This window comes from Ursus americanus, chromosome 30 (assembly GCF_024610735.1).
Source record: "Ursus americanus isolate L20-20 chromosome 30, mUrsAme1.1.p, whole genome shotgun sequence".
Taxonomy (NCBI): domain Eukaryota; kingdom Metazoa; phylum Chordata; class Mammalia; order Carnivora; family Ursidae; genus Ursus; species Ursus americanus.
The window spans coordinates 21,338,297-21,410,385 of record NC_142156.1 but is presented as its reverse complement, the minus strand read 5'-3'; the positions used below and the strand labels follow the sequence as shown (position 1 = coordinate 21,410,385).

General features: G+C 49.6%; 1 long non-coding RNA gene across 1 annotated transcript; it reads right to left on the bottom strand.

The window, feature by feature from the left end:
- Window positions 1-37,208: 37,208 nt before the first annotated feature.
- Window positions 37,209-67,484, bottom strand: LOC123780310 (uncharacterized). Its single transcript, XR_006776374.2, has 4 exons — window positions 67,311-67,484; window positions 48,653-48,873; window positions 46,764-46,961; window positions 37,209-40,076 (listed from the first exon to the last, which is right to left on the bottom strand). It is a non-coding gene; the product is annotated as an uncharacterized LOC123780310 (long non-coding RNA).
- Window positions 67,485-72,089: the final 4,605 nt, after the last annotated feature.

Sequence of the window (72,089 nt, the reverse complement as noted above, 5' to 3'; positions counted from 1 at the left end):
AAAAATCATGTAGGGACTGGACCATGGGGCTTTAGCAAAGGTCAGTAACATAGAGACACTTGATTTGTCGCCGCACTGACTGGTGTGGGAGAGGCGGCCTTCCAGAAGGCTGACGCAGTGCCCTCACCGGTGTGGCCCCAGGCCTAGCGGCCAAGCTGCTTCCGCAGCAGATCCAAACGGCAGTTTAGGAGACGTAGTTAGAGAAGAAGGAATAAAAGATATGGATGGAAACGATCGTCTTCTGCTGGCTCCTTTTCCCACTGGACAAGAACTAGAAGAGAGAATCTCCTCCCTGTTCAACGGCAGAGCTGTGTAAATCTGACATCTCCTCTTGCTTTATCATTTCGTGGGGCTCTCGGCTCAGCTGTGATTTATATTTCCTCCAGCTCCTAACCCCAGAACCACCTCTGAACACCCATGTGATCTAAATGATACGCATTATTAAAAAGCCACAAAGCGACTAAATTCCCTGCATATTCGAGGAGCATTACTGAGAGAGAGGCGTCCTCTCTCATCGCTGCCCCGGGCGGTGCAAATGCTTTTGGACAGAGAGAAGGTTTCTGCATCTTCTCCGTCGGATCTTGTGTGTTCCTGAATTCCAAATCTAAGCCAATATATATTCAGTTGTTCGCGATGCTTTAGAAAGACTAGGACGCGTGTCCAGCTCTGACAAACAGTGACTCGAAACTGTCAGATCTTACTTAAAACAAGTTATTTTGTGGACAATTCAAGAGCAAGACAACAAAATAGACGTGACCGTGAGAGAAGCCACGCCGCTCTTCGCTCTGGGCCGTGCTCCGCGGAAGGCCGGGGTGCCTGCTCACGGCGCGGGGAAGAGGGAGACGGCAGGCGCCGGAGCTCACACCCCACCTCAGCCCCTTGCCATGTGGGTCACCTGGGGCACACTAGCCACCTTCTCTGTGCACCGGTTTCCCAAGCCGGGAAAACAGGATTCTCAGTAGTATTCTCCCCACGGTGTTACTGGAAAGACTAAATGAGTTAGAACATATGCAGCATGGAGAAGAGCGCCCGGGACCTTAGCGCCTGCCAGGTGTCCGATCAGCACGCATCACTGACACTGTTACGTATGCAGATGGTCCCCGTGGCCGACTGTGTCCAGCCAATCACACGATCACATTTCTCCATAGTGAGAACCGAGCCAAGGACAGAACCGAAGTCAGCCTAACTCCAAAGCCCTGTATTCATCTCAGGACGAGGTGCATTATTTGCTGGAAGAAATATGCTCCCCCAGAGGGTCACGCTGGACCCCTCATTGGACACAGAGCCCAACGTCCTGGATCTTGCATTGATGCCCTGGAAGGGTGAATTCTCGTCTTGGGAAGGGGTAACTGTATTTTGCATAGAGGAGGAATATAAGTAATCTGGGGCCAGAGGGTAGACTGCGGTTACTTTAAAAGGTGTCTGCAAACCTGTCCCTCTAACAGGTGGAGAACGACTCCCTCTCACTGAGGGTGGGCTGGGTTTAGCACGTAGCTTGTCTCGAATACAGTATGTCGGAAGTGGCAGCGTGTGTCCTTGAAATCAAGGCATGGACTTCTCTGTGAGTTCCCCCTCCCTCCCTCTCTGCGTCTGTCTCTGTCTCGGCCTCTCTGTCTCTCTCAAATCGCTCACTCTGGGGAAATCCAGCTGTCATGTCACAACATTTAATTGGCCCTTATGAAGAGGTCTGTGGTGGCGTAAGCTGTCCGGAGCGGTTGAGCCATTCCCCGATTCCTGACCCACTGGAAGTCTGGTTTAATACATGCATATTTTTCTGAGTAGCTAAGGTGTGGGTGATGTGTTATGCAGTTGGACATTCCGTAAGTCTTCGGTGGTGTAAAGCATTTCTCCAGCAGTTAGCAAATGCCTCTGGAGATCTGCCATGGTGCCTCCATGTGGTATGCTTTCCAGCAACACCTGCTGGCTGTGCCCTTCCTAGAGGAAAGGGAACATTCACTGGCACTCTTCCTGGGGAGCTCCATCCACGTCCGTCATTCTTGGCCTGCCCAGACGGCACGCCCCTACTGGCTGTTTTCTCCACTCGACCCCAGGATGAAGTCGTTCAGGCTGAACTCTCCTCCCAGTCCCACCACGGGATACACAAGTTCAGTCTAGCCAGTGAGCCTCTCCACCTGTGTCCACGGCGCTGCTGCTTCGCACCGGGCCCGAGAGCAAGGGCTTCTTGCTGACACGGCTGGGAACCAAGGCTTTCCTCCCGCCGGACTCAAAGCCACCATGACGTAAGCCCGGAACTATGGGGGCCCCAAGTACAAGGGGAGCCTGGCAGCGAATGAGGACAAGAGAGGAATCAGGAGTGAGGAACAGAAAGAAGCCAAGCTCTAAGAAAGCCCTCAATCCAGCTTCGCCATGAGCTTTACCGGCTCTCTTCGGCTACATGATCCAACCGACGTCCTTTTTAGTGTAACAAAATGTCATGTGAGTTTTCGTCATTTGTAAGAAAAAAAAGTCTAGGGACACCTGGGTGGCTCAGATGGTTAAGCGTCTGCCTTTGGCTCAGGTCATGATCTCAGGGACCTGGGATCGAGCCTCATGTCAGGCCCCCAGCTTGGCAGGGGAGTCTGCTTCTCCCTCTCCCTCTGCCTCTGCCCCTGCTTGTGCTCTCTCAGTCTGTCTCTCTCAAATGAATTAAAAAAATCTTTTTTAAAAAGTCTGATTAATGTCGAGACCCGCGTGAGAGCTCCTGGATCCTGCCTCCCACACTTGTCCGTGCTTCTCCACCTCAATCTTTAGGTGCCTTTGTCTCTGTTACTGTGGTTCAAAGTGTCCTCTCTAGGGGGTCCCATTCAGAAAACACACCACTGTCACCTTAGCCTCCGGACACCCAACCTCCAGGAGCTCCCTCCTAGGTGTGGTGCCTTAACCCATGGGATGCGGATGCTATTTCAAAGCCAAAGTCTTTCTCCCTTAGAAGCCGGCTTTCTACACATTTCTAAGCAAAGAGCAGGGCCATTTTAATTTTCCATGAGACAGCTCATCCATCAGAAGATGCTGCTTAACGGCTCACAAGCCAGACTCAGAAACAAAGGGCTTCCCTGGAGCGGGGAGTCTGAAACACGTTAACATCTTTTTATTAGGTCCTTAGCATCTCGTTATGTCTAGTCCAGCAGAAAGCAGACGCCTGGACACAATTGTGCAGAGATTACGTTGGTGGGCACTGTCTCTGGGCCAACATGGATTTATTTATATTTCTTTTTCAAGAAGGAAAAGAGTTAAGAGCCTGCTTATGATGTGTGGTGGACTTCTGGGGTCCCGGGAGCTACCATTTATGCACAGGGTAATTACTACCCCTAAAGGTAAAACCCATCACTGAATCAGAAAAAGCGGCATAAAAAGATTGCCACTCTGGAAATACATTTCTCATCCTTCCTGGGAAGATCAAAGAAACTTGGCAACGAAAAGAAAACACGCCTTTAAGGTGGTGTGGCTGAAAACAACAGCGCATTACAAATGCAGCAAAGCACATTGCCGGCCCACTGACCCCTCCAAGGGGGAGCGGTGAGAACGAGCCTCTCACCATGTCCTCCACAGCCTCAAAGGATGACGAAGCCACCATTTGCAGGCTCAGAGCAAGCTGCCTGCTGGGAACGCTGGCTCCACCACCCACCAGCCGGATGACGTGGGAGAAGTCATTTATCTCCTTAAAGCCTCGGATTCCTTGTCTGCAAAATTTAGCTGGTAGTATTCCTTACCTTAAAACCCTGTTCAAGGCATAAATGAGTGGACACTGCTTATCTGTTTCTAATAGTGCTTGGCCAACAATAAAATTTCACTATTAATATCCACTGTCTACATCCTGCTACCAAGGGCAGAAACCGTATGCGTTCCACTTTGGTGGAGCTCCAAGAGCGTTACACACCCACGGTGAAGGTTCGGAGACTATCTCTGGAATACATGCACTCCACAGGGCCCAGAGAGAACGTGGATCACAGTACCTGACTACAAGGTCCAAGCCCCCAACCACCAAAAACTCACTTGACTGTAGAGGCTCCATATGTCTAGGATCGCCTCCAGTGAAAAGGAATTCACAGATGTCCCAGGAAACATATCAAGTATGGGAAAACTCACGCAGGTGCTCTCGCCACCCCTGGATCTTCCTGCTTTACTTCCCCCCTTCTTTTCCTCTTTCCTCCCTCCTTCCCTTTCCCATGACTCAGTCCTAGAGCCTATGAAGCTTCCAATTGAGTAAGGTGAAAACCTATACACATATAAATACCTATAAATACATATGGCAGGTCAAACATTTATGAGGTCCTTTTTACAAAGGCAGCCTTCCCTGGTTCTCCCCCAGAAGGGAGTGAACTACTTACATATTTAACATGTGGCATTTCAATTACATATGCTGAGAATAAAAAAGAGAGAGAGAAATAAAATCTGTCTGGGACTCCTCCTAAACCCCTTTAAACTTCCTCTACCCCCTTTGACCCATAAGGACCCAAGGAAATTAGCCACAGCCAAATGCAAGGAGAAAAAAGAAAATTAACTCTTGGGTCTTGAGTCTCAAAGAGCCCAAATCCTTGTGACTGAAATTTAATTTGAGGATTCTCAAAGGCTTGTTTGATGATTGGTAGGTTTGCCTTATACACTCGGATGCAGAGCTAACCCATGCATAGGTAGATTCCACTAGACCACTATCATTCCACACTACACATAGGATGTTAAGGTATCAGGAGTTATCGGAACTTGCCAATGTTTGAAGAGCTAGGAAACCATGAAGTCACGTTTGAAACCATGCCTAAAAATCTGGCCATAGACTATGTCCCAGGGGTGGTTAAGCACTCACATCCCTCAACTATTTCTCCAGTCATCTGATTCCCAGAGCCCTTAGCACCCCAAACATTCTCTGGAAGAGTATGTTCCAATTGCCCCACGTCACTTTTAAGAGCTGGAATGAGGCAGAATTCTAGCACAGAGGGACAGACTGAGGTCTGTCATTTTTGCCCACTTTTTAATGGAGACCAGCATATATGAATTTTCAACTTTTTCATGAACTGTGCTATCAGAAGTGTGGTGAGAAACACCCCATGCCCCTCTGCCCCCCGTGCCGGTGGGGGGAACACTCAGGCCGACTGGAGGCCTCAGGCGTTGTGTGACGGGGTCAGGGTGTTAGGGAGTCCCAGGTGATGTCGCCCACCAGGAAGGTGAGCCTCCCTTAAGCTTGTCAGGAGCAGCAGGAATCGAGTTTTCTATCCGAGATTGTCCATTTTGTGCATGTAGGCTACCAAAATTTTCTCTGGTGTGAGATGTGGCTGCCTCCAAAGACCTCCAGCTTCACAAGGAGGCTGAAATAAGAAGGACATGTGTCCTCCCAGACCTGCTCTACCCTGGGAAAGCAACTTCAACCAGGCTCTCATTCTCTCCTGAAGAGTCTGTGATTGAGCTGAGTGCAAGCTTGCGGGCTGTACGGGAGCAGCGGGCGGGGGGGGGGGGGCTTTGTGGGACAGAACTTAACATTACGTTACTTTCCTAGATGAGTTAATAGAGTCGACATAAGTGACTCTCTGAACAACTCAGAGGACAAATGATACTGAAAATCTGACATCCCCCCAGATGTTTCGGGGGCTCTCCTACAAAAGGACAACTCTAATCAGTGTGTTACATACGTGCAAAGATGCAGATTTGGAGCCCAGACCCTTGCAACCCGCACCCCCGAGCCAGGGGCCGGATTCCGACAGAGCCGCGATCCCAGTCAAAGGCAACGAGGCACAAAAAAAAAATTAAAACAAACAAAAAGCAGGAAAAGTCCTCTGTAAGGAAGTCAGCCAAACTATGGAATTTTTAACACTGGGAATACTTAAAATTATTTTAAGTAGTACATAGATGAATTTATCTTTGTTTTGGGTTTGGGGATTTATTTATTTATTTATTTTTTACTTTTGACATTTTAACGTGTATTTTTAATTTTTTTAAAGATTCTATGTATTTATTCAGCGAGAGCGTGCATGCGTGAGTGAGAATGAGCAGGGGGAGGAGCAGAGGGAGAGGGAGAGGGAGAGAGAGAAAATCTCAAGCAGACTCCGCATTGAGTGTGGAGCCCGATGCGGGGCTTGGTCTCACGACCCTGAGATCATGACCTGAGCTGAACTCAAAAGTTGGACACTCAACCGCCTGAGCCACCCGGGCACCCCTAAGAGAATTAATTTTATAAAACTTTTAAAAATAGATCCTTTGTGAAGTAGAATAATGTCCTTAACGTTATGGGATTCCATTGGGTTTAACCGACTGAGCCACCCGGGCGCCCCAACATTTTAACGTGTATTAAGAAATGTAACACACACAAAACTCGTGTTTCTGGACTGTAGACTTGGAGTGTCACTAAATTTACGGTTTTTTTTTTTTTTTAAGTCTAAAAGGTGAATTCATTTAAAGAAAAACAAGTATATAAAGGCACAGCGCTGTGTGCCGTTGGCCAAACTGTGACGGTGGCGAGAACGCACTTCAGGAAATACTGTCCCTTGGAGCGTTATTTCTGCTCACGAGCAAGGTAGTTACACCGCAGGGGGAGGGTCCCTGCAGTCAGTCACCCACTCCTCAGCGTGCTCACCATGGGACAGAAGGAGGGACAATAAAGGGAGTGAAGGTTAGACGTGTAGATAAGCAGATAAGAGAGGCGGACAGCCACAGCCTGATGTGCAGGGGGAGGCTCAGACTTGGAGGTCCAGAGCGAGCGGAAGGCAGAGACGGGAGGTGGAAGGGCAGCGGGGGCAAGACAGAGAACAGGCGAGTGTAACCTTTGGTGCGGACCGTCTGTGCTGTCCCAGCCACTCACTCCACCTGCCCCTCTTCCCGATAATTCCTTCCGCGCTTATCTCCAGCTCCTTCCCGGCTCCCGCCTGTGCTTCTGAAAGCTCTGCTTCTTCTCCACTGCACCCTGTTAACGGCGTCCCTTTGTTGTCTGAAGAAACCTCCCCCAGCTTGGGCTGGATTAAAATTTAATAAAACATCGGGTTGCCACAGGACTAACAAGCGAATGACAGCTGTTTAATTAAAACTTAAAACTTGATTAGATGGCACCACGGAGGGAAAACACTCCAGAGGGAACGCGTAAAACTGTTAAAAATCAAGCCTGAAGTAAAGACTTGATTTAAAGACGTCGTGGAAACTGTAAAAAAGCTGGTGCCGTGTGGGACCCGATGGCCACTCTTGGGTTGACTTCCCAGCCCTCATACAGGCCCCGTGTCTGCCTGCCCGCTGGCCGCCCTGGGAGCTCCGTCAAGGTCAAGAGGTCGACGCTGATTCTGTGTGCCTAAGTGTGGGGAAGGGCCTGAAACCCAGGGGTGTCTCAAGACAAAACACAGGACAGCACAGCCACCTCTCATCTCTCCTGGACTCGTGTCTGAGGTTGAGGGTCCCGCGCAGGGGGCGTGGGGGGCAGGGCAAAGCACACTGTCCCCTTCCTCAGCCCCGGACCTTCCAAGGTGACCCAAGATCCAGCATCGAAGACGCATCGCAGAAGAGTAGAAACAGTTAAGACCCATCTGGGGACTATCCTACTGTTTAAATAAAGAAGAAGAGAAAGAGGAAAATGTTGTCCTTGAGGGAAAAAAGGATGGAGAATTTTGATCCCTTCCCTTCCCCCAAATCAACTCAAGCTCTCTCTGTTGGATAAGAACAGAGCAAGGAATAAGATTCTTTGAAACATATTGATGTGAATTATACATCACTCGAGGTCGTACGTTGTAGGACTGTTCCTGCCACATCGTTCTCACCAAAAGGAAACGCGTGCTGTTACGTGGAGCCCGAGAGTACGCGTGTCAGCAGAACCTGAAGGAATTCTTCCAGTGCCTCATTTACAAAATAAAAGCTTACGAGGACAATCCTGACAAGTATCTTTTTTCTGACTGATAAATGATCAACCTCCCTCTCTTTCAGAAAGAAGAGGTAATAAGCAGTATTAATCAACGGAAGCAGCTTAATGTTTAAGTCAGACGCTCTGCTGAATTATTGTGATCCAAGACATTCTGACGTGCCTTCCGGACGCACACACGCTGTGCAGAGCCATGTAAGTGATTCCTGCAAAAGGCTGTTCTCAGCTTCCCGCATCCCGTCCCGTCCAACTGCATCGTGTTTTCACCTGTGCAACAGACCTTCGCGCGACGAGATGAAAATGCTCTTATCATCGGTGCCTCAGGTAGAGCTGAGCTACGAGCACCGGACATGTGGCCAGTGTGACTGAGAAACCGAGTTTTGAAGTGGTTTAAATTCAGATCGCCAGGCGTGGCCATCATCCTGCCGGGCAAAGGTGTGTATGCGTCAATGTATTTAAGACCAACGTGAAACGACACAGAAAGCAAACGGTCCCGTTCCTCTTTAGAAAAACACAAAAATGGTATTTACTACTTATTGAAAGAAAAGCCCAATCTTTCTCATCCTTTTAACAAGACAGGAGGAAACTGTTTTGGCTTTTTATTTGCTTTTCTGATTTTATGAAGGACTCTTAAAATCCAGAAGGATGGATGGTCCGATGCAGGCTGCTCAGTTTCCGTTCTAGGAATCGCGGTATTTGGCAATCTACCAACCCACAGCAATCTTAAAGGTGGCCCCACTGCTTCCAAGGATCGATCACCCCTAGATTAGGACGCATGTCTACTTTTATAAGAGCAACGGACCATTAATTGAGCAGTGCCCAACAAGCACCTCTGTCTTAGTCAAAGCTGACAATCACATGCTCTGTCCCTAAAGATGCAAAAGGCTGGGATGTAGGGGTCAACGGGAATGGAAGGTTTGAAATACGTTGGCTTTATAATAACCCTGCCCCTTGCTGTGCTCGAGGAGTCACTCCCTGGAAACTTCGGCTGGGGTGGATGCCAGCTGTGCCAACCTGGAAATGGAGATGAGAGGAGATGGAAAATGAGAGGAGCTAGTTAAACGGGCACAGCTGGAGATTTCTGGGGAGCGCGTAGCTCATGGACACCGATTCTCATAAGCTCCATCCGAAAGGAGGGCCCCCAGAGAGCAATTTCAGTCATTTGTTTGAGGCTGGTCCTGGTCCTGGACAGGACATACTATGCATGTTGACACGCCAGTGTAAGGGCGTGTGTTCAATACGCCGGAAGGGTTGGGGACGCTGCCAGATCGGCTGACTTAGAGCCTATGGTGCCCGCCTGCCTCGTTTTCACGCTGCTGCCTCTCGCGAGGGATCTGACTGCCTTTAAACAAAAGAAACCATCTAGAGAAAGAAGCACAAAGCTGGAGACTTCACACTCCCTGGCCTCCAGCTGTATCACAAAGCTGTAATAATCGAGATGGCATGGCACCAGCATAAAGACAGACATAGAGCAACAGAACAGACAGCCCCGAAATAAGGCTATACAGTCAACGGATCTTCTGCAAGGGGGCAAGGGAGGCGTCTGCAAGACGGAGGGCTGCGTGGTCTCCGCATCCAAACGGCGAAAACAAGCAAGCCAGTACAACGCACGAAAATCGTCCTGGACCAGGAGGAAGCGTCCCAGAAGGTGTAGACGCAAAACAGAGGACGGCCACAAGGAAAAGGGAAGGAGACAGCACCCCATCCCCCAGTCCTCAGTGCCTGGGCGCCAGGACGGTCACCAGGAGGGATTTCGCCACCAGGAGATCCCCCTGCCGGCCCCCCACTGTGGACACTTGCCCCTTTTGCAACCGCGAACCCCACAAGTCTTCACCAACGCTGAGCCCAGCTGCCCGGAGTCCCTGCCGCTGCCCACCCTCCCCACCTGGAGTCGTCACTATAATGACCCCAGGGACCCCAGTGGCTGCTGTACCCCGAGATCTCCAGGCTCAGAAAGCCTCAGCACAGGGCCATCTGCCAGACCTGAGCTGTCACTGCTCTGCACCTGCCCACTGGGTCCCCATGTCATGGCTCTGTGCTGCCAATACAGGATTTGGGGACAAGCTGGGCTGCTAGGCACCCCACCACCTGGGTCTCAAGTTGGGGCTTCTCTGCACCCCAACCCCTGGGCCCCGCGAGTAGCTTTAATGGGCTGAGCTGCTGCTGTTCTGTGACCTTAATCTTCAATGGGTTTTTGTTTCTTTCTTTCTGTTGTTTTTGGGGGAGATAGGGAGTCCTTCCTTCCTTCAGAATCCAAGTTAAATACATCATGACCGTGCTCATAAATGCTTGTACGCCCCAGAGGAATGGCTATGTCAGAGTCCGAGGCTGAAAGCTTTGGAAGAGGAAAGTGTCTGTCTTTAATGGAGAACATTCAACCCTGCTGGGGAATTTCAGATGGAATTTCCCCCAAAGGACCTCGGAACGCTGGAGCTGTCACATGGAGCTTCTCAGGTCTGCCCACTCGCCAGGTTGGCAAGAGTTTCAAAGAGTAGCAGCTCACAGCCAAGGACAGGAAGCATTCTCCTTGCTGCTCGTGGGAAAACCAATCTGGCAGAAATCAACGGAAACCACGATGCATTCTTTTTGATCCTGCTGTCTGATTTCCAGGTGTGATAAAATTATCGGCACAAGTAATAGGAAGCTGTGTGAAAGGCAGTTCATGGCATCGCTGTTTGGGAAGAACCAAAACCAGACAAAATTGGGGCGCCTGGGAGACTCAGTCAGTGAAGCGCCTGCCTTCGGCTCAGGTCATAATCCCAGGGTCCTGGGATCGAGCCCTGCAACGGGCTCCCTGATCAGCAAGAAGCCCGCTTCTCCGTCTGCTGCTCCCCTGCTTGTGCTCTCTCTCTCCGACAAATAAATAAATAAAATCTTTAAGAAAAACAGACAAAATTAAACCAAAACCTGGAAATAGCTTGGACATCCAAATAAAATGGAGGGCGGTATAAATTACGTATGTTGAAATTATGAGCTAGCATGGACAGAATGTTTCGGGTCTCCTCTACTGACCCCTAGTGGGAAGTGTAAGTTGTAAAGAAGCGTATGTAGAATGAACGCATTTTGCAAACAGATAAAATGAGCTCTGGGAAGCAAACAGGGAAACCCTGTGAGTGTGTGTAGCCTGAAGAAAACTGCAGAGGGAGGCACACAGAGTGGAATATACTGAACATTTTGGAGACATAAAACGTTGGGAGAATAAAAACAAGAAGTGAAAAGAAACAAGCCATCTGGTCCACACTCTCATCTCACGGAGGGGAAACTGAGGCCCAGAGACAGAGAGGGGTTTTCCCAAGGTCACACAGCAGGGAAGGCCCGAGTCCAGGGCTCAGAGGGCCACGCGGGAGAATACTGCTGGTCGTGCTGATTGACAGAGAAGGACGTCCTTCCCCTGTGCGGATGGGGAGCTGCCCCCTGGGGCACCAGCCTGGTTCTCAGCCCTTCTGAATGCCTCTGCTAAGGAACCTGCCCCATCCCAAGACAAGACCTCTCACCTCCAGCAGGGGTCCACCACTGCCCTTGAGCAGGTGAGCTTTGTTTTTTAAGATTTTGTTTATTTATTTGAGAGAGAGCAAGAGTGAGAGAGATCACAGAGGGAGAGGAGAAGCCGACTCCCCGCTGAGCAGGGAGCCCTACAGGGGGCTCCATCCCAAGATCCCAGGACCATGACCTGAGCCAAGGGCAGACGCTTCAACGACTGAGCCACCCAGGCGCCCCGAAATAAAAGTATTCTTAAATAAAATTTCCTGTTATATAACTGGAAAATGTCAGTGTCCCCTGCTACCCAGAGGGAAACTTGGAAACGATACGGTGAGAGAAACCCAATCCTACAAGCTGAAGGTAGATCTTGCTCTGAGATACTGAGGCTGAAGATTACGTCTCGGTTTGAAAAGAGGGATCAGTAAGGAAACTGCGACTCCTCCGTCTGGTGGAAAGCAAAGGAGGGCTGGGCCCGCAGTGGCCTGCTGGCGTGGGCTCACAGACTGACAAACGTACTTGCGGGGCAGGACGGTGTGGGCGGGGAGCCCGTGCACGCCCGCGGGAACTCTACACGTTCCACCCAGTTTTTCCACGACCCTAAAATTGCTCCATGAATTGAAATCTATTCGAGGGAGAGAGGGGACTGAGGCAGTGAAAGCCTCCTAGCTGGCTTACTTATGACCCCGCCCAGCACCTCTCACAGTGGCTTCGGCCCCCACAGAAACCTCAAAGCCCATGCATACTCAGCAAATTCGGTTCCTTCCACAGCACGCTGATGGGGGTACAAGTGCCCCCAGTTTGTAAGCCCACCCCGCATGCCGCCCCCATGTGAACTGTCTGAGCACATCCCCCATCGCTGCCGCTTGCTCCCCCGTGAATAAAAACAACTTTCAGTTCCCCAAACACACCAAACACGCCCCCACCTCAGGACCTTTGCATCTCCTATTCCCTGTCCTGGAAAGGGGTCTCTTCCAGACGAAGACCTACTCACTCCTTCACTTCCCCCAGTTCTCTGCTCGGACACCACTCGCCCACAAGGCTCTCCACGACCACTCCCCCAGAGCAGCCCCCTGACCCACTTCTCCCTCCCCTGCCCCCACTTCTCCCTCCCCTGCCCCCACTTCTCCCTCCCCTGCCCCCTGCTTGATTTTGACTTATGATACATACAAATCCTGCATTGCATATATTTATTTCTGGATCTATTTTGCATCTCTCCACTCTAAGGATTACTGATCTGAAGACACTCGGAGTCCAGAGATGGATTTCATGATCTCAGGTGCAATAAAAATGGTGTTTGTATGTTCACAAACTTCTAATGTAAATTTCACATTTCCTTCAAGGATTCTACTATAAATATAGGCAACAAACCATAGTGGTATTAGCGGTATCTGCGACTTTATCACCAGTGGAAATTACAGATATTTTCATATCATATTACAGTCACAGCAGATGTTTCAAAATGTCAATTACACCCTGCACTACAGCAAAATTATAGTAGCTGTTGGACTTGCCACTTGATCTTGTTACTAAAGCAGCAATAAAGAGATGCATATGCTCCTATTTCACAGATTTTCATGAGTACATCTCAGCGTAATTCACCGCCTTTACAATGCTGCGTATTTTAAGTACGCATTTGAGCGCATGAACGAGAGTCTACAGGCTACCCCGCACCGCCAAAAGGATCTACGGCACAAACGAGATTGAAATGCAACAATGCTCACTATGCTATAAGTTCTGTGTCATGTTTGCAGCCTGTTCCTGAGCCTAGAACAGTGCCTGGCATATCCTCAGAGTCCAAAAGGGTTTCACTGCACCAAGTTACTGAATGACTTTTGTGGACGAGGAAACGGAAAGTAGCTTGAAGAATGTGGAAACAAGCTCATGAGGGTCCCGGGGCTGGGAGGTGGGAGAGCCAGGATTGTCTCCGCCCCAGGACGCAGCCTCTCCCAGCCCAAATGGTCCCTCGGGCAACAGGGAGGGTCCCCCTTCTAATCTGCAGGGGTGAGAACAATTCCCCTTCTTCTCTTCTAGGTTCTCTGGCTAGCCTAATAATGACATTGACACAAGGAAGATTAACAGAAGGAAAATAAATTTAATTTTGTAAGTACGGGAGCTCCCCAAAGATAAGAGACTCAAGGCAAGTCGGGCAATTGGAAATTATGGGCCATCCTGAGCGAAGGAATGGGAGAGGGCCTGGGGCTTCAAAGGGGAGGAGGGTGACTCCCAGGACCAAGAGGGGAGCAGCTGTCGGGTGAGTAGATGTCTGCCACACAGCTCTGTCTTTTCAGAGAAAAAGTGATCTCTGGGAGTAGCTTTCGATCTGAATTCTTACAGGTGGTTAAGGGGGAGGTGAAATTGTTCTTGAGTCTGCTGGGTCTTAACTGCCGTCAGCTCAAAAACAATGCACATGGTACAGTCGCACATTTCGGGGTCCCATATTCTCCCCCTCAGATGGAACGGAATCTTCCACAGACCCACACTCTCCAGGAGGAAGCCAGAAGATGCTCTGGTGTGTGCCTGAAGACTGCAGTTTGGACGCCACCGGGATCAGAGCCCACCCGTTTCAACCCCTCCTGCCACAGCTGCAGACAACCAAACGGAGATCTCACGGGGTCTCCCCGGCCATAGGAGGGCTTGGACTCCAGCCTCCCCGCTCGGAGCTCTCCCGAGTGGATCACCATGCCAACAGCATTCTTAGCATCCAGTGTGGACTGGGCTCGCTGCCTGTTCTGAATGCAGAGCCTCCCAGGGAAGAGGATGCGGTCACCCACTCTCACTGTGTCCCCTCCAGCTGTGACAGGCTGGACAGCACCATGCGCACACAGAACACCATGCTCCTGCAGACCCACCATGCATGGCCAAGGCGGCTGTGTTATGCAGGCGTTCCCACACGTGAGGCCACGCCCAGGCCCTCCATGCTTGTTAACATCCATGCTGGAGACACCCCTATGAGGTGGCGAATCCCACCGGGCAGAGGAGACACACTGCTGGGAAAAAGTCCCTCACGTATCAGGGCTTCAAACAGCAAAGGCTGATTTCTCCCTCACCTACGTGTCCATCCCAGGTTAGCTAAAGGCTGTCGTATGCACGCGCACGCACCGGGTCCGTGTGCTGGGAAGCAGGCTGGTGGGACCCCCTCCATGGAATGGTGACAGGCACGTGCAAGGTGCTCTCGGGGCTTTCTTGGCGATGACGTGTCCAGCCCACAAGTGACGTGGTTGATTTCCGGTCCCACGTCAGTCTCCGTTGCACTGCCGTGCTCACGAGGACCCGTGTGCCCCAAACCTGGAAAGATCCGTGAACAGCACTACTGACTATGTAGGGAGGAAAAATAATTCCCCGTCTGCCCTTCCAGGTTCTCAGCTGAGATCCCTGCGCAGCAACAGGCTAACAGGAGAAAAACAAACAGAGGTTTAATAACATGCCTACCTCCTGTACTGGCAGAGACCCAGGAACACTGAGTACTCCCTGAAATGGCCCAAGCCACCCCCTGAAACGCCATCTCCGGCTAAAGACAAAAGAGGTCGGGCTCGGGGGAGGAGCCAGGTTTGGGGAGTCAGCGGGTGAACACACTGCACAAGGACGGCGTTGCTGGTGTAGACTATTCACTGACAGGAGTTTCTAGAGACTTGGCGTCCTCCCCCTCATCCTGGTACAGACAGGAACACGCTCTTACAAACGGAGACTTCTCTTATAAAGGTAAACGTCTCCTGAGAAGGGGTACTGGGGCTGGGGAGGGGGAAACCCAGACTAGGACAGCCTCGCACACCACATGGAATTGAAAGACAAAATCCCACCACGCCCTGTGCGTCGGCACCTGTAAGGGGCCTTCAGAGACAGCCTCACACACAGCACACAGGGCGGGTGAGGTTCGTTCTGAAAGGAAAATGCTACAAGCAAAACAGAGGACGAGCAAAGCAAAGTTCCCATCGGGCACCCCCACAGTCCACGGACCACCGGTTTTCTTTGTCGATCTCTGGCCGTGAGATTGGTCCTGGGAAATACAGATCAACTGAAACATACTCGTTGGCTGACTTGGGTCTATGGAAGGTACTCATGCCCCCACTTGAAGAACAAATAAATAAACACTGATGAAATCACTGAAGAGTCAGCTTCCCATTGATCCCAAATGAACTGCTCAGTGAAAGCACGGACACAGAGCATCTCGACTGTCTCCTAAAGATTTCACTTGCTCAGGCAGGGGTTTGGAGTGACGGAGCTGTAACTCAGCGCTACTCAGCGGGCTGATATAAATAAGCTCAGAGCGTTGGCTCTACGGCCCCTGGAGCTCCCCCTCCAACCAGCCCCTCGCAGGGGGAGGGGCACTCGAGAAGGATCCACAGTAGACTCTCCGTGAGGCTGACAGTTGAGCTCAGACCTGAATGAGAAGCGGGCTTACTAGGAAAACGCCGTAGGGAGCAGGCTCTCCTGGGGACTGCTATTGCGATGGCCTAAGTCGGACCCAAGCCAAGCCGGGCTGCTCACAACAGAAGGGCAGAAAGCCAGAGCCTTCTGTCCCTCAGCAGGGGACAAGGAGGCTGTCTCATTATAACATTGAAGTAGGAGGCAGGGGACCAGTCCCGATGGGCCGTGCAGACTGGAGAAAGTGGGGTGCACTCCGAGCATGACGGGACACAAGAGAGCACTGCAAGGGGGACAGTGCGTGAGACCCGTGGCCATGGGGACACTAACCACTCTTCCCTTCATGGATTAGCACCTGCCTTTTGCATATTAAAGGCTCTGAGTAGTTCATCAGTAGTGAACCTGTTTAATTTCGTGCGATAAACAGAATAACGTCCCCAGGATGCCCACATCTCGATCCTTGCAACCTGTGACTATGTTGCCCAATGTAATCACAAGGGTCCTTATAAGTGAAAGAGGGGGACAGGAAAGCCGGCGTCAGAAGTAGCTTGAGAAGGCCTCGACCAGCTTTGCCGGCTCGAAGATGGAGGGGGTCCCCAACCAAGGGATGCAGGCAGCCTGTGGCAGCTGGGAAAGGCAAGAGAACGGATTCTGCCCTGGAGCCCCCGGGGTGGGGGGATACAGCCTTGTGCACACCTGCATCTCAGCCCCGGGGGACCCACGCGGGACTTCGGATACACGGAGCTGTAAGATAACACCTGCGCTTTGCTTTAAGCCACTGTCTGTGGCCAGTTTGTCATAGCAGCAAGAGGAGGCAGATACAGTTCCTTCCTTCAGGGGTCTTCCAGCTTTACGTGACCTCAGAACACCTGTAAAGGGGCTGAGAGGAAGAGGAGCGTCCCAGATGGGAAGTGAACACAATGTCTGAACGAGGATCCCGTTATCAGCTTTGTCAAATGCTCAAGGGAAAGGAGCATCGTTTCTTCCCAGATGCCTCACAGGTGAGATCACAGCCAAGGATGCAACCAAGCACTTGGGAATGACGAATCCCTGCAATAATGCGGAGTGCCATTGTCACCTGGCCGCCCGAACCGCTTCTACCTGAGATCCAAAGCCTCCTCTGAAGCTCTGCCCCTGTGACAAACATCGCCGCCAAACACCAAACAGAACTGTCCGGAAGGAACTTGAACAAGTGACAGAATTAGAAAGCTCCAAGCCAAACGGAAGCATTGGCCTTTTCAGTTCCAGAATGAGGGCCGAAATTGATGTCACGCGCAGGAAGTCAGGCGTTGTTCACGGAGATGTCTGCATGCTCGGGGCAATCTGGAGAGAAAGCATCCTTCCAAGAGACACACCACACGATGGCCATTAGCTCAGCCGACTGTCTTGTGCCTCCACCTGCTACGAGGTCATTGGCTCAGAGGTGCCGGATCTCCAAATATCTCAAGTCAGAAATCTCAACATCCAGTGAAATTCCTGAACTCCAGTCTTGAAAATGAACGCACAAGACGTGCTATGGTGTGTGGTCCAACACAACACGCCCGCGGGCCACGTCTGCCCGAGAGCCCGAGACGCACGGCACACACGGCGAGGCAGGCACGTGATTCAGCGCTCCACGGTCAACGACATGGTTCCCTCTACAACTGGTCCTGTTCACTGAGCACCAGGCATTCTGCTGTGCCCTCTGAGCCGGGCAGTATCACCCCCATATCCAGATGGGAATACTGAGGCTCGGGGAAACCTGCCTGGTGCTCACAGCCCGGAGGGGGCAAAGCAGAGATCTGAATGTAGATTTTCCTGAATCCAGATAGAATTCTCTGAACTACAGGGCTCCCCGCCTCTCCTTCCATTTCTCCTCCAGCGTATCAGCTCTTCAAGCTCTCCTGCTCAGAGACAGACGACAGCCAAAGTGGCGATGCGACCAGAGGACGCCGTGGCGTCTGCGGCAGACCCCGCAGGTGTAGCTGCTCCTAGCCGGCCACCCTCTGTCCGGAGCGAGCGTACAGAACAGCCCGTCACAGAACAACCGAGCCCCGCAGCTCGCATTGGCGACGCACCTGGTACGTGTTAAGTAAAAGCTCTTGTCTCCCCTACAGATGTCTCTGTTTGGGTTTGTATACCTCCGTGTGCTGCAGACAGAAATCGTGCTTAATTAAACATGGTGAGCTGGTTCGAAGCGTGCGGACCGTCGCGAGGGGCCGTCTCCCACCCTCTCCCGCCTTCCTGCTGGAGCATCCCGGGAAGGCACTGACCTGTGTGGCTCGTCCTGTCCGCAGAGGCAAGGGTGTCAGCTCTCTCTGCTTCATCTCTCCTTCCTCCACAGACAGAGCAGGAAGCAGCAGACGCATCACCAGCCCTGGTAATCGCTCCATAAACTCTCATCACTTACTACTTATCTCGAGTTACGGCTTTTCCGTGAAGAGCCCCGCACGCTGTCCTCGGGCCTCACGGGTGAGGGTCGGTGGTCACAGATGGGGACCGCCTTGCTGAGTGCCTGCCACCCAGAGACGCGACTTCTGATCAGAGCTTCAGAGTCGTCTGTACGGGGGACTAAAAAGAGACCGGGGCCTTCCCACTGAAGCAGGGGACTCGGGGTTGGTTAAAAACCGAAATCAACACGTACGAGGCCACTGTAGGCACCCTCATCAGAGTGGCCACAATACCTCGTGGCCTTGGTGTCTTTGAGGCAGGCTGTCTCCACCTGGGTCCTACGGACAAGGGGGGCCAGATGCCTCCCAGGTGTGAAGGGGCAGAGCGTGTCCAAAGCCTGGCCTCTGCCCACCAGGTGCCAACGGCAACAGCCTGGCCCTCGGGGAGGGTACAGAACGGTCTGCAGACCTCGCCGACTGTCTCCCGGCGGCAGGATCACCCAGCCTGAGGACGACTGCCCAAGGCTACGGACACTGATCACAACGCGAGTTCACAGAGCTTCACCATGGGAGCAATCATCACGGCCAACTCTCCCGAATCTGTCAACCTATCTCAGGATCCTGGGTTCCTCTCGTGATTTCCTGCAACTCCCCTCCAGCACCGGCTCACGTGACACCCCAGGGCCCCGTCACCCTGCCTCGGATTCAGGGACTCCTCCCTGTCCACCTTCCGGCGCACCGTGGGGCGTCTTGGTCAGGGAGGGTGACTGATCCACGCCACCTTCTCCGCCACACCCACGTCCCACCTGCACAGGACACGCCATGGGCCACAGTCTCGACAGCAGCGCCCCCCCAGGAACAGCTGAACACGGTCCCCCGCAGTCCCTCCCCCGAGCCGGGCGTTCCAGAAGTGCTCTGCAGGCGGCACAGATGAAAACCCGCCAGGTACACAGTCCACGCTCTCTCAGAGGCTGATCACTGACCCATAACCATCCACAGGTTGGTTTATTTAAATGGAAACGCGTTCTCCAGTCTGCCCGTCTCTGTTCGTCCCTGGTTTCTCTCGCATCCCATCGCATTCCATCATCTACGGGACACACCTGCTTCTCGGGAAATTATATTTTAAGACTGTTGGACAGATGGCGTCCAAAGCTCTGTGCCGAGCACCGTGTTTCACAAACATGGGCAATGGCCATGCCCTCAGGAGCCAAAATGATCCCCACACAAGTCAGGAGTACTGGCAGGCGAGCGTCCTCACTGGGTGAGTTTTCCTATCCCTTTACAGTTTGGAAGTTCAGACTGGTGAGTGCCCCCCAGAGATCCTCTCTCTTCTGAGTTAGTAGCGGCTTCTTTTTACCGTAGACCTGTCACGACTCCAAGCAGGGGTTTGTCAGCACATTGTCATAAAGACGATGTCTGATGCAGGCACACTTGGGGGCCAGTGCTCTGGAACCCTGTTTCCTTAAAACTTGGCTGGCAAAAAAAAAAAAAAAAAAAAAAAAGTCAAAGCCAGCTTGATTTGGGCAACAAGGACAGCCTTCTCATACTCTGTCCAGACACACGCAGAAGAAACGATGCTAGCAGTACAGGGCTATATCCAAGTGTTCTGTCCCGTTGGTTCTCCTCCCGCCTGGGCAGCTTACTGAGCTTTTAGTGCCTGGGAGCTCTCCTTCTCACTTAGAGAGAAACCAGGACCTTATCATCAATCATCGCTTAGAATGATTCACTGTATCAGCCAAGAGTGAAAACTTTCCAGAGCCAGAAATGGTTTGGGGGACAGTGGGGAGGTAGACAAGTCGTCCTGATCCCATGGCAGACTTTCCCTCCATTTCCTGGGAATGGCCCTACTCCTGGTGCCATCCGTAATAAAAGCTCTAAGAAAACAGGAGTACAGTGGGACCCCCAAAATGGTAAAGGACAGTTACGTGAAACCTCAGTAAACATCACAGGCAATAATGAAAGACTTCATCTTTATTTCCCCCTCAGATCTGAAACAAGGCAAAGATGTCCACTCTCACTATCTTTATTCAGAATTGTTCTGGAGATCTCCGAGCCTTGCAAAAAATAAAATTGGAATAGAATAGAATAGAATAGAATAGAATAGAATAGAATAGAATAGAATAGAATAGGATAGAAAGCCTAACACCAAATAAGGAAAATAGGTCCGGAGGTCAGAAGACAATTGTTCCTACTTACAGGTGATAGAAAATCTCAGGGAATCTACTAAACAGTTCTGCAAGACTTTTGCCAGATTATGGATACAAAATTTTAAAATACTCAGTTGGAAAAAAAGTAAAAATAAAAAATAAAATAAAATAGTTGGATTTATGAACAGCAAGCAATTGGAAAATGAAATCTTAAAAAAGCTACAGAGGATCCAAAATATAAATTACAAATACCTAGGGATAAATCTAACAGAAATATTCAAGAGATTTAGACACTACAAAGCATTGCTGAGAGAAGTGAAGTAAAATTTACATAAAAGGTATACCATGTTCACAGATGGAAAACCTCAGAATGACTACAATGTTAATTCTCACCATATTGATCTAAACTCAATGTAGCCTACATCAAGACAGCAGCTGACTTGGGTAGAAATTGACAAGTTGGTATGGAAATTCAAACAACCTAGAATAACCAAAGTATTTTTTTTTTTTTTTAAGAACAAAGTTGGAGGGGCCCCAGTGTGGCTCAGGCGTTAAGCATCTGCCTTCAACTCAGGGCGTGATCCCAGGGTCCTGGGATTGAGCCCCGCATCAGGCTCTCTGCTCCGCTGGGAGCCTGCTTCTTCCTCTCCCACTCCCCCAGCTTGTGTTCCCTCTCTCACTGGCTGTCTCTCTCTCTTCAAATAAATAAAAATAAAATCTTAAAAAAAAAAAAAAAAGAACAAAGTTGGAGGACTTAACATATCTGATTTCCAGATTTACTCTAAAGTTATAAAACAGATATGTCTGCAAAAGGTAGACAAAATCATCAATAGCATGCGACGGTACTCAGAAATAGATCCGCATACGTACTGTCTTGATGTTTGACAACCGTGACGAGACAATTCAATGGGGAAAGAAAACCTTTTTCAACAAATGGTAATAGGTCAACTGGATATCTGTACTTAAAAGTGAACAACATCCTTATCTCATTCCATACATAAAAAGTAACACACGCTGTATCATGTCACTAAATATAATCTTATAAAATTATAAAATCTCTGTGAGAAAATAATATGACAAATTTTTAGCCAACTTGACTATGGTAAATGTTTCTCAGATGAAACACTGAAAGTATGAATCACAGAATATGACGTATCAGACTTCATCAAAATGTAAAACTTTGGATCCTTGAAAAACACCATCAAGAAAACAAAAAGGCAAATCACTTAGAGTATTCACACCACATACACCAGATAAAGACGCCCTATGAAGAGTACTTGTAATTTCACAACAAAACAAACAACCCAACATGAAAATGGACAAAGAATTTGAAAGACGCTTTACAGAAAAGGAAACATGAATCATCAGGGAGCACAGGAAGCGATGCTCGAAATCATTAGACGATAGAGAAATGCAAATTAGTATCAAAATGAGAGAACATGGCAAACCCATTAGAGTGGCTACATTTAAAGTAAACAGACAGGGGCAGCTGGGTGGCTCAGTCGGTGAAGCATCTGCCTTCAGCTCAGGTCATGACCCCAGGGTCCTGGGACTGAGCCCCACATCGGGCTCCCTGCTCTGTGGGGACCCTGCTTCTCCCTCTGCTGCTCCCTCTGCTTATGTGTGCACTCTCTCCCTTCCTCTCTCTAGGCAAATAAATAGGTAAAATCTTTAAAAAAAAAAATAAACAGACAAGCCGACCATAACAAGCACTGGCAGAGATGAAGCAGGGGAGCTGTTCTCAGACAGTGCGGACAGACGGACGGAGAATAGTAGAAGGCACAGCGCCTTCGGAAAACAGGTCAGCATTTTCTAACGTTAAGCACAAACACGGCATACAACCAGCCTTTCCTCTTCTAGCTATTTCCCTAAGAGCAAAAAAAACTCCCACGTGCTCACAAAGGCTGTGCACGGATGTTCAGCAGCTTTATTTTTAAAACCAAAACCTAGAAACAGCTCAAATGTCTGTCGACAGGTGATTAAAAAAACAAGTTTTGGTATGTCCCCATGGGGAGCATAATCAGCAGGAAAGAAGAACACCGTGGATGAGCCTTGAAGTCACTACAGTGAGTGAAAGAAGGCTGGGATCCCTGAGTGGCTCTGCTGGTGAAGAGTCTGACTCTTGATTTCGGCTCAGGTCCTGATCTCAGGGTCCTGGGTGGAGCCCCATGTCAGCCTCCGTGCTGCATGGGGAGTCTGCTTGAGATTCTCCCTTTCCCTCTGCCTCTCCCCTCCCTGTGCACGCGTGTGTGCTCTCTCTCTAATACATAAATTAAAAAAGAAGGCTTACAAATAAGATTTCATAATGCCCTTCTGTATAAAATTCTGGAAAAAGCTAACTAAGCTCTAGAATGTATGTATGTGTCCATGTGTATGCATGTGTATACACATGTATGTATATATCCATAGTGCACATGTATGCACACACACACGGAAAACACAAATTTGAAAGAGAAAGCTAATTGCAAACGGACCTTCCCAGTATAATAGTGTAAGACTATCACATCTTACCATACTATCATATATCATATGTCACCATATCTATTACATATGACATAATATACCTCCATCAAACCATTGAGTTGGGATGATAACTTGCCATTTACAAACACAGCATTTCCAGAAGATGTATATATATATATATATATATATATATATATATATATATATATATATATAACGTATTAGAATATCTGTATTTCAGAATGACCAAATTTAGAAGAAGAGCTCCCTTCGGGGAGGGAGAGACCAGAATGCAATGAGGGAATTGGTACCTTCAGAATTTGATTGCTTCTGTTATGTCTTAAACACGACAGTTTTGAACATGGAGTGTTACGGAAAGTACAGGCTATTTGGCAAAATATTAGGATTTGACAAACAGAATGACAGGTGCGTGGGTGTTTGCCACACTGCCGTGTGTAGCTGTGGGTAAACAGGAAGCAGAGTATTTAAAAATAGAATGCCGGCAACCCGATTCCCAATTTCTCGTGGATGGCGCTCGGCTGTTTGAATCTCAACGACATACCTCATCAGAAACGCTCCAAGCAATCCCCCGACTCTTAATTCCTCTCGTGACAGCTACACCGAGCCCCTGCCCCTGTGTTAAAACCACAGGAAAATTATTTTGGGGTCTTTCTGTTTTTCCTCTCCTTTGCTCTATTAAAGCACAATCTACCTTGCGGATCGGTTTGGGTGACCTTGTTTTTGCTTGGCTAACAATTCTCCAGAGCCAAAAACAATAACTCTTGATAATAAGCAAATGCGCGGCCTCTTCAGTTTCCTTGGCTGCCAAACCCACAGCCATTTCTCACACTAACAGCCCGTGCTAACTTCCAGGCTCACTAGATTTTGTAGAAATCACCGTGACAAGCCTGGGTACAGCTAAGACAGTTGACCCAGTTGCATATTTTTTTTCTGTCTCCGTCTTTGGCAACATCCCAAAACCCTTCCAGGAAAGGGAGGAGCAGAAATCATCTTACACGGATTCTCTAAATGCCGCCTTTAAGAGTCGTCCCTCTCTCTGATTTCCCCCATTAATGTCCAGAATGAAAGCTCTTATCGTGCATAATAATTTATACATCCCTTGGAAGTGTAGCTATTTCTGAGTCTACTAACGTGGAACGTGATATCCATGCTTATTGACTTAGGAAAGAATGTGATAAACCCTGACAGCGTTTGCAATGAGTGGGTATCAGTCTGTAAGAGTTTTCTTTTTTTTTTTTTTTAAGATTTTATTTATTTATTCGACAGAGATAGAGACAGCCAGCGAGAGAGGGAACACAAGCAGGGGGAGTGGGAGAGGAAGAAGCAGGCTCATAGCGGAAGAGCCTGATGTGGGACTCGATCCCATAACGCCAGGATCACGCCCTGAGCCGAAGGCAGACGCTTAACCGCTGTGCCATCCAGGCGCCCCAAGAGTTTTCTCCTCCTTGTCCCTGGGGTGGAAGTTTTGGGGTTTGTCTGAGTCAGGAACTGGGGAATCGGCATTATGATTTGTTTCATTTAATGATGTTTTGAATAAATAACACATTCCCACATAATTAAAATTTCAAAAGGTAGCGTGAAGTGAAGACTTCGTCTCCCACTGTCATACCCCAGATCCCCCACACCCCTGCTTTAGGTCAGCAATGCTTCGTTTCTTTATTAATCCGGCAAAGGTATTGCAACGCATCTATAATGAATAACTGTGCGTGCTCTTTCTTGTCCCATTTTTGCACAAAGAGTGTCCACTGTGCACAGTCATAACACCCGGTCTGGCCCAAAGGGAGAAGGAGCTCTGGCAGTTCTCCAATGGCCAAGGAAAACCCTGACCCGGGAGTGATGTACGACACGTCCACTACAGTGTCACTGGCCAGAGCCACCGCATGTCCCATCTGACCCCAGGGAGCCCGCAGTGCGACCCTACCACCTGCCCAGAAGTCAAACACCAGCGATGGTGGGTGACCAGCTCATGAACAGCAAGGCTAGGGGAGCCGGCGTCCACACCCTACTCTGAGGACCCAGAACCTGACATAACTCCCCATCGCTGACTCATGGCCCTCTCTCGGACAGGGCGCACGTGCAATGAAGGAAGCGAAGAGGAGGACCCTGACGTGGATCACGCGACTTTTCAGTCCTGCTTCCGTGTGAAGCACCCCTGTGCCGCGTGGAGCAAGGTTGCTCGGCCCCTGCGTCAGGAGGAGCCTCGTTCCCCACGAGCCTTCATCACTACAGCCTGGTTGGCTTCTGCACGTGAAAACAACTGCGACCGAGGCCAGAGCACAGCCGGGGTCTGCTGGTTAGCGAGCTGCTCCACGGAGGCCTCGGAGGGCCACCGAAACCCCAGCCGCCTGCAGGGGTGTGGGCAGCCGAGGAGCAAAGAGCAGCTGCATCCGCCACCAGGAGCCGCGCACCCCGGCTCCCATCTCGCCCTGGTCTCTCGGGAGCAGCACCTCCATGCGCAGAGGGAGGCGTTCAGGAAACTCCACGAACGAGATGGATGGGCTTGGCTTGTGGCTGCGCTGCCATGGGTCCCGGATGGGCTGGGTGCAGAGAGCCAGGTCCGAAGTGTGCTCAGACACCCCCCGCAACGGCTTGGGGGGATTCACTGCCGTGGGACAAGGAGGCAGAGCTCAGAGGTCCAAGAGCCACGGAAGTCATCACTGCAGCCCAGACGGGTCTCATGAAGCCCAAAACCCCTGCATCCAAGTCCCTGAGCCACCTCTCCTCCGCATGCCTCACGGGCATCTCAGACTCAAAATGCCCGAGACGGAGCTCCTGCCCTTCACCACCCCCGGCCACCATGTGCCCTTCACGTGACCTTCCACAGCCCGGTAACAACCTCTCCACCCTTCCAGGCTGCAGCCTTGGCCATCTTTGACGCTTCTTGTCCTTAGCTGCTCACACGGCACCATCAGTAACCCACAGTTAGCTCTACCCACGAACCATAAAAGCCGCGACCACTATAAGCTCAGAATGGGAGGAACATTCTGCAAATCACACACCTGACCAGGAGCTCTGCACTCAAACGACCCCTTCTAAGTGAGGTCTTCCTTGATGGCTTTGCCTCAAATCCCCTCACCTGGGTTGGTACTCCCTATCCCTCACCCCCACACCCCTGCTTTATTCGCTCTGCAGAGAAGTTACCCTAGCATCCCAGATATTTTGCTTACTTCTCATGTTAACGTGCGCCTTCCCAGGTGGAACATTCCATGGGGGCAGACATTTTCTCGATCCTGTTGGCGGGTGTTCCTGTGCTCGCGGCTGGCACAGAGTGGGGACGCCACAGATCCAGCGGGACTAAGTGAATGAAGAATAGATGCACGAATGAGGAGCGAATGGCCGCATGGCTCAGCGGTGAGCATCATAGGAAACTCACTTCCCTGTGTCATCTGTTGGTCTGACTGTCGGCTCAAATTTCCAGCCCCCGCGTGGAAGCCCACCACTGCCCACACCCCTGTCCCTGCCTTGGGTCTCAGGTGCACCATCCTCTCCCCGCACTTCATCATTTGGACTTCAGGCTCTTGGCGGGCAAGCTAATCCCCACTGTCCCTTAACAGAGACAGAGTTTTCCACCGTCCAGAAGGAGACAATGGTAAAGCCAGCGTACGAACATCTGAGGTAGTCGAGTACGAGGTCTGGTCCCTGCATTTAATTGGTACCCATGCTGCCAGCGCAACAGCCTTGTCCTGGAGCATTTATTAAACACCCAGGAGTAGCCAGCACCAGCACAGAGGAAGGCGTAGGACCTGGGCCCTGTTCTGGAATCAGCTTCCTCTCCGAGGTGTGAAGGTTGGATATACTGAGGTCTCAGGGCCTTCAGTGTTCAACCTACTGAAAACAAGGACCGTTGCCCAATTCCCCACGGTGCTGTGAGGCAATTAGTGCTCAATAAATATCTGTTACTCTGAAAAGTTAGACTAGTCCACGTAAGCTGACTATATGGGAAGAACCATCACCGCAGAGAGAACGACTGAGCAAAGCGAGCAATGAAATGTTCACGTCGTGAAGGTAGGTCTTGTTATAATTGGCTCAGTGCCGATAAGGGGAGTAAAAGCGACCTTTCCGTGGGTATCAGAGGGGCCAGACGTAGCCAGCTTTCTCCAAGAAAGCCGGAGCTCATAGCACGGCAGAAATCCGGAGATCACTCGTGATTCCTTAAATGTCACTAGAGCGGAGAAAGAAATTACACACAAGACTGAAGATGTATGTGTGTGTGCCTATCTATGTACATACACGTGCACACGCGTGTGCACGCACACACACGTATGCAGACACGGATATTCAGGAGAAAGAGCACAAGGGAACTACTTAAAAACTACAGTTCAAAGAAAGGACATGTCCTGGGCATCCCTTGAGTGCAAGGACACTGGGGTGACAAAGACAGACCTAAACGGTACCTCCAGCTCCGGGAAGCTTGAGGATTTAGTGAGGGCGTTCCGATCAGCCCACAAGTGGAATGGCATTCCGAATGCCATTTGAGTGAAAAATCAAATCAGAATTCTTATATAATGTTCAATTAACCTGGGGTCTCTCCGCCACTTCTCATCTGGGCAGAAATTCAATGGAAGGGATTTGCTGGCTCTTGTAAACCCAAAGTGTGTAAATAGTCCTAAGTGATGAGTTCTCCTTCAAGAGAAATGAAATACTCTGTCTCCAATTAATGAAAATCCAACAATTCGGTCACATCTCCTACTGGGTTCATTGTGTTAATTACAAAAGTCTCAAACTCATTTTGAGAGGACAGAGTTTCTCAACCTGGGCACTACTGATACGATAGACGAGATAATTATTTTTGGTACGGTGGGAGGCGGGGGCTGTCCTGCTCAACCCTTCCCGAGACTCAACCCACTAGATGCCAGTGACATCCCAGTGTGACGACCAACAATGTATCCACACATCACCCAACGTCCTCTTGGGGACAAAATGACCCCAGTGGCAAACCACTGGCCAAGGATAATTATTCTAAAGTAATTCAGTCTAACTATGCAGTTGAAAGAGCTACGTGTCTGGGGCTCTCCCACTTCTCCTTTGCTGATTGGATCCATCCCAGCTCTCCCGAAATATCCTATGTGGAAATGTGCCCATATCCTCACCGGCAATAGTTTGATGAGGGAAAATTCATTGGTTCCGACTGAGTAATTAGGAGTGAAATGCGTGTACGAGGCGATGACACGTAGTGATCAAAGCGGTATGCTTCCCTTTTGTCCCTGAAAACCGAAGTGGTTTGGGGTAAGAAATGGCCTCCTCCTTCATTACTCAAGGAGCTGTTTTTCTGGGCTCCCGGAGAGAGGAAAATGAGTTCACCCGGTGTTCCGGAACACACTGACAGAGCTAGAGAGAGGGTTTTCGGAGACGGCCTCAGTAGCTCATTTTCAGACATGACAGAGATGCCAGGTAGTGACAAAGTCTGGATGGGAGTTGGTGCCAGGCCAGACGCCGGAGGACGAAGGCCACTAACGAGCCCCAGAATGAAAGGTGACGTCCCTTCTTCTGGCTGAGCTGGCCCGGCTCCATCCACGCTGCACTAATGAGGGGCTGTGGGCCATTCAGTGGTCACCGGGGAGCCTGACCTTTGCCACTAGGAGCATGCCTCCCTCTCCCCACCACTGGCCACCACAGGGGAGGGTCGAGAACACGCTGGCAAAGAAACGGAGCCGGTATCTTAACAGAGTGCATTTCCACTTCAGCTGAGAACAGTCAAGGTCAGAGCCCTGAGAGATAGTGTCTTCAAAATGTCTGTTGAGTCCCAGAGCAAAACCGTGTCCTCTCTGATCTAGGCAGACTGACTTGCCCCAGAGAAGGGGGTCAGAGTCCGGAGACCACGCTCCTTGAATAGAGAATCCACACACGTAGTCTCTTAGGCGTTGCCTTATTAAAGGAGCACACTATCTGAAGTTAGGTGGTCCTAGCACCCCTATGATGAGACAAGACTCCGAAGACACCACTCCGAGGACCAGCGCTGCCGGTCCCACACGTGCACGCGCCTCGGGCAGACTCACCTCCCACGGACACGCGGTCAGCACTGGACGAGGACGGCATGCCAGCTCTGTGCTGGGCACTGGTGAACGGTGGTGACCGAGGCGAGGGTGGCCCCTGCTCCTTCTACTTGAGTGGGAGGAAGTAATTCGTAGGCAGTGAGTGTGAGCGTCCTGAGTGCCCGTCCCCAGGCACCTCCAGCCCCTCGCCTTGCCGGCACACGGCAGCAGCATCCTTGCCGGCCCCTGTGGCTGGGTGGCCCCCGTGGCTGACTCTCCGACTACCGCATGCACACGCACACCCTTAACACGAAGGCACAGGTGGGAAGAGACAAGCAGGAGGCCTTGGATGAGGAAGGGATGCCCTGGGGGCCCCGCGCAGGCCCATCCAAGAGATCCAGGCCATCCGTGGTGTGAGTCCAGTGGCAAAGTGCGGCACGGTCCAAGCATTGGCAGCCCTTTCCGGAGAGCACGCTCGGCGGTGGGCCTCTCTGGGGACAGACAGCTAACACCTTCTGGTTGACTACAGCACAAACTGAAGGCTTGTGAAATAACCGAGGACTGAGAGGCGCGCTCGGTCCCCCGTCGGCTGCAGCTGACCGATCTACGGGCCCTGAAACTGGCCGTTTTAAACCGCATCCCGCCCAGCGCCCTCCGAGGGGCAGGGCCAGTGCCTTTCCTGTTTGTCTCTCAAAAGTGCCCTCCGAGAAAGCTACTGTCACCAGCAAACGACACTCCATGGAACGGGATAGAGGAGTTAAGTGACGTGCCTGCAATGTCGCGGTGAACAAGGAGGTGGACGACGCATTCCTGCTCCTTCTACTGCCCCGGGTTACCTGGAGCCTGGAACTGCATCCGGTCTGGGGCGCACCTTCCCGCCACCACAGGAAAAGCTGAAACTCTGCATGACTGCAGGTGACCAGCCCGCAGAAGCAGGTGTGAGCGCTCACAGGGCATCACCTCCTCTGGCTGCTGGCCATTCCGGCAAGTGGCATCCCCTTCCCTCTGACGGAGCCACTCTCCAGCGCTCCAGGAAACCCCTAGCAATCCAGAATAGGGAAGACTGTTGTGCCCCTGGTCTAAAGTTTCAAAAGCATTGCTGTCACTTCCGGGCAGAGTATTCCCTCGCGTCCTTACAATTCTGCAGCCCAAGCTAATCTACGAGCTCCAGGTTCAAACTAAAGGAAAGAAAAAGAAATCAAATCTCCCAGAACATCCCCAAATATTCTGACCTTGCATTCCTCCCCAGACCACTCTGTTCGTCAGGTGTTTTGACCCGAGTCACAGGGTTATCACTGAAGACCTTTCCCAAGTGTAGGGCAAGATGACTTTGATTTCATGTATCTTTGGGTGGCTCGCATCCCCAACTCTTGTCGCTGTGGTTACCATTTGGGTGGACGGATAAAAGTAAAACACAGAGGATCTCACTTACGTCATCCCAATATAATTATAAATACATCAGATATATTAATTAATTCCAAAGAATGTGTTTATTTGTTCTTGTTCATGCCAAATACAAGGCATCTCACCCCAAAATCGTCGGGACAGATACGGGTACAGGGGAAAGTCTCCAAGTGTAAACCATATGTTTTGGGGAGTGTAAAGCCCAGAACAGCGTTTGCCTTCCCAGGAGTGTGCTCATAAGCCCATGCTTTGCTATCAAGCCTCCTCTGGAGCTCATGCAGTCAGACAACAGAGCTAATTAAACTTCTCAGAACGGAAGTACCCAGGGCATCGAGACGGGACCTCAGAGTCAAGCAGCCCCCGCCCACCGTGCGTCTGCTGCTGGGGTGATGAGGACCCTCCTGAGGACGCCTTCTTCCCCTCAAGGGAGTCAGGTCTCAGCAGCCAGAATCCATCTGAGCTCATCTGGACCCTCAGTGCTGCCCTCTGAGCTCCCCTACCCAGGACCAGCCCGGCTGCCCTTTAAACCATCCGCGTACAGATGGCTTCGTCTCCATTATTTCTGTGCTGGGGAGGCACACCGTGCATTGCTAATACTTGCTCATAACCACACTCCTAACACGATGAAACGCCACCAGCCAGGAACGGCTATTATGCTTAACAGACTGATTAGCAAGGAAGGGGAGCTGCGAACTCCACGCAGGGTAAATGGGATGTTGTAATTTACACTAGCTGATCTATCATCATTTTGTTTTTAGTGCAGTGGCTTGTTACACATACAACTAATAATGCTAAACAGTGAAATGTCAAGCTTCAACTCTTAATAGCCTCATTTGAATTACATTTGTATTTATTGTCCCTCTGATTATTTTTCCGGCCATCTGAGCCGGACACATCCCTACACCATAGCGCCGGCTAGCTCCTTGCCACAGGCATCATTAAAATACCCCCACCCTTGCGAAGTCAAAATGATTGCAGGAGGGATCTTGGCCAGAGACTCTCTGCTAACGCCTACATTCTCCCTTCTTTCCAAGGTCGCGTTTTGAAAATGCGCTCAGAAATTGCAAGCTAGTCGCTGACTGGTTAAATTGTCACGAGGCCCCATTTTTAACGATAAGCACGACTTCCAAATGGACAGCATAATGGACAGCTTCTCCTTCCGAGGCCTCTGTCCAGATTCACATAATAAAGCTCGCCACCGTGATCTCCCTAGGAAACTCCCTAGATCTCTGTTTGGGTTCATTCACAGTAAGCAAACAGTTCCTGAGTGTCCGGAGCCAAATGCTTCCAGCCTGGAGGCAGGCACCAGCCGTGAAACTGGTTCTACACAAAAGCCTATCCGTTCACAAACCACGGCGTAGGCATGCGTGCTGGGTACCCGAGCTGGTTCCAACCGCTTCGAATCCCAGCCCTCCCCTCTTTCATGCAGTGTGGGTGGGGCTGGCCCCGCTCCCCAAGTGCAAGACAGGGCACGGGACCTGCGCCCTGCCCATCAGAGCATTCTATCCACGTGGGTGGAGATGCCCACCAGACGCCACGGGGCAAGGAATTACAGACAGGAGGTTAAAAAAATCTTTTAGGAAGAGCCCCTCTCTGTTCTGGATTAAGAGCTACAGGGCGGCAAGCTGGGGGCTTCCAGCTGCTGGTACGTGAAGAGGGTCTGCCGGACATGAAGCTGCCACAGACGGCAGAGCCAAAAGGTGGTCAAAACGTTGGTTCTGATGGAAACATTTTAGACCCTGGATCCAATTATGCCTCAGTTTTATTGTTTTCATAGACTTTATTTTTTTTTTAAGATTTATTTTAGAGAGAGAGAGAGAGAGAGATGGGCAGAGGGAGAGGGAGAAAGAATCTTAAGCAGATTCCCCGCTGAGCTCAGAGCCTGACACGGGACTCAATTCCACAACCCTGAGATCATGCATGACCTGAGCCGAAACTGGGAGTCAGAGGCTTCACCGACTAAGTCCGCCGGGCACCCCTCATAGACTTTACTTTTTGGAGAAGTTTTAGGTTCACCACAAAATTGAGCAGCTGTATACAGAGCTTTCCCATGGCCCCCCTGCCCCCCCCCCCACATACATAGCCCGTCACCAACACCCCCACCAGAGTGGGACACTTCCTACCATCGATGAATCCAAAGTGACACCCGACGGTCACCCAACAAGGCTCACTCTTGTATGTTCTATGAGTTTGGGCAAACGGATAATGACGCGTGTCTACCATTATAATGTCACGCAGACTAGTTTCACTGCCCCCACGTCCCCTGTGCTCCAGCTGCTCAATCCTCTCCATTAAGCTCGGGCAACCGCTGCTCCTTTCGAGGTCTCCAGAGTCGTGCCTTTTCCTGAATGTCATAGAGTTGGAATCATACAGTCGGCAACCTTTTCAGACTGGCTTCATTCACTCTGTAATATGCACGTAGGGTTCCTCTGTCTTTTCCTGGCTTGCTAGCTCATTTCTTTGCATCCCGGAATAGCATTCCATTGTCTGGATGGGCCACAGTCTGTGTATCCACCCCCCTACCTGCTTGCTTCCAAGTTTCCACAATTACGGACAAAGCTGCGATAAACACCCAGGTGCAGGTGTTTGCGTGGACATAACTTTTCAGCTCCTTCGGTGCCTGGGCTTTGTAGTTCCGTGAACCTATAATTATCTTTATTAAGCAAGCCATTAGGAGCTGGGTTTGCTGTCATTTATTCACTTTCTTTTTTTTTTTTTTTTTAAGATTTTATTTATTTGAAAGAGAGAGAGAGGATGAGGCAGGACTTGATCCCAGGACCCTGAGATCAAGCCCTGAGCCAAAGGCAGACACTTAACCAACTGAGCCACCCACGGGCCCCCTATTCACTCTCTTTTTTTTTTTTCAGTAAAACATAATTTCTTTTCTTAGGACTTTAATTATGCTTCTCACTGAAATAAATTTTATTTAGCTTTGAGATACTTGAATTCTTTCAGTTTCAGTTAACATCGATCGGCTGTTGAAATATTTGGTAAGATTCCACCATAATTCACGGGGTACTTTGGATTTTAATTATCTTTTTGCCTCCTTTCTTTCATTCTTTCTTCCTGTCTTTTTTAAAGATTTTATTTTTTAAGTCCTATCTACACCCAACGTGGGGCTTGAACTCACGATCCTGAGATCCAGAGTTGCTCGTTCAATCCACCGAGCCAGACAGGTGCCCCGATTTGCTTCTTTCTAGGTGGACAGGATGGATTTTGCAGAACTGACTACAGTTCTGACTCTGATCCAGAAAGGGACCGTTACCTTGAGAAGAACAGAATGTGGCCAGAATGAGGGGGAACAAAGCATAGCATTTATTGGCGGTACGCTGAACTCATTTGTGAAGTCAAATGCTGTCGTGATCAGGCCAAAAGTACACTGAACTCCAGAACCTAAGAGGAAAGAATTCCTCCACCTGGTTTTTCAACTAGAACCTGGAGTCTCCAATCAAATTCTTTTTCTTTTTTTTTTTAAGCAGGCTCTTTCCCCAGTGTGGGACTTGAACTCACAACCCTGAGATTAAAAGTTGCACGCTCTGCCTACTAAGCCAACCGTTCTTGAGAGAGAATCTGATTGACCCTTCCCCCACCCAAGACCATTTTGGGTAAAATAAATACAACATTTAAAGCAGAAGTCCTTGAATTTGCTAAAATGGGAAGGTTCTCCTTCAGGCAAACAGTTTAACAGGGAAGCTCTCCAGGCGGCTCGTGGCATTACAGTTAGACCCCATCCAGGGGTCAGAGCGCCAAAAGGCTGTAAGAAAAGGGGGAAAGCCATGAGTCCAGGAGGACTGATCCTCTTTTCAGTTGGTTGCTGGCACTGGAGCCCCGAGATCTTTCAGCTCGGCATCCCTCTCTCCTCCCGCCCAGACCTGGGGGCAGGATGGCTCTCTGCACGCGCATCAGACTGTCACCGGGCCCACGGCGATGTTCTGATGGCAGCCACCTCTTCCATCTGTCTCGTGACGTCCCCGCCCACGGCTGCTGTTTAAATGTTCGTTAGTGTCTGGAAGTGTCCTCGAACGTTGTTTTATGCCTTTTAGACAGCTAATTAGAAGCATCGAGGTCTGCCAGAATAAGTGTGACTTCATCTCTTCAAACCTGTCTTCCATCGTTTGATGAGTCTCTGGTCTGTGGAAACACTCTTGCACTCATGTGTGAATTTCTGCTTTGGTTTTCTTCTTTCGTCTTGTAATGGAGGATGCGTTAAGATGATTTTTGGTTGTTGTTGTTGTTGTTGTTAGAGAGCGTGCATGCGTGTGTGCAAGGAGGGGGAAAAGGAGCAGAGGGAGAGGGAGAGAGAATCCTAGACAGGCTCCACGCCTGGCACGATGAGGGGCTCAATCTCACGACCTTGAGATCATGACCTGAGCGGATATCAAGAGTCAGACGCTCAACCAGCTGAGCCACCCAGGCGTCCCTAAGAGAATTAATTTTTTAAAACTTTTAAAAATAGATCATTTGTGACATAGAATAACGCCCTTATTGTTATGGGATTCCATTAGATTTAACATTTTAGGAACATACCAGACATTCCCACCAGCGGTGCATGAGGGAGAATTCTAGAGAAGTCTAGCACCTCCATGCACCGGCCAACACTTGATCCAACCAATCTGTTAGTTTGGACACCATAATATGTGTGCAGTGGTCCTCACTATAGTTTTAGTTTACATTTCCTCGCACCCCATGCTGTTGATGTTTCTCATTGCTTGAAGCAGGAGGGCAGGCTGGCCCCAGTTTTATATATATGTCCATATATACTTCCTATATCTATATACCTCCTGCCCTGGAGAGTCTCTCCTCCTTGGAGGAAGCCTGCAGGTGTGCTAAAAAGCATCAGCTTTGGAGTAAGACTCGGGTTTGAATCCTGCGTCCATCACCCACAGCCTGTGTGGCCTTGGAAAAGGGACCACATCTGGGCACTGGAAATAAGAGTATTGCCGACCTCGGTAGTTTGTAAATGGGATTGTGCACGTGAGCAAAACGCAGCCCAGAGAGCACACGCTCTAGAAATTCCAAGGGTGGCATTTTCCTCTGTGGGCACATATTCCAACATACGTGACCAGCTGCATATATCATCACAAGATCGGCCATGGGATCTTTCAGCCGAGACGAATGATACGTAATGGGTGCCCAGCCCCGTGGTGCGTTCCCAGCAGGAAGCGTTGGGGTGATTTCCACCCAAAGCGAGGTGCGAGGTGTGTGTTGTGCTCTGGCTTGAGGGAAGAGTTTAATAATTTAGGCCCACTCAGGTACCGTCCCCAAATGTGGCATGAGGGGTACCGCTCACTTGATGACTGCTGTCAGCAGAAGGCACCGCACCCCAGAGTGCACGGAACAGAATATCTGAATTACGATTATACTGTGAGGCAAAAAAGGCAGAGAAAATTACAACTCTAAAATCATCTTAGAGCCTTCTAGTGAAAAGTCATCTGAACACGCATAGCTGAGATGATGTGAGGTGGTCTGTGCTCTTGCCCCTGAACTGGTTAACTGGAAGGCATCATTTGGTTCAGCCAAAGGGTTCATGACCGTTCTCGCAACGACAGACGGGAAAGGCGACATTCAGCCTCGACGTTCCCATTCGTAGAACACACTCCATCCCAGTTCGGGCCCTGGGGCTGCGGCAGCCCGGCTGACTCCCGGGGTGGGCGAAGGATACCACAGCTGCCTCCCAGAGACCCTGCATCTCAGGAGTTCCCCAAATTCAAAGGACTCGGGGAGAGGAGAGGAGGGCTGACAGAGAGCCTCCTGCCACTTGCAGATGCTGTGGCGTCACTCAGGGAAACAGCCAGGAAGATGTCACATGGCCCAGCGTGCAGGAGCTGGCCAGCCAGGCCGTGTTATGTGTGCCGGGCAAGAAGGCGCCTCCCCCTGGACTCATTCTCTCTGCGAAGGAGCACTTAGAGAAATGAACCCTAACGGTAACAGAAACTGACTCCCAAAAGGGAAAAAAATAAGATTCTCAGAGAAAAAGGGAAACTTAAAAGTTGTCAAAGGATACATAGCGTTTTGTGTCTCTGCCTTGTGAATATGTATTAAACCCAGGGAGGAGCAAAGCCCCCAAATGAGACCCACCCCCACCTCACCTCAGCTGCAAAATGACGTCACCGTGATCTCCTGTTCACAACTGCTCTGTGCTGCTTCTCGCTCTGCAAACTTTAATAACAATTAAAGATGCCCTTACGATAGAGCTCGTCAAGTGTCCCGGTACAGTAGCTCCTGTCCAGAGGACAAGGGGAAACAACGACATCCGCATTTAAATCCATTTACACATTCCACGACACAGGACTCTGACGGTGCCACGGGGCGTCCCTAGCCCTAACCAGCAAATTGGGATTTTTAACTTGCGCCTGCCTTCCAGAAACGGGGATTGAAAGAGAAAATAAATTGTGCTTTAATGCCGGGAACTTATGAAGCCATCCCTGTCTTGGCTCCCTGCTACTGCTGGAAATGTTTCCCAGAGCAAATGTGGCTTCACTGACGACGGAGAAAATCTCATGGGAAACGTGCATCCGAGCTCACCGTTGGAAGGCGTGGAAAATGAGACTCCGTTCTCGATACCAGCACAATGGCACACGGTTCCCAAATGGAAATGAAAGAACGAACGACGCGCCTTTTACGTCTGCACAAGCTCCGCGACCTCCAGACTGCTGACTCCTTCAAGACTTGCAGGTGGAGTATTTCCACTAAAAAATAGCAGGAAATGAAACCAACCCAAAGGATCTTATCATTTCGAAGAAGGGGAAATAGGGTGGAGACAAGACAGGGACAGCAGTGTTGGTGAGATTCTGCCCCGACTCAGGGGCCTCGTGCAAGTCCTGAGGTGTCCCTGTGGCTCCTCCTGGGATGCCCCTGTCCCGCTGTGGTCGGCAGCCCCCAAAATATCCCCGCCGTGGTGCCCGGAACTGCGAATATGCCAGGTTACATGGAAAAGCAGAAGGAAGGTCGCAGATGGAATGAAGGTAACTAGTGAGAAGACAGTGAGATGACCTTGAGATCACCCAGGTGGGCCCAATATAATCAGAAGGTCCTTAAATGCGGGAGAGGCCGAAGAGCCAGGCAGAGCAATGCACGTCGACAGGGACTAGGCCCATGATGCCTGCTTTGAAGATGGAGAACATGAGGAATGTGGGTGCCCTCCGGCAGGTGGAAGGACAGGGAAATGAGCACCGCCCCCCCCCCCAGAGCTTCCAGAAGGATTCAGCCTTGCCAACACCTTGATTTCAGGCCAATGGGACCCATATTAGATTCTATCCTACAAAACTGGAAGATAATAAATGTGTGTTGTTTTAAGCCACTAAATCTGTGGTGATTTCCTATGGCTGTAAGTAAAGGCTTCTTAGGCTGTAAGTAAACATCTGTTGACTTATATAACGAGGGTATGGTACGTTACACTAGAAAAGAGAAAATCCTACGTACCTATGAACAATCGTAAACCAGTCTGAATTCGGCAGGGGTGGCCAGGGGTGGCACGTCAGGCCAGCACGGGAGCAGGCATGGCCTAACCCTGTCCAGTGAAGGTGGAGTGATGGCCACCGGGCTGTTACTGCAATTTTTTCTATGTTCTCTCTCCTGGAGGCTGGCTAAGCTGGAGGAGAAGAACCCACCAATGCTGGTGGCTATGTCGTTTCGGATCTGCAGGAATCGCCTTTCCAGGAGGCCGACACAGAAGGTGGAGCTCAAAGCTGCAGAGAGCCGGAATCCTGGAAATGCTCCTTGGGCACCTGGGTCTACTCATTCCTGAAACTAGTGCAGCCCCCCATCTCTGCCACGAGCACCCTTGCGGAGTTTCCCTTTGGGATGAGCAAGATGAGGAAATATGAGAAGGGCTTCCTAAAAAGACCTTCAAGAGGGGAGCACCGAAGACCCAGAGGTGCCTGAGCCAGTGGTGGGTTTGTTCTTGTGATCCTACAAGAGTAGGACCCAGGAACCAATCTGGAATGTCAATCCATGGAACTTGCTCTTGGAATCCTAGAGGGGGACCTGGAGAACCAATCTGGAATTTCAATTCATGAAATTTGCTCTTGGAATCCTAGAGTGGGACCTGGAGAACCAATCTGGAATGTCAATCCATGGAACTTGCTCTTGGAATCCTAGAGGGCGACCTGGAGAACCAATCTGGAATGTCAATCCATGGAACTTGCTCTTGGAATCCTAGAGCGGGACCTGGAGAACCAATCCAGAATGTCAAGGGCCACTCCATTCCACCTCCCTCAAGGATTCTGGCTTTCATTGCCTGAGATTTAGTCAAATATCCATCTCCATCTTCCTACCGGCTTGCGTATTTATTTAACAGGGCAGTGGAGTGAATAACATAAGAACGTGGACTCAAGCCCCAGGACTATGAGTAACTTCAACTTTCTGTGCCTCAGTCTCCCCACCTGTAAATGTCTCCTTACCTCATCAGAGTGTTGTGCAGATCAACGCTCCTACCTCGCAGGACGCACCTGCTTAGCACACCGCAATCCCCAGGTGCATGTTTTGAAGCTCCCAAAATTACAGGGAGAAAAAAACCCAGGAACCAGCCTCCAAACAGCCACAGTTACATACTTCAACTTAACAAAATGATTAAATCAGATCATTCTTAAACCAAAACGCTAATTTGGAAATTTAATTATTTTGAAGGACAGGTCCCCCGTGGCTTACTTATTCCATGATGCTGGAGTAGGAGAAAAAGTTAATAGCTTTCTAATTATATCAACTTTCTGTTTTAAAACCCCGGTTCTCATTTATTAGTCTGTCAAGGGATTATCAAGCTAGTTGTTTTATGCTCCTAATTCACAAAGCAGAAATCACGGTCCCTTAAATCGCTCCTTTTAAGTTGAAGCGATTGAACTCATTCATTTTTATGGAAGTTGTTAATAAACCCATTTACCAGAAATTTGACTTTATTAAGTTTAGCCCGTAGTCCTCATGACATAACTCAAGGAAGATTCTACAGCTCCTGTCTCGTATCTGCACATGTGACTTTACTTCATCAGCAAAACCAACGACAAGAAAACAGCAACACAGAATTCATCCGACAGGTGTCAGACGTCAAGATCTCGACTTCCTTATGGCTGAATAATTCTGCTTACATGTGGACAATCCCACAGAAACAGGGAATGGATTGGCGGTTGCCAGAGGCGGTGGGGGGGGAGGGGGCGGGGAGGTGTGAGTGAAGGTGGTCAAAGGACACCCTTCCGGTTACAGGGTGAACACATGCGGGGGATGTGACATTCAGCATGGTGACTGCAGTTAACAATACTTTCCTGTGGGGGCGCCTGGGTGGCACAGCGGTTAAGCGCCTGCCTTCGGCTCAGGGCGTGATCCCGGCGTTATGGGATCGAGCCCCACATCAGGCTCCTCCGCTATGAGCCTGCTTCTTCCTCTCCCACTCCCCCTGCTTGTGTTCCCTCTCTCGCTGGCTGTCTCTATCTCTGCCAAATAAATAAATAAAAATCTTAAAAAAAACAAAACAAAACAATACTTTCCTGTGTATTTGCAAGTTGCTAAAAGAGTAGATTTTAAAAGTTTTCAGTACACACACACACACATTATAACGATGAGGGTGACGGATGTGTTAATAACCTTACTGTGGTCATCACTGTGCAATACAGGGGTCCCCCCTTACCGGTGGGGGATTCGTTCCAAGACCCCTAGTGGAGGCCTGAATCGTGAGTAGTAGCGAACCCACAGCACGTAATATGCTTTTTCCTACATATACAGACGTGTGATAAGTTTCGTTTATAAATCAGGCACAGTGGGAGTTTAACGACAGTAACTAAGAATGAAATAGAACAATGACAACAATATACTGTAATAGAAGTTAGGTGCATGTGCGGTCTGCCTCTCGAAATCGCTTCCGTACTCACCCTTCTTCTTATAATGATGGTGTGGATGGCGAGATGCCCGCGTGAGAAGTGAGGGGAACGATGCAGGCGTGTGATGTCGCGTCAGGCTGCTAGTGACCCCACGATGCATCAGAAGGACCATCATCGGCTTCCAGACCGCAGTGGATCCCAGGTGACCGACACCATGGAAAGCGAAACTGCAGATAAAGCGGGAGGGACTATTGTATAGACGTATATAAAATCTCTACGGCTTATACCTTAAGCTTACACAATATTATAGGTCAACTCTATCTCAATAAAGCATAAAAGGAAGAAGAAAAATATCCGAATGTAATAATTATTCATGAGATACCACTTGAAATTGTGGTTCTGAATTCTTTTTCCTGTTCACACTTTCCCATATGGCCTCCTGGCTACATCACGGTGAAATGTCATGGGGCAAGATGCTGAGACCCATTCGTCCAGCAACAGACTCTGGCTCTAGACCTTGGAGATACAGCCTTGAAGACAACACTGTCTGCTCTTACGGACATTGCCTTCTCGGGAGTGTGACCTAAATCCAGGTGTCTTCGAGGTGTGGAAGTGACCAACGCCATGAGGAAGGAAGAGTGTGAGTAGCCAGACAGCCATGTAACCTGGACAACCAAGATGAGAGGGGACAGCTCTTCCTGACTCCTATAGGCAACGTTCCACCCTCTCTTGCACATTCTCCCAGAGACCAAGCAGGCGTGAACACACGTGTGTGTGCGTGCACTTAGGTAAGGAACATAGAAATCACTGGATTTTATTGCTAGATGTCCCTCTAGGAGACAAATGAACTATTATCCCAGGTTCTGCACTCATTATTCCCTCCTCCTGGAATCTTCTTTTTCCAAAATGTCTTTTTTCTTTTCCTTCCAAAATTTCTAAAGCTGACCCCTTCTAATTTGCAAGTTTCTGTGAATGTGGCGGCATCTTCAGAAAGCTTCCCCCGGCCGTCCTCCTCATAGTGGGAACTCCCGGGTATTTCTCAATCAAATCCCCCAAATTCGTTCGCCTCGTAAACTCAGACGCAGTTTGAGCTATCTTAGGCCTATATTCTGTTTTTTCTTACTGGAATATAAGTTCTTGCAAATCAGAAGCCTGGTCAAGCCCCATTTCTGTTCTACTCCCGGTGCCTAGAAGAGAGCCTGGGGCACTCCACCTAGGTCTGTTGAAACACTGAAGGAATCTGGTTACTAGGTGAGTAGACGGGGGCCCAAGAATGTTAAATGTCTTGAACAGACCACAAAGGTCACTAGTGGCAGAGCTGGGATACAAATGTGTGACCCTTGACAGTTAACATACTTGAGTTCGTGGACTCCTGGGGAAGAAAATTCCTCACATTTGGATTTTTTTTTCCCTTTACATTTGGACCCTTGATACTTGTAATGACTTGAATACTGATGATGTGGAGACACAGAGAGATGTCAAAATGCATTTTTTTTCGCACCATCAAGTCTTGCCACCCGGGAAGAAATTAACATCGAGGATTTTCTGAATCACTAACATTTCACCTCCACGAGAGGTTTTAGGAACTCTCCTCTCCCACAAACGACATTAGCAATTTAGAAAATGATTTAAAATAAAAGGGCATTTCCGAATATTGCCAATAACAGTTAGCAAATCTCATTAATGAGATACTCTGATGTGGAAATCACTACAATTCTTTTTCACTGCAAAATACTGTAATTAAGCCATTGTGTGTCTGTGTTATTTAGCAAATGAATAATCACACTAAGCCCTTGAGGCTTACTGCTCCTTTCGAGCATCAGGCTAATACCCTTGCAGTCTTGTCTGGAACTCAATGTAATGAGCAATATATTCTGAGCCGCGCTCCAGGCAATTGACTGCTTTATACAAGGAGATATTAGGGCAAGAGCAAAATTACCCAGTGCGCTGCAGGCCGCGGTACAGGAAGGACAACGGTATCTACTTAGACCGCACTGGTTTCTGGAACAGAGCACTGGGGATCCTGAGATGGGCACCGCGCACCTTGCGTGTGCCGGTCTCTGTGTGAGACAGCAGGGGCGTTCCCTGCTCCGGGAAGTTCACCGCCTGTGGCATTTACGAAAAGCACAACCTCCACTCGGAACGATGACAACAGGGCCGTCTGTGCCGCGTCCAACTTCCAAAAGCTAAAAAGGTGCACGCCGGACGGACGGAGGAGACAGGGACATCTGGACCCCAAGCAGGGCGGATTTGAACCGCGCTCCTCCACTCGCGGGTGGGCTTTTTCGGATAAATACAGGCCAGTCCCGTAAGTGTATTTTCTCCTCTTATTGTCTTCCTTTTCCCCTGCTTACTTCACACTACGTGATACATATGTGTGTGTGCAAAATCTGGGCTAATGCACCGTTTACGTGAGCAGTAAGAATTCCGGTCACCAGTGGGCTGTTAGTAGTTCAGTTTCTGGGAGGTCGAAAGTGGTAGTCAAATTTTCTACCGTGCAGGGGGTGGGCGCCCCTAACGCCCCCGCTCCGTGTCCAAAGGTCCGTGGTGATTTGGCACGGAGCCCTGTTAGGTCCAGCTAGCCTCACGCAGGCACCATGTGAACCAAGGCAGGGGACAGCGCAATGAACGAAGAATGAACGCCCCAGAAGACTGGCCTGGATGGTCGTAAAAGAGGGACCATAATAAGGCTTGTGCTCAGTAACCCTCTATGGGATCAGTGCCAGGGAGCCGGGGCTCACAAGTCAAAGAGATGACCGCGAGGTGGCAGTCCCACACAAGACGTCTCTTCGGGTGCAGCTTGGAAAGGACAGCATCTAGGGAAGTCCCTCGCAGCCTGAGACCTTCTAGAAGCTGCATGGGGGGGGGGGCTACCGCCCAGGAGAAAGGGGGGCAGGGAAGTGCTGCGGGAGGGGAGGCTGGGAAGAGCGCCCACGTCTCAGCAGCACCCAGTCTCTGAGTCAGAGCTGCCAGATGGGGGGAGGCAGCGTGAGAGCAGCCCCGTCCCACCAGCTCTCAGCCCTACAGGGAGGGGAAGCAAAAACAAAAGGATCTGAAAACCCAGGGAATCCCCCAGCACGAGTCCAGAACGGCCCTTCTACACAGCCGCCGGAGGCTCAGGTCCTTACGGGAGGGGAGCCAACCAGTCACCCACACCTGTGATGTTTCCCTCCTCTTAAAAAATGTTCGGGAGCCATAATGGCAAAATGTTCATCTGTAATGAAGCTAGATGTGAGATAAGTGGATATTTGCCCGATAACCTCTGCATATTTCAGCATGCTTGAAGTAATTCAGAATTTAAGAAATAAAATGAAAACCAAATTTCTGCTGAGGAGAGAGCCTTTTGCTTCTAAGATGATGCAGGCACACCAATGAGCCCGCAGCGGGGCCGGAAGTAACTACCATTTTTTTTTTCGGTTTGCCTGCGATTTTGCTTTGTATCTTAGCAGTGGACAGTTTTGCTTTGCCTTCCTGGCTCTCTAAGGCTGGCACCTGTCCAGAACTGGATCCGTGGCTTGTCTCCATCACCACGAATCCTTACGTTTCCTATCGATGAGGTACCCACCGCTGAAAACCGAAAGCTCCCATACACAGCAGCTCCCGTCAAACAGCATTGCCTCCTGGAGTCTTAAAAATATGTTAAATTCTTGGAAAGCCTTACTCAAGGCGAACGGAGTTGAATCTTACAGGAGAGTTTAGTGTTCAGGGTGCATAAGGTAAAAAAAAAAAAAAAAAAAGAGCCACTGTGGGAAAAAAATCACCTCTGAATACCCCTAAGCCAGACACAAAGCACCTACCCCGTAGCTTTTGCGAGGGAAAAGCCACACTTCCTCCAGACCCTGAGACCCCAGAGTCGCACACGTGGGAGACGCCTGGGCCCTGAGTCACCAGGAGAGCTGCTCCGTCTCGCCGCCCTCCCACTCCCCGCAGCAGGTGCCTCTGGAGTGGAACAGCGGGTAGAATTATATTTAAACTCTTCTTTCAGTCTCCCCCTTTCCCACAAGTGCTTACAAGTAAATGTGTGTGTGTGTGTGTTCGGTGTGCATCGCCTAGGACTCTGCTTCGTAGCCGAGCCCCCAACATTCTGGGACTGGGGGCACCCCTGCACTCCAGGGGCGACAGAGCCCTCCAGACAAACCCCCCAGGGGCGGCAGAAGACAGTGACCCTTCTCCCAGTGACATGATGTGGGTATCTCGAGACCTCGAGGTTCGGGAGGAGTTGAGCCCCGTGCACAAGGGCCTCCGCGTCTGGTGAGTGGGAGGAAGGACAGAGGGTGAGGACAGAGCCCTCATGCACAAGAAAATAAGACCAGGATTTACTGAGAGCCTCCCAGGAGCCACAGACTGACTTCTCTGCAGAATGGGTCCCCGGGAATGTCTGGGCTCAGGGCTCTTGCCCTCCCTTCCTCCTCTCACAGCTGGAAATGCTTCCAAATCTCCACACGTCCTGCTCCTTCGCAGCCTCAATGTTAAACTTCGGATCAGCGCTGCCGAAAGTCACACCCACCTATCGAGTGACCAGCTCATCTCCAAGTGGCCCTTTTTCCAGGACACTCTTCCCAGCAGCTCTGCACCCAGACTCGCCACCTCCACCATCATTGCTCCCACTGCACAGAAAGCGATGGGCCTCCAGCTTCTGCTCAAACACCAGAATAGTTTCTGGATTCAGAAACCCCTACAAGCAGAAACTCCAGAAAGATGGGTTTTAGATTTCCAAAGAAGACAGCAGCACCCTCAGGGAGAACGCGGCTTTGCTCTTCCTTGAATCTTGAGCTGGGATTATAATAGAACACAGTGGGTGGGATCTTTAAAGAATGTATCTTAAGGCTCTGCTCTTCTTCCAGACTCTAGAAGCAAACGTTCTTCTTCCTGGGGAAGACTGCTTAGCTTTTCACTCGGGTCCCATTCCAGTGGGGAGGTCGAGGCAGGCTCTGCAGGATGGTTTCTGGCCATACAAGACGATGCAATTCATTTCTTTTGAGAATTGTTTCCCGATGGCAATTGGAAGAAATCATGCAAGGAATAGCCCCCTGTCCGTGCTATCTGATGGAACAGGACAAGAAGGGAGACAGGATACTGAAATGTAAGCTTGTCTTATATTGATGTTACTCGGGTTAAAGGTTTTTGTTTGTCTTCTCCGAAAACTTCTGTCCCATCTAAAGAAAACAAAGAACTCAACCTCACAAACCAAAAGGACGACAATTTGTATTATCCTCTCTTTTTAAAAACATTTATAGCTCACTCAGTCCCAGAGCTCAACAAACTATGCATTTTTTTAAATTTTATTTTACAAGGATTTATTCTGTGCGGGAATACAGAGATGTCAATCGCAACATTATTGCCCCGGCAACAAACTATGAAATAAGATAACCAAAGAGAAGTATGGGGTTTTATGTGGGGTTTATGTGGGAAAGATTTTCTTCCATGGCTAAAATGAGATGCACGAGAACGACGTCTGCTCTTGCTGATAGAGCCATGTATGCTGTGATGTCTGGTGGCTCTGCAGCCACACTGAGATCATGAGGAAGTCAGTTCACCGGTATGCTTGAATGCAAAGACCAAGAAAAGCCTCCGGGTGTCATCGTTTTGCTGTAGAATTCACCAGCCATGGAACTACCACCCTCTGGCTCCTACTGTAGGAGAGAACAGTCCCCGTCGTTTCAGCCACCAGAACTGGGCATTCTACCTCACGTCACTCAAAACAAGCTACAGAGGTATAGACTCTTCCCACGAACTTTTCACTTGAGTTCTGAACGTGTTCAGCAGGAGACGGAGATTTCCAGACGTCTACAGCATAAATGAGGTGTCGGCCTTACTGTCTCTTCCAACAGCTGGGATGGACATAGATCTCAAAATTGGCATCAGACCGCTTGGTCACTTTTTCCCTTTGAAGTAACACTTGAAAAGGAGGCAGAAGAGAGTTCTGCATGAAGCCTGGTTCATCCAGTCTTCCAGGAAGGTAGCACCCCTGCTTCCCACCAGCAGTAAAGGCAAGCCCAGTGTGCAGTTCTCCATTCACTCCCTCATTCATTCTCAGGATCGTTGGTTACACATCACTTCCTTTCCGACACTGTGAACTTCAAGGTGCTTATGGTGTAAAGAACAGGGAACAGACTGTAACAAACTATATGGTCACAAGTACCAAACCCCAAATGGAATGCAGCATGGCTCGTTAATGTTTTAGAGCAGGGAGGGCCTTGTCCGGAGTGGCTCATCGACCAGACCAGTTTTGCAGCCCCTGGAAGATTCGTGCTCAGTAAATGGGGTAGGGGCAGCTCGGTGGCTCAGCTGAGCATCCGACTCTAGGTTTCAGCTCAGATCATGATCTCAGGGTCGTGGGATCAGGCCCTGCGTCAGGCTCCAACCTAGGCATGGAGTCGGCTTAAGATTCTCTCCCTTGGGGCGCCTGGGTGGCACAGCGGTTAAGCGTCTGCCTTCGGCTCAGGACGTGATCCCGGCATTATGGGATCGAGCCCCACATCAGGCTCCTCTGCTATGAGCCTGCTTCTTCCTCTCCCACTCCCCCTGCTTGTGTTCCCTCTCTCGCTGGCTGTCTCTATCTCTGTCAAATAAATAAACAAAATCTTTAAAAAAAAAAAAAAAAAGATTCTCTCCCTCTCCCTCTGCCCCTCCCACCCCCGCTCTCTCTCTGTCTCTCTAAAGTAAATAAATGAAGTCTTTAACAATAAATAAGTAAACAGGGTAGACAGAAAGCCCAGAGGATCCCATGGATGCTTTCACGACAAAGGTGACAACTTGTCTTGCCTGTTGAATACTTTGAGGCAAAGCGCCTATGAATGACTTTTTTCTGCTCCTGGGTTTAACCCAGAATTTAGCCCCATAAACTCCAAGAATGACCTTTAAGAGAGAGAAGAAAGCATGCCAACTAGAAATTCAATGCTCATCTGGCTTACCACTCTGAAGTCCCGAGATACCATTGGTCTTAGCAAAGGGCCAGCACCCGGCCTTCCACCTGCGACACGACCACGTCTCAGCACAAAGGGCCAATTACTCCACCGCCAACGCCCAGCTGGCTTTGCACGTGACAGGTGCATCTCACTCCTGCTTCATAAATCTTTTCCGTTTTCTCCAGTCCGGTCTTCAAACCTGCCCTGAAAAACACCATCACGGTCATCATAAATTTGAAAAACGTTAGCAAAATCTTCTTGATGACAAACATGAGCTCAAGTCACTTTTGCCACCTCCGAGAGAATTGGGTCATTTGTGGATCAGGCAGGAAGGACAAAAGCCCCCCAGAGTCGCCCAGCCCGTGCTCAGGGAGCTCGGGAAGCCCAGGGACCGAGCGGTGCCGATGAGCCCAAGGAACCCGTTAGCAGGGGAGAGGGACCACTGCCCAAGTGCGCACCGGCTTGTCGTCCAGGGCCGGTCCTGCGGGCGTCTCCTGCCGCCTGAGGACCTCATGCTCGCCTGCATCAGGGTGACGGGGTGGTGGCCCGTGCAGGTGACAGTGTCCAAATGCCGCTATCTTCTGTTTCCCCTGGGACTTCCCACTGGTCTTCAGGGCTGACGTTCACTGCCATTGTCTCTACTCCAGCGACTGCCTTCATGATGCTAACTGGATGTATCCATAAACTCATTCTGTTTCTAAAAAGGTGCTTTCAGATGAGAGCTGGTCGCTGGTGAAAGGCAATCTTCAGGTGTCCCCTTGCCTCTGGGGGAGATGGGGAGGGGAGCAGCGAATGGCTTTGCCTCTGAAAACTAAACCACTCTGTCTTTCATAAACATCCCAAAGTAGCTTTGCCAAGCGAGTTAGTTTTCCATCTCATCAACGCGCCGGGAACCAGAGCGCTGTCTGCTGCAGGGGCTTCGAGTGATGGGAGTGAGGCGGGTATGTCTGGGTGGACGTGGATGGAATCTGCTGGGCCTGCTCTTCATCTGGAGACGGGGACGGGTCCCCACGAGGTGGAGGGAGCACACACGGCTGGGGGGCTGGGGAAGCCCAGGGGACCGAGGAGGAAAGGGTGGCCCTGACCACACGGGGGGAAGGGAATGATGGAGCACGCCGTCATCAGGAGAACCCGACACAGCCCACCCCTCCTTGCTGTAAGGCGTTCCAAGCTCACTTCCCGAGGAAGATTCCAAGAAGCCAGATGTTCCCACCATTGGGAAAATGCACCTGGGCAACCCTCTCGCTTCTTCCCCTGCTCCGAAAACAACCTTCACATTGCTGATTTTTTTGTTATTTTTAAATTTATAATTATTTTTTATTATTATTAGCACTCTGCCACAGGACATCTCCCCATGACCCATGGTAGATCAGCATGACTTCATCACCTATGACGCACCAGCACAGAAGTCAAACAAGTTCATGTCTGTGTCGTCGATGCGAGTCAGGGGCACAGGGCACGGGGCTCCCCCACCGTCCAGGCCAAGCTTGATGAGAGATCTCAAGTCGGACTGTCTGGTGCCCCACTGGTGACTTTTACCTACAAATTCCGTCAACCCTTGTGTTGTCCAGGGCTCCACTCCTGGTCCTTGGGCGCTAAGGATGTCCAAGGAGTCTTGAGCATGCCCATGATGGAGAGAGGATGCTAAGCAGACCCAGAGCCCAGACAGGGGTCCCTCTTAGCTGGACCAGGGGCAGACATCACGCCACTGCTGGGGATGGCTGCATTGTCTGGACTTGACCAAATGCCATCAAGGGACTACTTCAGAGCCCCCGGGATCCCTGGTGATGGTGACAAGGGCCAAGGCAGAGACTGGCCCCCACCATCTTTCTTCCAACTCATGAAACAAAAACCCTCCCTCCCTGAGTGGTTCGATCTTTCTCCTTTATACTTACAGCTGGAGTGCAAAAAGTGTCAGGAGCCTTTGTGCTTTATCTGGTTCCTCAGTAGCCAAGCCTCTCCCCCTGCACCTCAGGAAAGGGACGATGGGAGGAAGCACGCCAAGCAGAAGTCTGAGATATCCGGTACTGGAAACGCTATTCTGATTCTGCTGATGTCCTCATTCTTCTGGTTCTCAACAAGGCCTTCCTTTCCACCGGCTACATACACAAGGCACCTGAAAATAGGAAGACGCATTCTCGATCAAATAGAAGGCTCATTCTAGAACAGCGCGAGTCTGTTTTGACCACCTTTCCTTTTCCATGGCTCACCTAACCATGAGTATAGCAGATAAAAAACTGAGCAATGAAAGCTAAAGAGAAAAAAAAGAAAACAAACAGTGATGTGTTAAACTGTCCATGAAGACCCTCTGCTTGACCACCTACGAGATGGAACGCAGTCAACATGGCCCAACAGCTACGGATTTTGCCCCCGACCAAGTCAGCACGCCTTCTGCCCTCCGCGGTGTCTTCCACGTATAAATACTGGCATAATGACCCCACTCAAAAATAAAAGCACTAAATTTTATTGGGCACTTGTTACATGTGAAGTGCTGGTGTAAACATTCTACATTTCCCTTCTCGTTTAATCCTCCCCAACTGGCCTTTGTAGAGACGACACTACGATTCCCATTTGCCAGATGAGGAAAGTCATTTGAAATGTTCCCATAGAAGGAAACTGGATGGTGGTGATGACCAGGGGAGAAAAAGGTTGTACCCTGCTTCAGCAAGTAGGAGGAAGAGTTCATCTCTTAAACAGCAATAGACATTCTCCGGAAGTTCGTTACTGAAAATACACTGGCTGAAGTATGCCGATATAGTGACCGAAATATGCCATTTAATCCCAGACATTCTACATCTTAGAAACCTAATAAAGTTCATTATCCTTATGAGTTGGCATCAGGAAAAAATAGTTTAGGCTTGGTGGTATTCATAGCATTCGCCACAAAAGATAAAATATACCTACAATTGCATAAAACATGTCTGTGACCTCCCTCCTCACAGACACACCGACTCCACACCTTCCATTCTCCTTATATTTCTGCAGGAGACTCCTTGTCCGTGTATTTGTTGATCGACCCCCTCAAGTATGAAATTACATAAAGATGGGAAAGTCGTCCATGTAAGAAAATACCCATTGCTGAACTCATGGCTAATAAATTTGTCCTGTGGGAAGGAACAATCACATCAACATCTTTTTCTACATTTTTTATTTAAACTCAATATAGTTAACGTAGAGTGTATTATTAGTTTCAGAGGTAGAATTTAGCGATTCATCAGTTGCATACAACACCCAGTGCTCATTACGTCATATGCCCTCCTTAATGCCCATCCCCCAGTGGCCCCATCCCACCCGCCTCCCCTCCAGCAACCCTCACTTGGTTTCCTATGATTAAGAGTCGCTTACGGTTTGCTTCCCTCTCCGTTTTCATCTTATTTTATTCTTCCTTTCCTTGCCTTGCCCTATGTTCATCGGTTTTGTTTCTGAAATTCCACATGTGAGTGAGATCCCGTGGTATCTGTCTTTGATGCCTTGGTGGGCGGACTCTAGCCAGCTGTCCGACATGAACGGCGGGGGCGGGGGGGGGGCGACGACAGCGATGTGACTCTCCTACCTTTCCAGATTTCCTGACACAAGCCCAGGGGACAGTGGAGAACTCCCCGAGTCCAAGCAAAGCTACAGACCATACGGATCCCACAGGACCCTCTACACCGCTGGTGCTGGCAGTTATCAACCGAAGAAGAGAGGAGCCAGCAAAGGCGACGTTCTCCTTGTCGCACGGAGGCCTGGCGCCCGCTGGCCACATGGTTCTCTCCGTCCACACTGTCCTTCTGAAAATGGGTCATTTCTTTCTCTCCACTCCATCCACTTGCGTTCATCCTCTAACACTCGGTCCAAGAAGCCTTCCACGGGTCCACACAGCTCTGGTCCTCCTCTCTCGAGCCAGTGTGCACACAATAGTGAACTGTGGTTCGACACCTCATCTCTTAATTGATTATTTAATAATTTAAAACCCCCTTCCTCAAGACCCTGTGATGCCTCTAACACTGAGGAGCGCATTTTTCTCAGTCATTACTGCACTTCCAAGCCCTTAGCACTGCCGTGTGCAGTAGGGGCTATATGACCGGCAAGACTTTGCTGGATTATCCGGTGAGGGGGCCCCAGAGGCAGCTGGGAAAGTAAATGCTCATTTTTCCAGGTACCTGGTGTGAAACAGTCCTGACCAATGAGACAGAACCAGGTAGGGGCTGGGGGCTTGTGGAACTGCTTGACTGTCCTGATAAAAGAGATAAGCATCCTGGTTTGGGCTCCTTCCACACTACGTCCTGCCTTGAATATGGCTGTGATGCTTGGAATTAGGCAGCCATTCTGTGACCATGAGGGAAAGTCAGAGCCAATCAAATGGTATGTTGGCCTAAAGTTTCTGAAAAGCCAAACTGATGCCAGCAGCGGCCGAGATCCAGAGACCTTGCTCAGTAAGCAAAACAAAGCACTATCTCAAGTGGGTTAAGTTACCAGAGTTTTCCGCTACTTGCAGTGAAAGCATTTCTAACAGACAGTAGTACGTGTTGGGTGAAGATATCTCAACACCCTGAGATTTCACTGTCTGAAATTAAAAAGGAGATCAGATATCTCTTACAGCTAAAACTGATTCTAAGGCAACCCCCAATCTGATAACTGGTAGAGAGAGAGGGAAGAGATGTTTTTAAACACACGGTTACAAAGAAGGTGTTTTAATTTATATGCTGGTCTCACTAAGAAGGAGGCTCTCACTTATCTCTTCCTCCAGCATTACTGCTGGTAGTTCACCCACAACAAGCAGATACTTGTTAACAACGAAGTATATGGAGGGTGATGCATAGTTTTTAAAGCAGCCACTGGCCCCTCCTTCATCCCGATATTAAGTATGTAACTAGTTATGTAACCGATCGACAACCACAGACTCGAATCCTGATCTTTTGATTTCATCCTGTCAGTTCATTTCCTTTGGAATTAAAAAAAGCAAAGAACAATGTTTCCCTAATCTATGACTAGCTATAATTAACTCCAAAAATATCTGTCCTTCAGCCACATAGAGCACTTTTTATAGTTGCTGGAGGCGTCACTGGTAAAGTTACATTGACACTGCATTCTAAGAGCTATTAATAAGGCAAGACTTGGATGTTTTTTCCCCGCTGAAAGTTCATTCCCCCCCTCCCAGCCTTTGAGTGACTGCTGTATTTTTAGCCAACCAAGCTTAACCGCTGTGATCACAGAGGCAGGATCCAAGATTGAATTTCTTACAGAAATCAAGAATGAGCTGGAGTTTTCCCATGCGCATATGCAAACGGGCTGTCCTCTTGTGTATCTGAGCCCAAATATCATACTGTATTCTGTTCTATCTAATTGCACGAAAATTTCGGACACGATACCCATTATATTTACAGGCAAATGGCAAATAAATAGAATCTTGCCGCTGGCTCCTTGGTCTGTGGCTCTTATGGGCAGCAAATCCTATGAGGGGCTTTATTAGCCTGCTCCATGATGGGGACGCTTTATCTGATCCTAGGACTTTAGCGGTGCAGGCCAGCCCAGCTGCATTGCAAAATGGACTCTTAATTCCTATGGCTTTTTTTTCCCTTCCAACAGGAAGCCACCAAAATTGAGTTATTGCACTTATACTGTCAGTAGCATTAGGAATATCTGCACAATCTCATTTCTCATTAAGCCGCAAATGGTCTCCTTTATCCCTCCATTCCAGCCCATAATTATAACTGGCTAGTGGGCACGAAGGGATACAAGTTGGCCCATTCAAACCTGAAACATCCTTAAGCCGAGGTAAGGCTAGGCCAGAGGAAAGGGACGGGGGCTGCAGTAGAAGCTGCTCTAGGGAACCTTGCAAGACTACCCCACAACGAGTCCTTAAAGACAGAGGCTACCTCTCTCCTCTCAGGTTGAACCCAGCAAGAAACGGCTCAGATTCACAGAACTGACAAATCACAAGCATTCCTGGTTTACCGCGACCTTTAAGACCAGCTGCCTTCTGTTTCTAGACAAGGAAGGAAAAAACCTATTTTAAGATGAGCTGAACTCAGGTGTGCATACAATCCCTAAAAATAAGCCAAATACTGGAGAATTCCTGGGTGTCCCAGTGGAATTCAAGTTTAAAAAGTTACTTCAGATTTTTTTTGAAAATCAAAAAAAAAAAAAAGAACTCACTAAAAAATAACAATAATAAGCCTATGAGATGTTAACATAAATAACAGGCTTATGAAAAATAACTATTTTTAAAAACAAAAAAAATCTGTGAGAGGAAGGGGCACAGTTTTACATTTTTGCAAATCTCTAAATGTCTGGCTTAAGGAAGACAACTGGATTTTTCACATCAGTTTCTGCCTTCAATCTGTCGCAATCCTGCACACATCATGCAGCTTCTGGAAAATTCCACAGTCTACACATGAAGAATGAAAGTGACAAAGCTAATAACAACACGCTGCTGTCGATAATAATGGTGCTGATTAGAGTGTTAGGAACCCCAGGGGTCCCTGGAACCCGCATTGAGAACCACTACTTTAGCTCAACATGATTTCACCAATGAGCAGTGTCTTTTGGGTGTAAATGGCCAGTGATCATCACTCCGATGTCTACAGGGTTGGAAAGCCATTCACAAGACGCTCTGCTCAGGTTCACGTCACACCCTCTGCACACACCCTTCATCCGGCCTCCGGAAACTCTGCCAGAAGAAGCAAGTAGCCCATTTTTAGTGTCTCCAAGTGGGCTCCACCAAACCTCGGTAGAGGAAGATGTAGAAACCGAGGCCCAAACAAATCGTGTTATGTCCAAAATCTAAGCCCTGGTAAGTAGACAGGCTATAAAGTCATGGAAGATGATCACGGATGAGTCCCCAGCCCTCAACCGTCTTGGGGATGGTTTGGCGGAACTAGGTCCATGGCCCCTGTGTTAATCTGCTTCATCTTCCCTGACGGACTGAAGGATCCGGGGATTTCAGAGTTCAAGGGAGAGGATATTACACACAGATGAACTTCAGGGAGTCAGAGGGTCTTGAGAGGATCTTTCTTTCCTGGCTAACCATGTCTTTCTGCATCAATCCTAAAGGAAAGTCCCTAATAAGATCCCAAATCCGGAGCAGGATCCCCCTTGTCATCCACCTGCCAAGGAGAAGCAAGAGCAAATCGATCCATCCCACAACTAACATCTGTCCTCCTGAAACCCTCACACGGGCGCTGAGTACGAAAAACAGGAGTCACACAGGTGGGACGAGGAACGGGGGTTCTACTTGGAGCGTCTCAAATTTGATAGGCTTCGTCAAATCGCACGTTATCACTTTCTATCACGAGACACCACAGCACATGAGTTACCTGTTGGATCCGAAAGGGGTGTTTATTCCACAGAGACTTACATCTTCAGCCCTGTCCTTAGCCCTGGGTCAAGGCGAGGAATTCGGGCACAGTCCCTGCCGGCACAAGGCTGATGTTCCAGTGAGCATCAGCGATGGGAAATAAGTAAGAAACAAGACCGGCCCAGGGAGCGATGGATGCAGGGAAGACAATGAAGCTGGCTCGTGGGGAGACTGCTTGGGATGGGATCTCTCTGGGATGAAGAGAAGGCTCTTTAGAAAGAGGGGGTGCTGGGGCTTGGAACTCTCCGAGGAGGAGAAGCCAGCTATGCAGAGATCCGAGTAAACGGCGTTCTAGGCAGAGGGAAAAACAATCACAAACTGGCTTGAGGCGGGAACAAGCTTGGTGATTCACTGAACCCCTGGAGGGTCCGTGCGTCTGGAATATAGGAGCAGGGAACGTTGAGAGAGGAGGTCAGAGAGGACGGTGAGGTTTTGGAGAAGCTCTTGAGTTCGAATTTTCTCACCGTCTGGCATGACTCATCTGTTCAAAATCGAATCCTTCTCAAATCTGCAGAGAAAAAAATTGGCCTTTCTACTGTATATCCAAGCCAAATTTCAAATACTCAAATCAGCATTAAATCAGATCCCAAGTGAGTCAAAACGGTCACTTTGCTGGTTCAGTGAAAGTTCTCTTTCCTCCAGAGAAACAGCTCCTGACATTGATCTTGACACCCCAGCCCCAAGGGCAGGCAGAAAGTTCCTTAAGCTAAACCCAATGGAACCCAAGTACTGTATAAAAGTTTTTATTCCCATTTAGACGGAAAGCTGCAATGTATTTATTAAGTATGAATGCAAGCATATGGCCATGATAAGAACAAAAAATCACCACGAAGGACCCTGCAGGTTGGTGCAAGATTTTTAATTTAGGATTTCACGTTTAATTCAATTCAACCAATATTTCATGAGCTCTAACAAGCTGTCAGTCCCGTGCTGGTGATGCAGAAGGAACCAGTCAGCGGCCCCTGCGAGAAGCACGTATTCAAAATGACAGACATGAACTCAGATAATCAGTTCTGGTGTCGGGAATAAAACGTAAAGAGAGCAAAGAAGAGGGTGGGGTAAAGGTTTGCAAAGAGCCTTATGGAGCTAGACCACGTGGATCAAAAAAACATGCATGTCTGTATCATTAAAATATCTCATTACAAAATTATGGATTATAAATTATAATGGTATGTAATACATTATCTTCTTCCTTTCTCTCCCTAAGTGATCTCTGAAGTCATCTGTCTAAATGACAGTGAGGAGTAGTCAACCTAAAACAGGACAGAAGTATTTTTAAAATGGAATTGCCGGGTAAACACCCAGTAGTGCAATGGCTGGGTCATAGGGTAGCTCAATTTTTACCCCAAAGATACAGACGTAGTGAAGAGAAGGGCCATATGCTCCCCAATGTTCATAGCAGCAATGTCCACAATAGCTAAATCGTGGAAGGAGCCGAGATGCCCTTCAACAGATGACTGGATTAAGAAGTTGTGGTCCATATATACAAGGGCATATTACTCAGCTATCAGAAAGAACGAGTTCTCAACATTTGCTGCAACGTGGACGGCACTGGAGGAGATAATGCTAAGTGAAATAAGTCAAGCAGAGAAAGACAACTATCATATGATTTCTCTCATCTATGGAACATAAGAACTAGGAAGATCGGTAGGGGAAGAAAGGGATAAAGAAAGGGGGGTAATCAGAAGGGGGAATGAAACATGAGAGACTATGGACTATGAGAAACAAACTGAGGGCCTCAGAGGGGAGGGGAGTGGGGGAATGGGATAGACTGGTGATGGGTAGTAAGGAGGGCACGTATTGCATGGTGCACTGGGTGTTATACGCAACTAATGAATCATCAAACTTTACATCAAAAACCAGGGATGCACTGTACAGTGACTAACATAATAAAAATCATTTTAAAAAAATAATAAAATTAAATTAAATTAAATTTAAAAATAAATAAATAAATACATGGATACGAAAGATCAATAAATAAATAAATAAATAAATAAATAAATAAATAAAGTGGAATTGCTGGAGAGAAAGACATACTCTATTTATGGAAGAGATCCAAGGAAAGTGTCACCAAACGATAGCCCTCTAGCTGGGATGAAATCACAAAATGCACCCTGTATGTCTGATTAGTGTTGCCCCTTTGAATTTGTTTAAGAACCGCTTACTGCGTAGGGTCATTGCAAAGAAACTATAAAACTATAAAATGTGGGACAGGTCACCTGACCCAGCTACCTAGTGATGAATTCAGTGAAAAACACAACAGATCTACATGGCAAAAACGAATGTTGCTGTTATTTCTTTAAGTTAAAAAACCCTGAAGTGAGCAAGAAAGCATTTCTTGGAAATCCACGTGGAAAACTGGTACATCCTCTCAGACCCTCAGGAAAGAGCCTGAGCTTTGCCTCTGTGTCTACACAGGGGCAGTCTTCTTGCGGCATTGACGACACAAGCAAACTGACTGGAGTTAGACAAGTGGCCCCGTGCAGCTCGGCCACATACCCGAAGCAAGGTTCCTGGGTGCCTTTCTGTGCTCCGAGGCTCCCTCAGCTAGGGAGTGTCGTGCTGGGATTCTGACCCAGATGAGGTCCCAGCCAGCAGGCCACACTGCCCCTCACTCACACCCATGTGGAAAGCAGCTCACAGAGGAGGTAGGCTGCCAGCCTCACTGAGCCAGGGTCGGCTTTTCCTGTCCGCTGTGGGAGAGGGGACAGAAATACACCTGTTCTGTTAGCAGCAGGCTCCCAGCGTGCGCAGGAAAGGTCAGGAGCTGAGGTCAGGGGATGGATTCCGTGACCTCAAATTTCCGCTCCAACCCGAGCCGTCCACCACACTTGGACATTTTGATTAGCTGCTGTGAGAGGCAATGCCCCACCAGCTTTCCACGACCTACTCCCCGGGACCTGTGAGTGAGCAGGTTACACTGGGCGACAGAAGGAACTCTACAGGTGCAATGAAGGTTAGGGACTGAAGATAGGCAGCTTGCTCCGGACTATCCCCATGGGCCCTAACCACATGAACTCTTTACAGTGGAAGAAGGCAAAAGAGTCAGCCAGAGATGTCTAGGCAGAAGAAGCAGAAGAGACTGGAAGCTTGGCAGGGATGGCACCTGCCGTGGCCGCTTTGAGCTGGAGGAAGGGGACCATAAGCCTAGGAACGAGGGCTTCCTCAACGAGCTGGGAACGACCCTCAGTGGACAGCCAGCAAGGAAACCAGGACCCCAGCCCGACACCCAACCTGACTGAGCAAGGAAATGGATTCTCTCCCCAGCCTCCAGGGGAGCACAGCCCACCGACACCCTGACTTGAGCCTGGTATGCTGTTCTCGGGTGCTAAGCCTGCGGAGATCTGTTATGGCGACAAGAGACCAGTGATAACAGTGATGCAGACCGAGGCAGAAAATCATGTTGCGCTTCTTTGACGGGGCTTGTCCATCTTCCCGGAGTCTCATGAATGGATCGGGTCACGTTTGTAAAGTGACCATCAGAGGCTGCATCCGACGTCCTCATCAATTAGAGGCACCTTGACAGGCGGGCCAGGGACAGGGGCAGCGGGTGGTGCAGCGGCTTCTGTCCCAGCTGAGGGCACTGCAGGACACCGGCCTGGCCGCCTCCGAGCCGGACCAGCCACCGGCGTGTGTCTGCTTAACCGCGGCATCAAGAGCAATCACCCCAGGGAAGCGAGCTGCGCTCCTCTCCTGGGAGCCCAGGGCCACCGGCACACTCGTCCAGCTAGGAGCCCAGCATGGCAAGTGGAAGGATGAGTTTTGGTTCAGAAGGAGTTTCCATAGTAACCGAGGCAAAAGGGAAGGCTGAGCTGAACTTCAGGGAGGGAGAAGGAGCTTGGAGATCATTTCTGCACCAGCCCCTCTCTAACACCATATCCTCCCCCTGTTCGTGGAAGGGCCCCTTGTTTCTTCCTGGGAAACCACTGTTTTGATTCAATCTGTGTGGTTTGAATGGAACCCAAATGTTCTAGTGGTGGACCTGTAACACAGCTTAGAACAGACAGACATGTGACCAGAGCCAATCACAACATCCCATCCTCTGGGTCACGGTCACTGGTTCAGGGGTGAGCCTCTGGCTCAAATCAGACCGATGGGAGGCAAGCCTGGGATCTTCCCTGCGACCTCAGTGTTTAGGACAGCAGCTGGCACACAGTAGGTGCTCAATAAGTGGCACTTAATAGATTAATTAACATATGCGTCTACTTAGTTGTGAGAGAATCAAACTTTGCAAACACATATACTTACTTTGGCAATGATTTAAGTAGGTGTTTCTAATTATTATCTCTACCACTTTGCTCCCTTGTTTTCTGGGAAAGGGGGGATGTCTCCCTTGATGGAGTGAGTGTTTCCGCTGGGACAAGGGTGACATTTCTGCCGCGTGCTGCTGTAGACCCAATGTCCAGGAGGAGACCGGGAACACCGCGGGCACACAGGACACGTCCGTGCAACGAGCGAATGGCACGCTCTAGTCCGAGCCTCAGCACTGCCAGCTCCTCTGGGGCTTTTGCTCGGAGTCGCCTGGGAATTTAGTTCAGATGCTGATTCTCCGAACTGAGAATGGTGAACACACTCAGTCTACTTCAACCAGAAACAGGGGCAGTGACAGACCTCACTCTACTTGGCCTCTAAGAAAGCCACAGCCCACCGGTGGGGGCCACTGATGAGAGACTCGGTTCAGTGGCCCGAATACGTCACGTGCGTGACACGCGAGGCTGAGCTGAAGCAGGTGTTAGTTCACCTACGTCTCCGATCACTTCAGGAAGACTTTCCTGTCCCCGAGCCTAGAGGAAGATGTGCCAGGCTGACCACCGCCCAACCGTCCACCTAATTAAACTTTTAATTATGAAATACATCAGGCAGCGAAGCAGTGCAGAGAACCACCCGGCACCCCGTCCCCACGCAGCTCAGGAAATAAGACACGGGTGTGCTGCAATTCCTGGGAACCCCCACCCCAGCCCGTCCACCCCCTGCCTTCCCCAGAGACAGCCGTTATCCGACGCTTATATGATTTCAGTGTGTATTTTCTTTATTTTGTGCTTTCACTATGTAATTACGTATTCCTGAAAATATATGAAATTGTTTTTGCAAGTTTTAAGCCGTATGTAATGATATCTTGTTCTAGGGATGCTCTGGCAACTTGCTTTTTCATTTTTATATTCAATTTTACGTTTTAAAGACTTATCCCTGCTAAAACATGCAGCACTAATTAATTTTCATGGCTGGTTAGCATTTCCCTGGATGAATACAGGAACGTGTGTCTGTCTCTCGTGTTCCTGTTGGTGGGCGTTTCGGCTTCTGTGTCTGGAAGCTGCCTTTCTGAGCACAGAATGCTGGTGAGAAGTCCGATTCTGGGCCTGAAAAGGCTCGGTTCAAACTCGCCTTCCTCAACTTTGCTCCCTCGTGAAAGTCACTTCCTCCTTCCAAGCCTCTGTTTGCTCATCTGGAAGATGGGGCATCATAATCATGAGGATTTCTGAAGACTGTGAAGGAATTAAATAAGACGGACGGATGGAAAGCATCTTGGAATCTTCAAAATGCTGAAATAGGACAGAGTTGAAATCCCAGGGACTGGAACGTCCCATCTCAGTCTACTAATAACCCGTGAAAAGCAGCAGCCTGTCACCAGGTTGAATTCATCAAGCCAAGCCCTACTCATCCATCCAAGCCTCCTCCTCCAGGAAGGCTTCTCTGGTTGTTCACCTGGATTGCATGGTCCTCTCTCTTCTCTCAGGTCACTTCCTGTCCACACCACTTCCTTGGGGACTTGAACAGTAGTGTGCATGTTCAGACAGTCCCTCGCTCAGAGAGTCTATGGCCCCTGAAGCCCCCCACACAGGCCTCCGTAGCGGATGCTCGGCTACGTCATGCTAATCGACGGTCTTCTTCGATTCCGCATCCAGCAAGACAATCCTGACGCCTTCTGGGGATCTCATTAGTACTGCTTCATTTCACTCTCTAATTCCTAAAACAGAACTACTGAACGGAGTCCTATCTATTTCTAGACTCATTTACTCAAAAGTTACACTCTGGCCTGGGGAAAAATATGTTAACTTCTGCATTTGCCTTCTCTCTCCCTCTACAGAATTTGTGAGTTCCATGGGGCTCGGACTACTTCTCAGAAAAAAACAGAGAGAGAAGTGGAGAGGAGAGGAAAAAGAGTGGAGAAAAGGGAGGAGGGACGGGGGAAGGATGGGAGAAAAAATAACCAGGATTCACACACAGGACAAGCCAGAAATACCTGTAAAAAGGAACGTGTAGTCTACAGTCTCGAGGAACCACACACACAGAGGGGCACGAGCCCCACAGCACGGAACGGGGTTTCTGGAGTCAGCGGCCAAGACTTCGGGCAACTGAGGCGGGCCAGCAAAGGGCCCCCTTGGATATGTCTGTGCCTGGACTGATTCTAATCTCTGATGAAGAAAACGTTGTTGGCCAGGTTTTCCAAGGCCTGGCGATCTCGATTTGGTTCTGGTGGTGCAGAGACATGACCTGAAGTACCAGAGTCATAGAATGAGACAATCTCCTTCAAGTCCTCCTTCAGCCCTCCAGTCTGGACTTCAGGGAGAAAGTCTCGGGTCGGGACTAACGTGTCTCCTTCAGACACGGGTCTCGGGTCGGGGCTAACATCTCCTTTCAGATGGAGAGAGAGCAGGCCTCTGCCCAGGCCCTTCTGCGGGTAACGGTACCTCGGCTGAATTTCACGTTGTTGTTCCCTATGTGTGGTCTTTACGTCTGTGATAACCTTGTCTTCATCATAAGCCGGTTTTCTATGGTGATACATATCAAGTTTCCTTTTTAGATGAATTATACGTTTTGTAAAATGAATTGACTTGAAGACAAAGTAAATAATTATACACAGGATACTTAGCTGGTGAAACGCGTGAAAATCGCACATCGCTGATACGGTAAAAAGCAAAACCACGGAAATAGTAGGTAGCTGGCATTAAGGAAACACCAGACAAAGCACATCAGCATATGTGAAATGATAAAACAGCTATAAATACAAGGCAGGGGGAGGAAATCTTCCCCAGAATGAGACAACAGCCCCTAAGTATCCTAACCTTCCATGCTCCTTCCATTTTATTGGCTGGGCCAACGACTGTCGTGGTGTTGGCAATCCACATACCTTATCCTGGATCGGTCATACTACTTCTAAAGTCAATCATCCACCCAACAAATATGTACTGACCACAGAGAGGTCATGTGGCATGGCGAAGGTTAGAGCTAGTTCAGCGGTGCCTGGGATTCACGCGCATGTGGCCCAAATTCAGTGCTCACTCTTATCCCCTCTGCCCCCTGTCCCATGAGAGCTCACAGATCTGAGCAGCCCCTCTGTGATCCGAGAAAGGGCTGTTACAGGAATCCAGGAATGAATTCTCCCAGGGTCTCCTTCAAACTTTCTCGGTACCGAGATCAATCCAATTATACTCCAACAGCGCCCAGCCCCCGCACCACACACACTCCACACAGTGTGTCACCCCCCCACTGCTGGAAGCTTCTCAAGGCATTGTCAGATGTAGATATCAATAGTTAACCTGAACCTAATTACATGTCACTGAAAAAGAAATTCAATTCTTGCTGAAATTGGGACTTCTGAAATTCAGACTGAAATAGCAATGTGACATGTAAGTAGAAAATTCACAAGAAAAGATATGAAAACGGCTCTCAAACAGGTGAGAAAGTGTTCAGACTCACTCATAATTAGGTGAAAATTAAAACAACACTGAGATGCCACAACTTGGCTAACGGACTGGCAAAAATTACAAAGCACGCTAACACATGTTGCTGGCGAGGCTGTCAGGAAGCGTGGCAACTCTTAGGTAAAATGCCTATGCACTTATGACTTGACCCAGCGATCTCACTTCCAGGAAGCCTCCTGAAGATATTCCCCCAAACGTACAAAAATGCGTGCACACAAGGTGACTCCTTATAGCACTGTTGGTAGCTGCAACATATTGGAGGCAATAAAACAATAAAAACATGGCTGGACATGGGGGTGGTTGAATAACTTGGGGTGCATCCACTAGCAAAGTACTAGGCGGCTAGAGCAGAGGATGGGGGCGGGATGGTGGGGGGGGCGGGGTATGACAACCCTCTGTACTTCGCACGCAGTTTTGCTGTGAACCTAAAACGGCTCCAAGAAACAAAATCCATTTAAAAGGGAGGGGATGGAATGATCGGTGCAGAAAGAAGAGGGTGTAAGAGAACACACATGCACCTGCTTATTGGTGCAAAATAACCAAAAGGAGGACAAGTCGGAAACGAAAGAGATTGGAATGGAATGTGAACGGCACCGATGAGCCCCAGCACATTGCGAACGAACAACACAGCCACACGAGAGGACATGCGAAGGAAAGATCCGGCCTGAGTAGCTTTGGAAACTGTCTCTTGACTGGGTACCGTAAGGCCAAAGACGATGAGCACTTCTGAAACAGCTTACGCTAGGAATGAAGAAGCACGGAAACACAGAACAGGAGAGCCAGGTTTCCCGATGTCAGAAAAAGAAGGTAAAAGTGAGGAAAGGGGAGAAGGATAGAATGAACACTGGAGATTTACTGCAATCAGACGTATCAATATGAACCACGTCTGTGATGCGTGGATGGAAGGATGGTTAGATGGATGGACGGACGGACGGACGGACAGGTAGATGTGCGTGTGCGCACGGTTACATGGGTAGGTGTGCATAAGTACGTTTTCTAGCTCTGTCTACAGACTGCGCTTCGGAGCTACCAGCCCACCTAGCACTGAGACCAGTGAAGTGCAGGGCTGGGCAACGTCCCCTAAACCCGCTGGCGCAGCATAAGGATGTTCTCCATTTGAAGTAAGTAGACACACAGCCAGCCAGACCGGAGGGTAAAATGCTCAGATTGGATCTTCTAAAGAAACCTTAACTTCTCCGTGAGTTTCACATGCAGAAAAGGAAATGAGGGGCGCCTGGGTGGCACAGCGGTTAAGCGTCTGCCTTCGGCTCAGGGCGTGATCCCGGCGTTATGGGATCGAGCCCCACTTCAGGCTCTTCAGCTATGAGCCTGCTTCTTCCTCTCCTGCTCCCCCTGCTGTGTTCCCTCTCTCGCTGGCTGTCTCTCTGTCAAATAAATAAATAAAATAAAAATCTTTAAAAAAAAAAAAGAAAGAAAGAAAAGGAAATGAAAGGAAAGGAAATACGAATCTTAAGCAAGTTTTCTTTAATCATAAATAGGCTTATTACACCGCCCAAAGATTGATTTACAAGAAATTTAAGGTGTGTTCTCTTTCTTAATGACTGTGGCAAATTCCTCTGGGAAATCGAGGAGGTTTACGCTTCTGTCCCACCCTGCCTCCAGCATAATGTAAGACAAATTCTGTCTGAAAGCTTATATGGAAAGGCGTAAACATCAGCAGGCAGGTCCTCATTTTGTCCCAGAACCAGCTGACCACAAAATGTTCCATCAGGATTTAGGAACATGTTATGAACCCACAGGGACGGGTACTGATAAATGCCTCATGCCCGGGCAAGCCATCACCCCTCTGTTTAATCTCAAAACCCAGGGCCATCCCATCAGTCTTTTTTCCATTAATAGGTGGTACAGCGGCTGTCCACATACTGAATGAGAAATGAAGCTGTACCGGCTCCAGCGTTTTCTGAGATTGCTTCCACCACCGCACTGCATGAGGCGTGTCTTCCGAGGACAGCGTGACATAGCCTTCATGAGGTCCAGCCACGGGCGGGCTCCTGTCGCTGCCCTCATGATGGCCACAGCTGGGAAATGGGCAGATGGGTACTAACCCTGCACCCAGTACACCTATTCACCTATCATCTGTCATCTACCACGAACCAGACCCACCCTGCAACCTCTGATTGAAATAAGAGTAAGTTCAGAGTTTCCCAAAGGGAGCGAGAGCCCATGTGCCATGGTGGGAATGTTCTACACCTTAACCATTCACCAGTGAGAGGACACGAGGGTTGTTTCCAGTTTGGGGTTACTGCCCATAAAGCTGTGATGAATATTCACACACAGGGGTTGGTGAGGACGTAAGTGTGCCTCTGCGACAAAGGCCCGGGGTACAATAGCTGGTTGCCTCCTAACGGGTTTGAATTTTTAAGAAACTGCCAACTTTTTCCGGATTGGTTGTCCCATTTCACATTCCCACCAGCGATGTAGGAGAGATCCAGTTCCTGCACATTCTCACCAGCATCTGGCAGTGTGCGTGTGTCCACAAAGTCTTTATTTAAGTCAGTGGTGAGTTGGCCACAGAAATTAATTCAGGGATGCCCAGGGGACCCACAGGGAATGGAGACTTGCTCTGGGAAGGAAGCTTTACACTCATGCAAGAAGCTGCGCGACCAAGAACCCAGGAGTGCCGGAGCTTTCCGCACAAGTCTGCACCAGAGGGTAGAGAAACCCTCCGGGTAGGTGCAGCTCGCTCAACAGCTGTGGAGTTGACGCGAGCCTTCCGCAGGGCCAGCTATTCCCCTGTGCCGCCATCTTGAATCCAGGACCTTGGCCTTCCCTAGAAGCCCTGCCCCCCAGGGCTTTCCTTTGCATCCCATTGGGCAGATCAATGTCATGTGACCACCCTTAGCTGCAAGGGTGGCTGGGAACTATATTTTCTCTTAAGCAGGGTACACCGGATGCCATCAGGGAGGAGGGGGAAGTAGTTACTTAATCAGAGTCAATCACATTAGCAAACAGCCCTACAAGGAAGTAATCACCAAAGGAAATAAAAAACAAAACCAATAAAGAGTTTAAAATGGCTCCCCCTTAGGAGCAAGGCTAGACATAGAAATGCACAAGTACGATTTCGTTTTTCATTACATGCCTTTCTGGATGATGGATGTGTGGTTCTTATTAAATCACGTAGAGTCCCAGGAGCTGAGAGAACTTAGCAATACTTCTACTCCACGTGCATCCCTTACACTGCTCCCATGTGATAACTGCACTTGGCATTATTTCTTCCAATTCTGCAAGTACTTTCTCTGATCTGGCCTCCTAGTTGACTTAAAATGGAATCTCTCAAAAGGTGTTTCTCTTTTTTCTATACAGTCTCCTTGAACAAACAGAATAGCTATTTGCATGTATGAGTGGGAGGGGAGGCTAGGACAGTTATAAAGAAAGAATTTTTTAAAACAAGGATGGTTTTACACACTAATTGTTGACCCTGTTGTGCAGTGTCTCTTTCAAGTAGGAGATATGAGAAGATTTGTTTTTCACCTGACCTTGGCAACTTAGTTTTTTTATAACAAGGTATATGGAGAAGCCTGCTTAACAGAGGATAAATTACCCAGACACTATAAGCTCCACTTTGTCTAAACAGCTTGTTAAAACCCATTCTTCTCATACGATGTGCGGCTTGATTTCTAAAGTCTGCAAGTATGGCATCAAAATTACTCCGGAAAAGTATCTTAAACCTCCCATTAAGGACAAAACAATTCCACCTCTTAATAAATCCAGCATAAGCAGTTTCTTCTTGAGTATTGTGCCAGATTACTGTTTCTTTGGCCCTTCTCTAGATGAACTTCACTTTAGGCAATGTTTTTATAAAATAAAACAAAACAGAAATACACATACACGATCACACACAAGTGAATGCGTGTGCGCACACACACACACACAGTCTGAATCCTGCCTCTGAAGACTGATAGTAAAAACCAACAGAGAGGGAGAGAGATGGGAGATTCACCGTGTCCTCAATCCAGGCACACACATATACTCAAAAGAAACAGACCAGAAAGATAACCCCTTACAAACCATCACACTCTGCATATGTGGGGCCTTGTTTTTTCTGGAGTGTGTGGAAAGGGGCACCCTTATAAACTTTAGGGAACACTACTGGAGACTGGGAACCTGATAAGGAGGGTGGATTTCTCTAGAATTCCAGGCTGTGCATGTACGCTTCTGAGAAGCAAATGCAACTTTTCAATATCAGTTGGCAGAGCGCCCAGGTGTCCTATCAAAGTGCTTCAAGCCCAGCTTTAACAGTGACAGGAAGAAGAGAAAAATGATCTCTAGTAAGGTGGATTTGGCCTTTGACAACGAATGGGTCCAGAGCCTGGGACGGAACCAGTGACCCCACAGGCAAGACGCAGAGATGTGTGCATCCTGCCGATGGTTTAATCCATAAGGTCCTGCAGACCCTCACCCCTGTGCAGCGTCGAGGAAGAGATACTCTCTCTTTTTCTCCTCCTGGACCCGGACCCCAGGACCCTGGCATCAGCTGTGGGCTCAGGCACCGTCCCTGCAGAGTTGAGGCCCCGCTGCCCCCTGCCCCGGGGCCACCACCGCGTGCAGCCAGCTACTCCTGGGGCTCAGGAACCACCTCTTCCGGCCCCTCCCACTGTGTCCGCCCGATGACCCCAGCCCCACGTGCGCAGAATAAAAATAGCAAGAGTCATAGCTCCCGCTGGTCTCTGGAACACTCCAGGGGTTGTGCTTTGTGCCCAACGTGCCCATTAAATCCCCTCAACTCCAGGAGGTCCATTCCCTCTGTGCAGGGGGACTGAGGGGACAACCTCAGGTATGGGACTCCTGGGAAAACTAGTCCTGTAAGAAAGACTCACACCTGCTAGCCCCAGACACCAGCGTCTCTGAGCCCGACAATATCTACTGCAATCCCCCAAATCACATCGCACTGAATCTGGGGTGTCGGGGGTGGTTCCCAGATTTCTGCCAAGCTGCCTAGAGAGCGCGCCTTCTTGGGTGATCCAGATCTGCTCTAGGACCTGGCTTGGAAGGAACAGGTGAAAAAGCCAGGCCCTCGGCCAGGGCTCCCCAGTCCCAATTAGACAAGCTGGGAGTATAGATGGGGCACCAGGATGTGATCCCGTGTTTGTGGATAGGGGTTCACATAACCTGCCCCACTTCCTGGATCCTAAATGCCACAATGTGTTCAGTGTGGAGTGGGAGTAGACCCCATGGAAACCTGCTGTGAGGACAGCAAACGCTTCCCCTCAGCCGGGCTCCCTCCTCGCTCCCGGGAACAGAACCTAGTCTGGTTCACGTGATCCACACGGTTCCCGTAGGGGTGCTGAGGATCCTGGAATGGACAAATTTGTCCCAATACCCCACATGGCTGCCCCCGGGTCTTCCCATCCAGGGAAAGGACCGCCCTGAGCCCCGCAGAGGCACTGCTGGTGGCATCAACGCCCCCGCCAGATTTCCCCAACAAACCCCAAGTTCAGGCTACCCCGCCCGCCACAGGGCCGGCGCGACAGTCTCCCACTCCGGCCTTACCTGTGCCCGGCCGCGCGCCAGCACCAGGCTCAGCGCCCCGCACAGTCCCTGGAAGATGGGTCTGGAGCCCTCCCTGCGGCCCCGGGTTCACGCCGCCCGCTCTGTACCTGCGGGGTGGTCCTCAGTCCGGCAGCTCAGGCTCTGGCGGCTGCAGGCGCTCAGATCCCGGCAACTTTTCTCCAGCCCCTCGAGCCGCCCGCTTCCCGACCCCGCTCCGCCTACCTGCGCCCCGCCTGCGGCCCCGCCCTGTCCCAGATCTCACCCCACCCACCGTGTGCCCCGCCTCCGGCCCCGCCCCGGTCCCAGATCTCAGCCCGCCCACCAGCGCCCGGCCCCGCCCCCGCCCCGGTCCTAGATCTCACCCCTCCCACCTGTCCCCCCCACCCGTCCGGGCCAGGGTCCAAGATCGCACCCAGTCCACCTGTGCCCGGTCCCGGCTCCAAGCGAGGTGAAGGTGAAGAACCAGAGCCCTCCAGCCGGAAGATGAGCCTGGGAGAATTCCTCTAGGCCAGGAGGGGCTGCACGAGAAAGAGACGGAAGGGGCGCTGGGCGACTCCCCACGGGAATTTGCTACTTTGCCCCTAATTTCTACTTTACCCGCTTCTGGCCTTAGCTCTCTGCGCTGTAGCCCTGGAAGGTTCGAACCCTGTTCTCCCCTCCTCTGAGCAGAGGATGGTAGGCGCTCTCCCTGAGCTCTGTGGTGTGTGTGTGTGTGTCTGTGTGTGTCTGTGTGTGTGTGTCTGTGTGTGTCTGTGTAAGCACGCAACAATTCGTTAAGGCCGCACCTGCACTTGGAAACCGCGGTTTCCCGAGCAAAGAGACAGGACAGATGAGACGGGAGAAAAAGTAATTCTACCTGACGGCCAGAAGGTGTAGAATGAGGCTAAGAAAACATTCCAACCCAAGAGGTGATCTGTAAAATATTGATTCTTGGAGTTTTCGATGACAGCAGAGAAGTAGTTTCTTTTCTTTTTTACGATTTTATTTATTTATTTGACAGAGAGAGAGACAGCCAGCGAGAGAGGGAACAAAAGCAGGGGGAGTGGGAGAGGAAGGAGGCTCCCAGCAGAGGAGCCTGATGTGGGGCTCGATCCCAGAACGCCGGGATCACGCCCTGAGCCGAAGGCACACACTTAACGACCGAGCCACCCAGGCCGCCCGAGAATTATTTTCTTGAACAGTGATGCTGATTCCCCCGTTGTCCTCTTCCATTGCTGCTGCAGACAGAACCCAGGGGAGAAGTCCAGGGGGGGCTGCCTGTGGGGACAGGGTGCTTGTTTTTGCAGCCCAAAGGGCTGGAGGACTTTTTTGTTTTCATCATAGGAAATATGATGGAAATATAATCTGGCCTTTCCAGATCAGGGAGAAATAAAATAGATCCCATTATTCCTGGCTGAGGGATGGGGGCCTGCTTTACTCTTCCTCCCTGACCTGCCATCCATCTGCAGGTTTATGATTTGTTCCCCACACTCATCATTTCTTTCCTCTCCATGGAGAGTATCAGCCCCCCAGTTGGAGAGCCAAATGCAGGTCCTAGATCAACTACTATCAGCAAGTAATCTGGGAGGTCTCCTCCGGGGAGTGACTGTCTGAGACAAGCCTCATGTGTGGCTTCTTCTCGCTGCACCTGCCCCACTCCCTCCCCCTGTCCCCAAACCTATCTGTCCCCTAGGAGCTTCCTTAGGTCTATTAATCCACTGAGCTCTATGGGATTGCTCTTTTTTTATTGTCCCTTTCAAAAGGTCAGGAAATTTAGATGCAGAGAATGCAACCCCTATTTACAGAGCATTTAGTTGAATAGAAAATTCACTATCTATTATCTGCTTATTTGGCTCTTTGCATGTCATCTGTCTTCAACTCCTCTACCTGCCTTTCCTCCCATCCGAAATGTAAGCCCCATGTGGATGGCTTCATATTTGCTACCCCACCCCCATCCCCAAATCTAAACAACTCAAACATTTGTACTTCAAGTAAACAATTGTCAAATGGATGAATCTTGTGTATTTGCATAGTATCGTGGCCCATTTTACCAATGAGGGAACCTAGATCGAGAAATGCCAAGTAAAATCACCTAATAGCAATATTTACTGAGCATTTGCTTCAAATACACTATTCTAAATGTAATATTTGGATGAAGTCAGTCTTCGTGGACGCTTGTGTGCAAGTGTTCATATGACACCCATTTTACAGCAAGGAACTAAGATGTAAGTTGCCCAAGGTCACACTGGTTGCACGTGGTGGAGCTAGGATTCAGAGACAGGGAGTCTGCCTTCAGAGCCCATATTTGCAACCCCTAACTTGTGCTAAGAAGTGCCTAGAAATGACACTTGTCGTTTGCACCAGGCGTCTGGATGACCTGTGTTGACTCTCCCTTCCAAGGTCACCCCTCTGTGTCAGGTCACCCCTCTGTGTCGGGTCTTGTCTGCTAGTTTTTTCTATCTTGAAGAAAAGGAGAAACGTTGATTTATCACGCCTACTGAGCAGTGCAGGAAAGCATCCCAAAGCAGTTTCTTCTTGGGGGTTGAAGCCTAACCTGACGTCAGCCTCTGTGGACATCACTGTCCACACAAGGGACACTTACCCAGCTTCCCTGGATAAGATTCGGGCACCTTTTGTCTGTGCAATCAACTTGTACAACTGGCTCTCAGATGCCCACTCTTTTTCCTTAGCCTAGTCCGTCTTGGAACCCGTCTGCAGGTACAGGGTCTCAACAGGAGCAGAGTGTGAACTGTCCCCCTACAACCTTCCACTCTGGGTTCAAGCTCAGAAAATCACCCATTTAGTATCAGAGATTGCATAACAGAGCTCAGATTTTGCCACAGATGGAGTCTGTGCATTGCATCCACGTTCCCTTTATTCGATTTGCACACATTACAGGAGGAGCGGACGCTCAGATGGCCCTTCCTCGGAGCTGGTTTGACACGAATTCATTGAATCCCTAGGACAACCCCACCAGGTTATTATTTTTCCTAATCCTTTTGGAAGATGAAAGAATGTAGAGACAGGAGTTTTGTTTAGCAAAAACCAGTCATGAGAAGGCATGGCGTTCAAACTCAGGCAATCTGGCTGCAGAGTCCACATTTCAAACCACACCGCTAGCCTGCCTGTCTGTGCTCTTCCTCAAGGAGAATGCGTGTTCTTCTGCTTTTCCCTTTACTCCCACACTCACCCAATTCTCCAGGCCACCAAATGTGTAGGTGTTTTTCCACCAAGCAGTCCTCCAATTCTTTGTCGACGCCAAGTGGATGTCGTATGATTCCTACCTGGAGATGTCATCAGATCCCACGCAGCAAGGGCTCAGTCCCACAAGACTGGCCCCTCCAAGACGCCAGTCTCAAGTCCAGATTGTCACCGTGCTGCAGACCCACCAGCTATAAATCAGTGGTTCCTACAACCCCCTCCACGGATTCCATCAATTCCCTGAGCAGCTCACAGAGCTCGAGAACAGTTTACTTACCAGATGACCAGTTCATCATGAAAGGACCTAACTCAGGATAGCCGGATGGAAGAAATGCAGAGGGCGAGGTGTGTGGGGAAGGACGCAGGCTTTCATGACATCTCCAGTTCACTAACCCAGAAGCTCCCTGAAGCAGGCCTATGTTTGCGGGGTTTTTATAGACACCTCCTCACATAATGCATGATAGATGATCAGCTCAGTCTCCAGCCCCTCTCCCCTCTCTGGGGCTGAAATCGCTAAGCTTCTAATCATGGATTCGTCTGGTGACCAGCCCCCATCCAGCTGCTTACCTCCTTAGAACAAAAGACACCCCTATCAGCCAGGAAATTCCGAAGGATTGAGGAGGAGGGAGTCAGGAACTAGGGACGAAGACCCCAAAATATATGTCTTATTATATCACAGGAGTACAGGATGCAATCGAAATCGATCCAAAAGTGCCACTATTGTAAACCCATCTTTTTTCCTCTCGCACATTTGCTTTTAATGCACCTCACTGCTGTGGCCCCGCCGTGGTGTTCAGTGACAACTGTCCTACTTATTCTTTAACCAAACGATGGTATTTATTTAGTATGTATCACAAACAGAACCCAAAATTTGGGGTGGAAATACAAAAAGGAGATCCTGTTATGAAGGAACTAATGAACCCCAGGGGTGGCAGACAGAATAATGCCCCCCCAAGGATGTCCCCATCCTGATCCCCGAAACCAGAGAACATGAAATTTAAGACTAAGGATTCTAAAGCAGGGAGATGATCCCGCATTATCCGCGGGCACTTGCAAGGGGCAGAGCAAGGCAGCCGAGTGCTGAGGGACGCAGCACAGAGAAGGTGCAGGGAAGACTCCTGGTGTGAAGGTGTGACCCACGGGTGGTGGCTTTGAAGATGGAGCAAGGGAGCCACAAGCCAAAGAACGGCCAAGGGCTCTCGGAGCTGGGACCAGCCTTCCTTCAGCAAAGATATGGAGACCTCAGTCCTAAACCCACCAAGGAACAGGGTCCAAGCAACAACCTGAATGAGCAAGGAAGGAACTCCTTCTCCGCAGAGTCTCCAGGAAAGAATGTAGTCCCACTGGCACCTTCCAGCCTTGTGAGGCTCAGAGCAGGGGGACGGCCAACCCCCCCAGGCTGTGCGATAATCAATGTGTGTTGCTTCAGGCGCTTGAGTTTATAGCAGTGTGTTATGGCAACAAGAGAAAACAACACCTCCTTTGTCCCAACGTGCTGGCTTTATCACCCCAGCAGCCTAGGTCGTACTGTGACGAGAAACAACCCCACCATCTCCGTAGTGTGACTAAACAAAGCTTCCCAAGCGTGTTCGTGTCCAC